The sequence below is a fragment of the Cervus canadensis genome, chromosome 4 (genome assembly GCF_019320065.1).
Source record: "Cervus canadensis isolate Bull #8, Minnesota chromosome 4, ASM1932006v1, whole genome shotgun sequence".
Classification (NCBI taxonomy): Eukaryota; Metazoa; Chordata; class Mammalia; order Artiodactyla; family Cervidae; genus Cervus; species Cervus canadensis.
Window position 1 is genome coordinate 64,461,217 of NC_057389.1, and position 56,058 is coordinate 64,517,274.

Below are 56,058 nucleotides of genomic sequence, written 5' to 3' on the forward strand. Positions count from 1 at the left end.
ACTCAGGGCCACGTGGCCTCTTGACCCTCCCTCACCCTTGGCCAAGAGAATCCCCCTGCCAAAGACCAGCCATTTGGGGGAGGGGTCTTCTGGGGCCGCAGGAGGAGCCCAGGAACTGATAGGTTGGTGTGACTGTAACTGCTTTGGGCAAAGAATATGAGTGGCCCCAATTCCAGCCTGTGCAGGGGCCCTAGAACACACTCCACCCACTCCCATCCTCATTTCAGGTGGGTTGAATCTGCACCCCCAGGCCCAGCCCTCCAAACTCAGACCTTCTGACTTTCAGGGCGTGAGGCTACCCCACCCCCCTTATCTGGGGCCTATCCTAGAAACTAGGCTCTCCCTTGGTGGGAGCATGGGGCCTGGAGGCAGAAGTGGAGTCCCAGGCCAGGAGACTGCTCCAGAGCCCCTTTCCATGATTTCTGGGGGTACACTCTGTTCTCTAGGGTCCTACTGTGGGCTGGAAATGGAGCTCCACAGGTGCACCACCCACCTCCCAGGCCAGACAGAAAGGTGAAGTCATGCCTGGACAGGCCCTAGGAGGCTGGGGTGTCTGGGTGGAGTCTGTGCAGGGCAGGTGCCTGCCTGGGGGGTGGGGATTGTTTCAGGAGGGTCCTTTGGATGTGGGGAAGTTGGGGCACATCCCCGCCCCCCACCACCCTGGGCGACATGACTCAAATTGGCTGATTGTCTGACTCCTCTGAACAAGACACTTGGGAATTCATGCTAATGTGAAACCAGACCGGCCCCAGGGGCGGGGAAGTGGGGGACCCAAGGTGGCAGTGACGCCCACTGGCGCCCCAGGACCAGAATCCGGAGGGACTCGGCGCCAGGAGGTGGAGACGTGGGCGTGCAGGTTGAGTGCCTGTCGCCTGCCTTCTCCACCTGAGGCACGTCCATGCGCCGCCGGCTGGACACAGATCCTTGGAAAGGGAGAAAGTAGCATAGAGCAGCGCCATGGAGCACCGAACAGCGCCCCCTGGGGCATGAAACACAAGATGCGACGCAGAATCCTGGGGCTCAGCCCCCGCGTGGCCCCGCCCCACCCCCCACCCTTCCGCCCAATACATCATCTTCAAGAAAAAGTACATTAGTCATGCATCAAATCAAATTCCATTGCGTCTTTTTTTCACTTTTCTTCCTTTTTTTCCTTAAATTACATTTGAACACAGAACACATAGAATAATAAATAGTCTAGTAAGACATGACTCCAAAAAACAAGAAACAGAACACGCCAGAGAACAGAAAGGTACCCCGCTCTCTCTCTCTCTCTCTCTTTCCTAAAGGACTCATTGAAATAAGAAATCTGTAAACGCCGCTGGTCCTTCCTCGCGCTCTCCTGGACTCTCTCGCTCACGCTCCCTCGGCCCTTCGCCTCTGACCGCCCCTGACATTCACCGCGTCTCCCACGGAACTCACCAAAGAAACGACATACCATCGTCTGCAAAATTATAATTTAACGGTATAAAGCTTCAAGTCACGTATTCCAAAAACTAGCTAAGGATTTTTTTTAATCACATAAACTATACATTAAATATCTTGAGGTATTTCAGAGAAAATTGTCAAAGGCTCGAAGGAGCTGTGCTGGAAGTGTCATTCCCTGGGTGGAGAATGGTCTTTGGTGTGTGACAACCGGCTGGGTAATTGGGTCGAGCGGAGGGGGGGACTGGGGGAGGGGGCCTGACCAGGTCGGGGGGGTGGTGTCAGGAGGGAAATGGTGTGTGTGCCGAAGCACAAGTGTGCACATGTCATAGGGTGTTTGAGAGGGACGTATCTGTGACCAGAGTCAGTGAAGCTTAAGGGATTGATCCCCAGAAGGGCCCCAGGTCAATTCCTAAGTGTCCAGCAGGGGAAAGACCCAGGCCCTGGCCTCTGACCTTTGGGTCGTGAATGCAGGACCAGCAAGTGACTTAACCTGCAGAGAAGCCCTGAACCCTGCTAGCAGGTGCTCTAGCCAGTGGGGTCCAGGTGCCCCTAGTGGATGGAGGGAGAAGCTGAGCCCACCCAGACCCCAGCCCCCAGCTCGGTGAGTGGCGTGCGCACAGGAGTGTGTATGTGTGTGTCGGGGGGGGGGGGGGCGGGGAGAGTTTGTTGCCAAGCGGGAAACGGGGACTCTCAGGACTCTGCCCCAACACCCAAAGGTTCTAGAAGCATCACTCAGATCCGGTTGCTTGCTTGAAAAGCGGGGAGAACAGCGAGTCGATAAGGACGAGAGAACATCACACATGTCTTTGGTTCAAGAAAAAGGCACTCATCGACCTCGCCACCCTCTCCCTCTCTCCCTCCCGCTCTCTCTCTCATTCTCTTCTCTCTCTCTCTTTGTCTCTCTATCTCTCTCTGCTCTCTCTGGTGGGGGACGGGGGTGGGGGGCGCACCTGGAGAGCGGGGCCCCAAGGCAGACCCTCGCTCACACCTGCTACCTGGGTGAGGGAATCTTAGCATCCAGCACAAGTCCTCGGGAGGGAAAATCTTTGGTATCAGGCGTGATTTTTCCAATCACAGACATGAGCATTTGAGTGAGGTAGCATTTACCTGGGGAGGGGGAGGGGCATTTCACTAGAAGTGTCTCTTGCATTCTCAAAGGTGGGAGGGGGTGGCCACCTCCCTGGGAGGCGGCGGGGTCAGCCGCGTTTGGGGTGGGGGAAGAGGCTCCTTCTAGCCTCCGGCTCTTGAACCCCCGGCTCGGGGAGGGGGGGGCGCGGGGAGCAGGCTCTTGGGATCCAGCTGCCGGCCAATCCTGGAGGTCACCTGGAGGAGGGGGGAGTGGGGAGGGGGCGTGCTTATCTTCGTTTCTGACCCTTCCTTCCCCTTTGTCTTTTTTTTTTTTTTTTTCTTTTGGCAAAAATCAGAGCAAGCAGATTCCACCTTGTTCATCCTCTTCTTTCTCTCTTTGGAGAAAAGGCAGGAGCACAGGTGCGCCCTTGCAGGCCCAGCGCCGCAGCCCGGAGCGCTGGCAGGTGGGGCGGGTTCCAGAAGATTCCGAGCCGAGGGTGGAGCCGCGACCCCAGCTCTCAGGAGCTCAGGTGCGCCCCTGCCCTCCCGGGGCCCGCATCTCTGTGGAATCTGGGTGTTTTCTTCCGCTGCCTGGGGCCTGTTTCTCCCCGCATCATTCATCAAGGTGCGTAGCGGTAAAGTGCATCCCGGACAGAGGGATGCTGGGACAGAGGCCTCTGGAATTACCCGCTTGTTTGAGCTGCCGTCCCTTCCGGTCCGGGACTGGGTGGGGATGGGAACTCACCGGTAGCGGCTGCAGGCAGGCCCCTCCCCAGACGTTAAGGCAGGCAATTCTTGGCACAAGGAACCCTGGCCGTCGGGAGGGGCGGCTGGGTTCTTGGCTATGGGGGCAGTTCTGCCGGCGGACCGGGGGTGGTCTTGGTGGGGGGAGGGGGCGGCGTGAGCATCCAGCTCCACGTGGGCTTTGGCGACTTCGGAAGAGCTGAGTTCTGGTGGAGGGTCCGTGGGGCACCACTGGAGACGAAGCCTTCCTGCCTCCCTCCTGCGGGCGGGAGCTGGCGAAGGAGTGGCTATTCTTTAAATTCCTTTTTGAAATTACCCGGTTTCTGTTTCTAGTATGTGCTTCTTGACCCGCTTTCGGGACGACACGTGAGCCCTGGTTTTCCTCGAGGCCCCCCGGGCGTCCTGAATTGAAGGGAGCCGGGGCGCTCCTTTCTGTCACCCCTTTCCCTCTCGGGGTGGGGTGGGGTGGAGGGCTTCCTTTGGCCTGAAGGGGATGGGGACGGAGGGAGGGGGGACCCTTTTTGTGCACTTGGGCTGGGGGTGTGCTGCGTCCCTTCCCTGGGTGTTGGGGCCCGGACGGCAGCCCCTCCAGGTGCGCCCTGGGGCGGGTCTCCGAGCCGGCAGGGTGGGAGTGGGGGGGACGTGGGTTCGGGGGCAGGCAGCGCCCGGGCCGTGGAGGCTGGGAGGGCGCGCAGCCGGGGCGCCTCAGGCCTTGGTGAAGGTGGCGGCAGCGCCGGCGGGGCCCCCGGGGGCAGCTCCGGGCTCCTCGGCCCAGCGGTTCATGCAGCGGCGCCGCGCGTTCATGAAGAAATTGCTGACGGTGTTGAGCTCCAGGCCGAGCTGCTGCGAGATGGTGACCTGCATCTCCTTAGAGGGCCGCTTGTTCTCCTTGAAGATGGCGATGAGAGTGCGCCGCTGCAGGTCGGTGAACACCAGGCGCTGCTTTTTGGGCTGCAGCGCGCGCTCTTTCTGCTGCTCCTGCTCCTTCCGCTTGCAGGCTGCGGGCGAGCGCGGGCGGGCGGGCGGGCGAGAGGGACGCGGCGCCACCGCGCGGCCGGACGGGAGAAGACAGGCCACGTGTCCCGGAGCACCGAGACATCAGGAAACACAGAAATGCGGGAAACGCGAGATGGAGAGACGACACGGGGACAGGGCCAAAAAGACAAGGGGACACAGAGAGAAGGAGGCAGCAAGAAGGTGGTAGGTCGATAGAGACCACCAGTAATGGAAGGAAAGGGGGGGCAGACAGTCGTGGGCGGGAAACAGACAAAGGAGGCAGATGGGGGGGTAGGGGAGACAAAGAAGGGGACATAGTGTGAGCACACTTCCACAGGCACGGGTCGTCACGCCCTCCCATACCCTTTCTGCATTCTGACCCCCTCCCAGCCTCATGTCCCCAAACTGCCCCTCACCACCCAAGAATCCTGACCTCAAGAGTACAACTAATGTTGGTGGCTTTCTGCCCTCCCTCCTGCAGCCCACACCTGGGGGATGTTGGGGAAAATGACCCGGAATTTCTACATGTGAGTTATTTGGCTCAGTGTAGATCTGAGTGAAAGAACTGGTTAATTAGTACCTCTTTGCTGGGTGTGTGTGTATTGGGCGGGTGGGATCACAAACTCCAGGAACATCCCGCTGGAATGATGGGGCAACTAGGTTCTCAGAAGACGGGTGACAATCCAAGCCTCCTTCCCTGGTGACCTGAAGCCTGATCAGCTTAGGGATCCAGAATCCAGCTAACATGGTCATCCACTTGGTCTCATTCTGATCTCTGAGCCCCTACTCTGGCCTCCTTCCACCAGCAGGCTGAGACCAAGGCCTGGCATCCCTCAGGTCCCCCAGGGAACTTCTGGAGAGGGGGAATTGCAAGACCAACCCTCCCTCTGCCAGAGCCAGGTGGCCCAGATGATGGGGAAGGCATAGGAGGGCGCCCTATGGTCAGTGCTTGTGTGCTAAGTCACTTCAGTCGTGTCCAGCTCTTCTCGACACTATGGACTGTAGCCCTCCAGGTTCCTCTGTCCATGGGATTCTCCAGACAAGAATACTGGACTGGCTTTCCATTTCCTTCTTCAGGGGATCTTCCCGACCCAGGGATGGAACTCATGTTTTCCTGTATCTCCTGCATTGCAGGCAGATTCTTTACCACTGAGCCACTTGGGAAGCCCCCTGTGGTGGGTGGAAGCTTGCAAAGGAGAAGTGGCAGCATCTCAGAGTGGTAGAGCTAGGGTGGAGACTATGGTCATGCTCCCCCCTGCACCAGCTTCAAAGCGGGCCCCTCTCCTCAATGCTGTGGGGCCAGTGGGTGGAAAACATGATCTTCACCAGCTAAAGCTGGCTACCTCCACCTGGGGACTGGCGACATCAGCAAAAACTCCCATCAGGGTCTCAATTCCTTGTCCACACACCAGTCAGGGCCAGTGGGTGGTGGACACCACCCCATCCTGCCTTCCCACGAACCACTTGCCCCAGCGACTCCGTCACCCCCAGAGTGGCTGGTGGCACGGGCTGTACTAGCAGATCTCTGCTGCCAGCCCTAGTGGCCTGCTGGGACCGCATACCAAGCTGGCTTTTTTTGGTTCCAGAACAGTCTGAACCAGATGACATGCCAGATCAATGTCCACACACGTCCGTAAAAAATAAATGAATGTCCCCTGTGCTGTGGCTCATTTCTCAGTGATGACAGCTCCCCCTCTCCCCCCCAAGCTCCCCCCCTCTGTTTGAACTGATGCACTACTTCCTTCTCTGGCTTCTTCTGACCTGGAACACACAGTGCTTCTAATTGGCTGTTTCAGGTTTCATAATTAAATAAGAGTGGCAGGCAGAGGTTACTGGACTTTTCAGAAAAAGCCTCTAATGAAGGAGAGAGAGAGAAAGTGAGAAAAATGGGAGGAGGACTGGGGGCTGATGCTCTCAGAAGAAACAGATAAGACGGGTGCAATTAGAAGTCAGATTCTGGGAGGGGTAAGAGAATACTGTATCCATGAAACAAGAACCGGATGCTGTTCAATAGAAAGGACCATGGAAGGGGCAGACAATGCTCTTAGAATTTAAGTATATTATAGCAGGAATAAAGTCAATGTAAGAATTGAGACATAGGAACTTCCCTGGCAGTCCAGTGTTTAGGACTCTGCTTTCACCACCAAGGGCCCGGGTTCATTCCCTGGTTGGGGAACTAAGATTCCACAAGCCATGTGGCATGGCCAAAAAGTTAAAAAAAAAAAAAAAGAAGAAGAAGAAGAATTGGAACATAAAGCAAATATCCCTGGAAATACAAGTGGATGCAGATGGAAAATGAGGGAAAGATGATAACAAAGTTTGAGGATGAATGTGCAGGTTTGTCATTTGAGCAAGAAGCCATCCAAAACTAGAGAAAGGGAAGCCCAAACAAATTATATCAATATGATTAGAATAATATGTGTGTGTGTGTGTGTGTGTGTGTGTGTGCGTGCTCAGTCATGTCTAACTCTTTATGACCCCAGGGACTGTAGCCCGCCAGGCTCCTCTGTCCATGGGATTCTCCACATCTCCTGTGTCTCCTGCATTGGTAGGCAGATTTTTTTTACCACTGCACCACCTGAGAAGCGGTTGGAAGACATGAGAATTCAGTTTAAAAGAGCTCATGAAATGCTCAGCTCAATGAATGAAGAAAGACTCCCTGAGGCTCACCCTTGTGAAATGTCAGGGACCCAGGGTGAAAAGAAGATAAATGCTCCCAGAGAGGAAAGCCACCTGCCATTTGGAGAACTAAGAATCAGAGTGGCTTTAGGCTTCTCAAAAGCTAGGAGCCAGTGGAACAATGCCTTCAAAATTCTGAGCAAAATCTATATTCAGCTAGAATTGTGTGCCCAGTCAAACTCAAGCATGAAGGTAGACTAAAGATATAGTCAGACATTCAAGGTCTCCAAAAGTTGACTTTTGTGCACTCTTTTCTCAGAAAGCTATTAGAGGGCATGGTTCATCAACATGAGGAAGTAAATTTAAAAAAAGGAAGATGTGGGATTCAGGAAATGTGATTCAACCTAGAAGAAAGGAAAAGAGGTATCCCATTTGAAGAAGGGAGACCCTGAAAGCAGGACAAAGGCGTCAAGGACATGAGGTCAGCCCCAGATCAGAGCTGGTGCACCAACAGAAGCAGAAAGGGGAGATGTCCTAACAGGTGTTAGTTTTGCATTTTGTTGAAGGATGTGGGAGAGTTTGGGATAGGCAACCATAAATTCCTGGAAGAACAAACAGCTGTACAAGAAAGGAGACAGCAATCCTAGTACTGTATGAGGTAAAACCTAGGAGATGAACAATGTACATTTTGTACATTGTTTTTTGTATACAAAGTGGGGAGCATTTTGTATACAAAGTGGGGAGAGGGAACATTTGTTCGTTTTATCTGCATAAAGAAACTTTGATGGGAGAGAGGTTCAGGAGGGAGGGGACATATGCATATCTATGGCTGATTCATGTTGCTGTATGGCAGAAACCAATGCAATATTGTAAAGCAATTATCCTTCAATTAAACATAAGTATTAATTTTAAAAGAAAGAAACACGGAAAGGAAGCACCAGGAACCACCTTGACCTCTCATCTCCTTGGAACTGGCCAGCTTGTGAAGTTCACAAGAGGAGGCCACATCTCCATCCTTTTAAGGAAAGGCTGGATCTCAGGCAGCAACACCAGGGAAGAGTCAAAACTCAGTCCAGGCCTTTACATTCTTGCCACCTGTTGTGACCTTCAATTCATTCATTCACTCATGCTTTCATTCACTCACTCAGAATTGTTCTCACAAATTCAACATGCATTTATAGGAAGGGCAGAGAGACAAACACTTTTCAGAAAGCCTGCAAGAGCTTTACATGTCCAGGGCCTTCCATGTGCTTTTTTTATTATCCTTAAGATAATTCCATAAGGCAAGGATATTCTTTCTTACTCAGAGAAGGTAAGCCACTTCCCCAGTCACCCAGCAAGTCCTGGCAGGGACAGGACAGGAGCCAGGGTTGACTGGCAGATGGGAGGGGGTCACCTCTTCCTCACCTACCTCCCTCTTCTCCAATCCAGAGCCAGTGGGGGCCTCAGAGGCAGAGGCTGGGGGAGGGGCCAGCCACAGCAGAGTCGTGAAAAAACTTCGCATTTTGTCGATCACAGCAAAAAGAGGCTCCGCTCCCCGCCCCCCGCCCCCCCCCCCCGCCCTTCCCGGGCGTTCAATCTAATTACAGCTCCTCACAGCCCAGATCGATCCGGGCTCCAGTCGGAGCTGTTTACCGCGAGCAGCTTTTGTCACCGCTTCATCCCCCACAGCCCCCAGCGGCGCCGGCCTGGAGGCCCCTGGCCCCGCGGGGGTGTCAGTGCGGGTGGGGGAGGCGGCCCAGAGCGGCCTCCTCCGCCCACCAGTATCCCTTCCAGGACTCAGGATCACCCCAGTCCAGCCCCCAAACCGCTGCAGTCCCTGGAGGTAGCCCCAGGAGGAGGAGAGGACAGGAAATGGGCCCCTTTCATAGAAGTGAAAACAGAGGCTGTGAGAGGACTGACCAGGAAGTAGCCCTGGGGAAGACAGACCGCCGGGTGGGGCAGCCTGGGGCCTCCTTACCCACGGCCCCCAGACGCTGCCCTGCCACTTGTAGGGCCACCTCTCCCACAATGATCTCCCCTGGGGATCACCACTGTGGAGTGCCTACAAAGCCTCCTCCGCCATCCCCTCCACCATCACCTGCTCCCCCTGGGACTCTTCCACCTCCATTTCTTCCTCCTCCATCAGAGTCGCTTATACCTCATCATGCCCTCCATCACCTCTGTTTCTGTCACCTCCACCATCACCATCTCCTCCACCTGCATCGCTTCCACCATCGCTGCCTCTTCTGCCCTCACCTCATCTCCACCACCATGGTGTCCATCTACCATCATCACCTCCATTACTTCCACCTTCACCAATTCTACCAGCATCACCTCCGGCTCCACCAGTAATTCTACCAGCATCACCTCCTCCTCCACCATTACCGCCACCTATAACACCACCACCTCCATCCACAGTCTACCTCCATCACCCCATCAACACCACCTCTGCTCTCATCATTTCCTCCACCTGCACTCCTAACACCATCCATTTTATCACCTCCACAACTGTCTCCTCCAATATCCTCACTTGTACCATCAAACCCCATCATAGGGCTCACCTTTGTATGTGACTAACACAGGGAGTACATAGCCCAGTCCCCTTACCAGGGCTTCCCAGCTTGCGGTGGGGGGGCATGGGGGGCTCCAGACTCAGGCCCACACCACTAACCATGGTTGCCATGACAGCACAGGAGGAGCCAGCTGGGCTGGCTTGTGGGATTTGGGGGAGGGGGGGTTGTCTCTCTGGGACCCCGGGGGAGTCCGTTCCTTTACAAGGCCAGCTTCAGTCTCAGCTGCAAAACTGGGACCCTCTGCCTCCTTCAAACATTTTTCAGTGTGCTATCAGCTATCCACCCCCTCCACCTCATTCAGCCCCTTATCCCCACCGTCTCTCTGTTCTCATGTCCTCCTGCTGCCCCGACTCAGCTCACAGCCTCGCAACCACACTGGTTTCACCCCTGGCACAGTCCAACCTCAGGCCTTTGCAACTGGCTGCCACCTCTGCCTGCATTGCTCTTCCCCACGTTTCCGCATGGCTCCCTCGTCTCTTTCTCGTCTTCCCTCAAAGCTCTCCTCTCACCTGCGAGGACCATCCTGACCCCCCTCTCCAATTTAATTCTGCAAACTCTCCCTGCTCAGCTTTTTTCTTCCTTTTCCCCTGACAGTATTTACCATTCTCTCAGGGAATGAGGGTTCTGGCTCCAACTTTCTCTCCTCTCCGCCCTCCATGACCTCAGGGACGGAGAATCTGATACTCGGAGCCAGATTCCATGATCTTAGAGCACCCAGGGTCCCCACCTCGTTGCTGTCAGTCATTTTGGAGTCCAGGGATGAGGGGGCTCTGGGGCTGGCTCCTGGGAGTCCCGGAGGAGATCCAAGGGGATACAAAAGAGGCCCCTTTCCAAATTAGCTCGCTCCTAGGGCGCCCCTCACGGGCTAAGGGTGGGCTTTTCTGTCGGTCCGGCCCGAGTTTCCCCGCTGTGACCGGCAGGAGGCAATGGTCTCCGCCCCAGCACAGGGCGGGGCTCCGGGGAGCAGGGTCAGCCAGGCTGGGCCGCATCCGGGCGGCGATGGCAAGGGGAACTGAGTGGGGGTCACCCTCAAGTTCCCCTTCATTTCAGACCCTCTGAGGCTTGCTCCCACAGCACCTCTGTCCCTCCTGCCGTTCTAGGAAGTTGCTCACCTCCAGGAGCCCGTGGGTTACTGCCAGGTGCCCACCTCTGAGCCTGTTTCCTCACATGGAAAATGGTCTTAGTCATAAGCCCTGCCTTGCCAGGCTCTGCAAACGGGTTTAGCTGGGAAAGTCCTGAATAGGGTAATGGCACTGAGCTGAGACTCTCAGCTCCTATCTGGGGGTGCGGGGGAGGGGCTAGGTTCCAGCCCCCATTTGCAGTGCAGCTGTGAAGTGCCTCCCCACCTCAGGACATGCCTCAAGCCTCAGCACCTTCCCAGGAATCTTCCTGGAGAAGGGAGAGATGGAGAGGCCAAGGTTCGGAGTAGGGCTGCCTCAGCCAAACAACTCCTACACATCCCTTAAGGCCCAGCCTCTGTGGCCCTTGCCCCAGGAAACTCTTCCCCTCACCCTCAGCAGAGCCCCAATTCCCTTCCCTGGGAGCCCTCTGATGTCCAGCACAGAGTGGATCCACAGGAGGCTGTGGGCCGGCTGTGTCTGTCCACTGACTGACGCCCCTCCCACTGTGGGTGGTGGGGGACCAGCCCAGACTGGAAGACCCTGCACAGGGAGACCTGCACAGGGAGCCCTGGAGGGCCGGGTAAGGCAGTGGGACCCCAGGAGCGCCCTGTCCGCAGTCAGCCAGGGAGAAGCTGGGGCCCTGGATTCAGTCACCCCCCTCAGTGGATGGTGAGAACCAGGCCCCCACTGCAGGGAGCTGGGGTTTCACCTGTTAGCTCCGGTCTGACCCACACCTGCCGCCTTCCCCCTCCTTCTCCCCAGACACCCCCTCTCCTTCTCTCCTCCCTGCCTTCCCCTTCTCCCGCCAGTCTCCCCCTCCCCTTCAGGTTCCTCAGCATCTTCCTCCCTCATCCTCTCCCTCCTCCTTCCATTTCCTCCTCCAGAGGCCTGCTGTGGTCCACCAGGGTGACCTGGAGAATGAGTGGCCCCGCTGTGCCTGTCCGGGGCCATCCCTAGCCCAGCCAGCTGACCACGTGGGCTGTCTGTCCCTGTCTGTTGGGTGTGCCTGTGTGAAGATGCACAGGGCCTGACCAGGTGGACAGAGGTTTGAGGGGGATGTGGTGTGTGCAGTGCGCTTTGCTGCACTGGGGGGGGGGGGTGTCCATGCAGAGCAGACCCCAAGTGTGAGTGACAGCAAGTGACCTATGATGGTAGGCAGAGCCGTGGGTGTGATGGGTGGATGGGAGGGACAGTGTGGGAAGGCTCAGAGGATGTGGTTGGTCAGTGGGCGGTAGGGGAAGACCCAGGGGCCAGCAGACCTCAGCGTGACCTGGGCTTGCAGCTGGCCTGGGGGGTGTAGGGGACACAGCGTGGACATCAGATGGAGGGTGCTGTGTGAAGAGTCAAGGGCATAATGTGACTTCTGGGTGTGACAGCCAGTGTGGGTGGCCCTGAGCCCATGGGGTCTGAATGCGGGATGGGCCACCCTAGGGCGGTTCTTGTCTGCTCTTGTCCTGGGATTGCCAGCTGCCCCCCACCACCGCCACCCTCTCCTTCCCGGTCAGCAGGCTCCGGAGGCCAAGTGGCCCTTCGCATACAATCCGTGGTTTACGACCCTGGTCCTGATGTCCCCATCCGTCCATGGAGGTGGGGGTCCCACCGTACAGCAGTCCAAACGCAGGCCAGAGTGGGCCTGCAGCCCTCATTCCTCCCTTCACTAGCTCTTTCTCCACACACCTATCAAGCGCCTACTGTGTGTGCTGTTTGGATAGCTTTGCTGGGGAAAGCAACGAGTAAGATGGATGCAGCCTCCGCCTGACGGAACCGCGATATGATGTGACGACATGCCAGCCAAACAATCAGAGATACAGGGAGACCCATGGCTGCCCCGATGTGCAGCGGGGGTGGAGGCAGGTGTGGGTGGGCTATTTGTAGGGGAAGACCTGAGGCTGGCTTGGTGGGAACAGATCTGGGCATGGAGGGTGAAATAGGAGGCCGAGCATGACATCTGGGGACAACAGGGGAGAGGCATAGTGAAGCCCAGGGAGACAATGCAGAAGCCAGGGTCACACTAGGAGGGTGACACCCCCCAAGAAAGGCTGGGTTTGACAGGATAGGACAACAGCCAGACGGTGGCCCCCAAAATCAGCGACCCAGGAGCGTTGTCTCAGTCCCTGTGTTACACTCTGTGCTGTGTTCAAGGTCCCCAAAGAGTTGCTCTTGTCTGCCCCCTGCCCCCCTGGCCCCGTAATCCTGTACCCCACAGTGTCCATCTACCTGGGCACAGGTTGGGGTGTGGGAGCAGGAGCTGGATTCGCTGTCCCCTCCCTCCGGCCACCTTCTGAGCTCAGCTCAGCTTCTTGGAGCAGACAATTCAATACGGAGCCAAGTCTCCGGCTGGGATGATGACTGGTTTCCTTGGCGACACATCTCGCCCGGGCCACCAGCTGCCCAGCCCCAGATGTGGGGCACATTGATACACCCACCTGGTGGCTTGTCCCCACTGGGCTGTCTGCCTTCAGCATCCCCCGCTGGCCTCCCCTGGCCACAGACAGTGAGTGACTTGCCCAAGGTCACACGGTGAGCCACTAGGAGGGGAGCTAAGCACATTCATAACTCCATCCTCTTTATCCACACCCTGCATCCCTGCAGTCCCCAGTAAGAGGTTCTCATGGATGGGGGGGCCGAGTCATCTCCAGGGAAACCGAGGACCCTCTGGAAGCCTCAACAGCCCCCTCTGTCTCTGCTGCATCTCGGCTCTCCACACCCGCTCCTTCCGTCCTCTCCTCCTCTGCCCGCCAGGTCCACACCTCCCATCTCCCAGCATCTGAACCACCTTGGCTGTCGCCCAGCCTCCCTTCCTCCCTCCCTCGATCCCTCCCCCTTTCCTTCCCCTGATGGGATTTTAATGGCCGCATTTTCAAATTAGTTCTGAGCCTTTCAAAGACTTATCAGAGAAATGAGCATTTCCACTGGACTCTGGGCTGCCCCTGGTGGGAGGGGGGGTAAGGGGGGGCTCCATCTGGTGGTTGCAACGCCTGTGGTGGGGGACGCTGGGGTGTCCAGGGGCAACTCTCACGCCTCTAACCCCCTCCCCATTCAGGCACTACGGGGGAGGGTTGGGGGGGGGGCGGCAAACCGCATCAGTGCGCACACAGAGCTTTTATTTAAAAAAAAAGAAAAAAACTGTTAACAGTCACAGCGGCCAGCAGTTGGAAATGGATTTGAAAAAGATGACAGGAAAGGAACCGGTGATAAGAAAAAGCGTAGAGAGGCCAGCGCACAAAAGGGAGGGGTGGGGGGAAGCGCAGAAAAGGGAGGGGTAGGGGAAGCCAGCATCTCGGTGATTGGGAAACTCGGCCACAGATAAACTCACAAGCGAAATGGTGGCGGTGCACGTGCGCGCTGCGGCCTGGGGCCGACCGCAAACCACCTGAAACCTCCCAGCTGTCCACCGGGCGGGGAGGTGGTTGAAGAAAGGAGGGAACGGCCAAAGAGAATATTACACAGCTGGCAAAAGGGCCCCGAGGCGCTCTCTTTCCTGATGTGGATGTTCCGTGGCAGGAAGCAGAAGCACAGGAGAACTGCGGGGGAGTGGGGGTGGGTGGTCTTTCGGTGGTATTTTTTTTAAAAGAGGAAAAAGAAAACTTTCATTAGGGGTGCTGGATTAAGTGTCACTTCTCTTTAGAAGGAGAAATAGAGACTGGAATTTATAGAAAGGAGGACTTGGCGAATGGGTCCGCTGTTTGGGGAAAAAAAAAAATACAAAACAGCATTTTTGGCGGAGGGAGCGAGCAGGGTCTTTGTCGAGGTTCCCCAGCGCACAGGAGCTTTTTTCTTTATCCGCTTTGTGCTCCAGCCGACTGCGGATTCTAGTCTCCATTTGGGGAAACGGAAGTGCTCAGAGGACACGCCTCGTCCACGGTCACGGGCCTGAGCTGCCGCCGGCCCGTGCCTGCCTCTCTGGGAGCGCCCCGTGTGCCCCCGCGCTGAACCGTTTGCGTTCCAGGCGCAGCGACCCGACGTTCCAAGCGAGCGCACAGTGGAGCGCGCCAAGTCAGACGCTGCCCTGGGTTGGGCCGGGAGGGAGGCGAACCCAGATACGGCTACCGCTGGGTGAGATGTGATTCACCGCGCCCCCCACCCCAGTGGTGGGATGCGAGCGCCGCCGGTGACCCTGCTGGGACGCCGCGGGTGTGCAGTGCTAGTGTTCCGGTCTCCTTACACTGGGCCGCGAGCGTCCACCTCCCGCCGAGCTGTGGAAGGCAGGTACACGCTAGATCCTTTCGGGTTTGGGAGATTCTACGTCCGCCGGGGACAGAACGGCGGAACGCGGCGGCCCGGGTTTTGCACTCGGGGGCTTGGCCGGCACTGCAGGACGGCGGCGGCCTGGGGCAGTGGGAACCAAGGTACTGACATCCTCCCCAGGGCGCGCGCGGATGCGCTCGGCTTCGTAGAGAAGCATGAACACTGCTCTAACCCCACCAGGCCCCCAATTGCCCACCCCGTCACCGCTCGCGGACGCGACCTTCTCCCAACCCCCCAGCACTAGGGAGTAAGGTCGGACAGCAATTGCCTGGAAGCGGGTGTGGAGAAATGGTCAGGCGGCCCAGCTGGGGGTCCAGGAATAATTCCTGGCCGCTCGCAGCAGTTTCCGGAGAGAGAAGCGGGTTCTTCCCCACACCCCCAGCGCCCGGTGCTGCCTCCGATCGCCAGACCCGACTTGAGCCGGAGACTGCGCTCTCTTGTCCTAGCGTGGACGTGGGCGCCTACTTGTGTCCCGTGAGGACCTACCCTCACATCCCCGTTCCTTTGCATCTCCGCTTGAGTTCCCCATGCGCGTCTACACTGCGTCCCGGGCACGTCTACACTTCCGTCCTTTCTCTCCGGCGGCCCGCGCCAGTCGTGGACGCCCTACTGGTCTGTTTCCTTCTGCCACTCTGTGGCTTTGTGCGTGTGATTCTTTAGGTCTAAGCCCCTCGCCCACTCCCACATCAGTCCTTACGGCAAGACGACGGCGGCAGGAGGGACCCTGCCCCACCCTCATCCTGACCCCACCCACATCCTGGCCCCATCCACATACCGGCCCCACTCACATCCACACCTATTTGGCCGAGGGGAAACGGAGGCCGCAGGTGCCCCAGGACACCCCAAAGTCAGATGGGTCTCCCAGGCTGGTCCTGGCTCCAGACCAGCTTTTCCCCTCCCCTAGGAGCACAGCCTTCCTTATTGATCAAGGGCCATATTTAATTAAAAACTTGATTCAAACCAGCCTGAGCTGCCCTGGTTAAGCCGAGCTCGCTGCTACACACACAGACTCCAGCCTTAGGGGCCTGGCCTCCATCCTTACAGCAGCTCTGGCTTCCCGCCTCCCAGCCTTTGTCCTTGGTGTTTCCACCCGCCCTGAGGCAGAACAGAAAGTTGCCGCCACTTCTGGGATCTGGGGAGCAACCAGGCATGGTTTTTTAAGAAGAGGAATGGTGAGCCCCCTCCAGCTGCGGAGAGGACTCCAGGGGAGGGGGTGGAGCCTGGAGACCAGAGTGGAGGAGGCGGCGGCCAGAGGTGGGTTGCTCCGACTAGAGTGGTGATAACTGATAGGGGGCGGGGCGTCGGGGGTCGGGGGAGGCGAGGGAAAATGGCCACGTCTTGGTGAGCCCTACGATTTTCAGCTAAGGAGACTTCAGAATAAAGAAGCCAAAGCACAGCTCCAGTACCTCTGTGTGCTTCTCTGCCACGTGGGGGTGACCGTCCAGTCTCTCAGGCAAGAAGGAGTTCTCCGACCTGGGGTCCAGGGAAGCGGGACATTCAGTGCCCCAAATTCCCCCTGAGGGCCGGCAGCCAGGAGGAGCAGAAGCAGGTGGCTCTGTGTGCAGCAGGGGGACACTGGGACTCGACCTCCACCCCCTCCCCCCTCGATGGTCTTTGGTGGTCCCTGGGGGGGCTCCCGTGGGCACAGGAGTCTGTCCAACTCTGTATCAGGAGGAAAGTGCAGGCCGTCCCTCCTAGCCCAAGCATCACCCAAGTGTTTGTAAGCTGGACCTGGATGTAACCTGGAGAGCCTTCCTCCTAGTCCTGGCCTCAGTCTGCTGAGCTCCCCTCCCAGCCTTTGTCTCTGCTGGGCCCTGAGTGGGATAGGAGCCTGAGCCTCTCAAGCCCTGCTTACTGCTGGCTCCACATCTTCCTGCTTGTGAGGCCTCGGCAAGTGCGTCCCTTTCAGCCTTGGTGGTCTGTAAAGTGGGCTCATTATCTGAACTGGCTTAAACAGTCCCTTATTCCTAGGGGAGAGGGAGGGCTCTGGGCACCCCAGACAGCCCCCTCCCCATCTGACAGCCAGAATCATGGAACCTGGGCAGGGAGCTGGCACCATCCCACTTGGGGCTTGTGTTCTAGAATGGGGGGCTGGTGTGAGGGCCCCTGGGCATTGTACCCAGACCCACAAGGCTCTGGTACCCACAGCACCAGACAGTCTCCCCCTACTCCTTGTTTCTCAGGGGGGAGGTCCGCAGTGTCCCCACTGGGTCCCAGACCCCCTTCAGCTCCCCTGCCCACTCTCTGTGGATTCCACGAAGCACAGGCTGCCGGTGGCTACCCGGGTCTTCCCTACAGACGAGGAGATGTGGGTGTGAGCAGGTGAGGGTGAGTAAGCAATGTGGCCTCAGGGTGCATGTTCTGTGAATGTGTCCTCAGGGGTTCTGGTGGTTTGGTGGGGAACAGGTTGATAAGAAAAACCTCAACAAGCACCTCGGAGGTGGCACTTGATTCTGTCCATTTCTCAGATGAGGAAACTGAGACTCAGACCCTTGCCCAGGATGAGTTAGTCATAGAACCCAGGTGAGGCCAGTTCTCAGCTGGGATGTCTTTCCTAAAGGGTCTGTAAGGGGTGTGGGCCCTTGTGGTTGGTTCAAGGTCAAGTTTTACAGAAGGTCCATTGGCCTTTGGGGGGGGGTGGGCAGAGAATTTATGGGGGACGGGTAGTGGTCCTCCCAGAGTAGACCTCTGAGTTGAGTCTCTTCAGTCTAGGAAAGCCTCCACCCCACCTCCCCGCCAGCTTTTCAACACCTGATGGTGGATACAGGATGGGTGGGGGACAGGCCTGTCCTAGTCTGGGGGGAGGGGCAGTTGGTGTGTCTTTTCCCCTTCCATCACCATCCCCCCCAGACTCCCAGCCACCGGTCACTGCCCTCACTGTGCCCACCCCCCTTCAGCTCCAGAAACGGCTCCCTCCCTGCCTCAGTTTCCCCCACCAGCTGTCTCCCTCATCCTTCAGGGATTCTGGGTTCCGGGCTCACTAGTGAGCCAGGAGGAGGGGATCCTTCCTTCAATCGCCACCATCTGATATTTTATATATATTTTCTGATCAGTTACAAAAAATACTTTTCCTCCGGAGTTGCAATTTAAACAATATTTGAAGACGGCCGAAGTTATCGACCAGGTGGCGGTGATGAATTAGAGCCGGTAATTCGAATTCATCGACCACCCCGCCCCCGCAGAGGAGTCCGTCAGCCCCTCCCCCAGCCCCTCTCCCGTAATTACCGTTTGAGACGGAGTCTTCGAAGGGAGGGCTTCGAAGAGGTGGCGGCTGGGAAGCTGGGACTCTAAGGACCCTGGGGGTGGAGCAGGGTGAGACCCCCAGGGCAGTGGGGTTGGGGCCTCGCAGGATGGGCCGTCCCCAGAATCTCAGAATTCAGACCCAGAGTCTGTCTCCCCCAGTGCACACATTTTACAGATGGGTAAACTGAGTCACAAAGAACAGACAGGTCTGGGAGCAACGGAGTGGGGAACCCTGAGGTCTACCTGGCCAGATTTCTTGGGTGCTTCAAAAGAAAGAAATCCCCCTTCAGTCCTCAACGCCAGAGGACTGCCGGCTCCACGTCTCCCTGCTGTGCGGCTTCGGCAAGTGCGTCCCTTTCAGCCCTGGCTCGGTGGTCTGTAAAGTGGGTTCATGATCTGAGCTGGCTTAAACGGTCCCTCATTCCTGGGGAGGGAGAGAGGTGGAGGAACTGGGAGCCGTCAGGTTCCAGACGAGTGACCCCAGCTGGAGAGCGGCCGCTGGGAGCCCTCACCTCCAGCTTCCCGTCTCCTTTTCTGCCTCTTTGTGTCTTTGCCTTTCTCACTTTGTTTTTGCCACTCTGTCTCTCCCTACCTACCTCTGTGTCTTTCTGCCTGTCTCTGCGTGTGTCTTTTTCCGTCCTTACCGCCTCCTGGTCCAGGGCGGTGGGGAGGACACCCCGACGGGACGCCCACAGCTGCTGGGCCAAGAAGCGAGGCCGGAGACAGAGGCCCGCAAGCGCGCGGGGGCGGGCCTGGGGCGCGGAGCTGCCAGTCGGTCCGGGGATGGCGGGCGGCTTTCGCTGGGCTCAGGATGGGGACTGGGGAGGAGGAAGGGCGGTGAGTGCGGCCTGCCGGGGTCGGACTGTGCGGGTCGGCGGCCTGGAGGCGCCTTAGGCTGTCGCGTGCCGGGCGGCGCGTGGGGGAGGAACGAGTCAGGCCGCCTCCCCCTAACCGCTGCGATTTGCCGCCACTTAACCGCTTTTCATTTGCGCAGCGACCGGAACTAAAGGCCTCTCGGCAGGTCGGCTCATAATTACCCCACGGCCCAGCCACCTCTAACATTCTAAGCCCAGCCTCGCGCTCTGGACGCGGTCCTGAGCGCGCCCAAGGAGCGGCAGGTGCCCAGGGCCCGGTGCGCGGACCAGGCGGGCGGCAGGGTCACAGAGTGGGCAGGGGCCTGGGGAAACAACGGCAACAGGCCGGTGTTGCGGTTCAGTGTCCCCTGGATCTGAGCCTGTGCCAGGCCCTGCCTCATCCCCTGCATTTCCCCTAGGGGCCCCCAGACGGTCGCTATTCTGAGTCCCAGTCCAGATGGGGAAACCGAGGCTCAAAGAGGCGAGGAGGCTCTCTGCTGCCACAGAAGTCAGGGAGGGCCGGCCGGGATGCAAGCTCGGCCTTAGTTCCTGCCCCCCTGCCCTGCCCGCCTGGCGCTGCTCTCCCACAGCAGAACCCCTATGGGGACTTCTCCCCTGAGGTTTGCCGTTCTACGATGCCCTGATCAATCTCTTGGATGGCCCGGAAATGTGCCATTCGAATGCCACAAATGGGTTCTGTTTCTTACATGCTGTGACAGTGGAATAAAAAAAAAAGGAAACTGGTGTGTGTCTTTTGCGTACACGTGTGTCAGACACAATGTCCCCGAAATACATGCGCTGGGGTGGAGGCCAAAGGTGGCGAGAGTGGCGGTAAGTCAGACCTCACCAGTGACCCCATTCGACAAGGGCCGCTTAGCATGTGTGGTGTCAGAACTCTGCCTTTGGCCTGCTCCCTAATGTCACCTGCATCACGCACACACGGCAGGCCATGACTGTGCATTGGTGTGCTTGAGTGTCTCCTGTGAACATACCTGTGTCACTGCATGTGTCACGAGGGGGGTGGGGCAGGACAGAGTGGATCCTGTCCTCAAACAAGACCATCCAGGTTCCTGACACCATTTCTAACATTTCATGGCAACCTCCCCACGCACTTGGTCACCTGCCACATGAAAGGAGGATTTATTCCCCAACGTGGAGGATGAAGGAAGCCTATCGGAGGCTCAATCACCTCGCTCTGCAGAGGGGAAACTGAGGCACCCATGTAGGTGCAGGGCCCCCAGGTTGTCCAGGTTGCCTAGGGGAGGGAAGCAAATAACACGGACCCCTCTCCACCCACCACTGGCACCCCAGTCTTCACAGCAGAAGGCTGCAGACACGGCCCCTGCTCCCTCCCATCCTCCCTGCTCCAGGGTCTGCTGGTTGAGTTAGCCAGCTCCAACCAGCCCCACTCGCCCCTGTGCACAGAAGCGATCGATCAGGTGCCTGGGGCTGCTATTGTCCCCATGGCTGGGGCGGCTTCAGTCCCTCCCCAGAGTGGCCAGGAAAAGACCCCCCCACCCAAGCCAGGCCACCACGGTGAGAGTGGGGGCTCTCCTGCATCCCCCCCCCACTCAGCAGAAGGGGTCCTGGGCTGGCTAGGGGCAGGTGTGGACCCTCCTCTTGTAAGCTGGGAGGGAGAAGGGGGTCAATGAGCATCAGTGGGAGTAAGATGAGGAGGCAGAGAGAGGTAGAGAGGGAGCAGGACAGAGAGGAGGAGGAAGAATGAGACAGGGAAGAAAACGTAGAGCGAGCAAAGAAATAGATACCAGTTTGCCCCGACAGAGAGAGTAGAAATGAGAGAAACACAAAATGGAAAAGAGAGGCGGGAGCAACCGCGCGGGGAGGGCAGCGGGGCGGCTGGGGTGTGAAGGCCTCCGGGCCGCGGGTCCCCGGGGCCGCCCCTCCCCCGCCCGTTCTCGAGTGACCTTTGCCAGCGGCCGGAGGGGGGAGGGGGCTATCGATCGCCGAGGCCCAGCTACAAAGAAGCGCGCCCTGGGGCCGGGGGCTGAGCGCGGGCCCGGCTCTGGCTGCGGAGGCGCCGGTGTTCGGTGTACGGTTCCTACACTCTGCCCTCGGAGCGGGAGGCGCAGCGAGGGGCCGTTCGGGGGGAGGGGGTGGCACTCCGGGCTGAGAGCGGCGGCACGTCTGGGTCACACCCCCTACCCGCCACACACAGACACATACACATCGCACACAATGAGGACCCTGCTGGCAACTTGCGGATCCTCCAGCAGTCTGAAGGGACCCAGAGACCCCACTCCCAGTTCCTGGAGGGACTGAGCGGGAGTGTAGACTCCCGTAGGGGAGGGACGGCGGCACAGTCCTTCCCCCCCTTTCGGTGACGGTACAGACGGGCAGGGGCGAAGATCGCGCTCTCACCTCCTGCAAGGGGGTCCCTAGCGGGCGGCGAGTGCCAGGCCACCGAATGGGGAGGGGGCCGGGGCTCTCCGCCGACGCACTGCCTAGTGCTAGGGAGCCCCCCGAAGCAGGACCCCTAGGGTCGGGCGGTGCGCGGAGCTCCTACCTGCCAGGCGCAGCGCCGACATGCGCTGGAACTCGGGCTCCTGCAGCCACTTCCACATCCTGCGGAAGGTCTCACGGCCCGATTTGAGCTTGCTCCAGGGCTTGGGGTTGCGCAGCAGGTCGGAGAGCGTGCCCTGCGAGCGGCACAGGATGCGCTGCGCGAAGATGGCCTGCGGGATGCTGTAGCGCTTCAGCTCCGCCGTGATGCGCTGCGCCACCTCCTTGGTGTTGATCTCCTCCGCCGCCGCGCCCGCCCCGGGGCCACCGCCGCCCGCGGCCGGGCCGCCGCCACCCGCGTGAGACCCGTGCGCTCCAGCCGCCGCCAGCCCGCCCAGCGGCGCCAGCAGCCCCGCGGTGCTCCCGCCGCCTGCGCCGCCGCCGCTGCCGCCGCCTCCGGACAGCCCGCGGGCCAGCGCGTCCTCCGCGCGACCCAGCAGCGCGGCGTGCGGCTCGAAGGCGGCGGGCGGCAGCAGTTTGTCCCCGGCCAGGTGGCCCGGCGCGCCGTAGGCGGCCAGCGGCGGGGGTGGCGGCGGCGGCGGGGGCTGCGGGGCGCCGTGCAGCGCGGGCGGCAGTGCATTGGGCAGCGGCGACAGCGGCGACCCCATGGCGGGCAGCTCCTTGCCATAGGGCCCGTAGAGGTGGCCCACGGAGGCGAGCGCTGCGCGCTCGTCGCGCATGAGGGTGAAGCTGCCGCTCACGCTGGCCGCCAGGCGCTGCGGCGGGGGCGGCGGGGGCGGCGCGGCGGCCGGGTGCGGGTGCGAATGGGGGTGGCCGCCGTGCGCTCCGGCTACAGCTGCGGCCGCCGCATGCTGGTGGAACTTGTCCGCCACGGCTGCGAGCGGGGGCAGGTGCTGCAGCGGCGTGAGCGTCGTGTAGGTGCCGCCCAGGCCCGGAGCCTCGCAGGCCATACCCATTGCCGGGTGCAGTGGGCCCGCCAGCTCCCCGCGGAAGTCAGCGCCGCCGCCCGCGCCGCTCGAGCCGCCCGCGCCCCCGGCGCCCCCACCGCCGCCGCCGCCGCCGCCGTCCAGCAGGCTCGCCATGCCGGCCACTAGGCCGGGGCGCCCGGGCGCCACCAGGCCGCGGTGCTGAGCCGCTGCCGAGCGCGCGTGGCTCGGGCTTAGCAGCTCTCCCGCCTGCGCGTGGGCCACGCCGTGCAGGCCCCCCAGGCTCTCCAGGCTCAGCTCCATGCTCTGCCGCCGCGCGCGGACTCCTCGCCGGCTTGGCCACCCGCCCGCCGCGCGCGCTCTTCGGCGCCGGTCCGGCGCGCTCAAGGCCGCCGCATGGCCCCCGCCCGCTCCCCGGTGGCTGCGCGCGAGGCTGCCCGGCTGCGCGGCGTACGGCCCGGCCCGGCTGCGAGCGCGGCCACCAGGATGTGGCGGGGGAGCGGCCGCCGGCGCCCGGGCCCGGGTCTGACGTCAGCGCCCCCGCCCACCGGCTCCCCTCGCCGCCGCCTCCCGCCGCCTAGCTCTCCGCCCGCCCTGGCCCCCTGGAGCGCCAGGCTGGCCGGAGTGGGTTAGACTCCGGGCTTCTGCCAGACACCCTGCAACTGCCTCCACCGTGCCGCCTGGGGATCACTAGTACCCGGGGACAATGGACGGAGATCGAGGACAGACTCCACCGAGGCTGCGTACCTCGTCTCTGGGGCTCAGATTCTCTGTCTCTCCCAAGGGTCGTGAAGATTACTTTCCTCCCTGGCACCTATGAGTCCACCGTTAGGGAGTGCACCGGAGTGTGACTCAGTGGGGACCTGTGATCCAGGTGTTGCTCCCTACTCATGAAGATCCCTAGGAGGCCCTCTGCTTGAAAATCTCCCTCTCTCCTAGCACAGGTCGGGAGTCACATCGTGCCCCCAAAGTTCTCTCTGGCGGGAGGGTGCTGAAAGGAAGGTCCGCAGGCTGATTCCCAGCCTGTGTCTCCGAGTGTCTGGATCTGCTCCCATGTGTAGGCACTGGGCCCTCAGTTTCCCCAGCTGTACACTGGAGCACCCTGCCTCAGGGATGCCAAAGGCTGTTCCTATTTCCAGGTCCTTCTAGTTGCCTCCATCTCCAGTGTGGGAGCAGCTTGGGGGTGACTTTAAAAGAACCTCTGTCCCCCTCCAGATCAGGCAGGCCTGATACACACACACATCCTCTTTGCTTCCCAGGAATCCCCTGGTCAGACTCCACCCTCTCCCTGGGGTTTCTCTTTGGGGTGAGAGGAGGGAAGGCGCTCCTTTCCCTCACCACCTGGAGACAAGTGAGGCCCAGAGACCCCTGGAACTGGGATAAATGAGGGAGCCTTCCACACTCAGAGACCTCTCTCCCACCACCGTGATCCCTTTGTGGGAATGAGATGCAGGTCAGGAAGGGGGGTCCAGAGTGGCCAAGTCAGACCCCAAAAGGTGCCCCCAACTGAAGAGCAGAGTGTGGGGCAAGGAGGGATTCCCAAAACCAGCCCTACCCCTTCTTCCTGCCCAGAGGATAACCACTGACTTTTCCGAAAGGGGGAGGAGAAGGGTAGGACTAGTGAGGTCTGTGATGGAGTCCCCCAGGAACCCCCACCTCAGCAGGGAGGGCCAGGACTCTAAACCGTGGGTGGAGGGCTGTGAAGGCCCTGTCAGGGAGCTCCCCCTCCATGCAAACCTTTGGGCATGTCGCTGTCTCACCACTTTCATCAGGACTGGAGGTTTGATTCTGGGAACTGCCACTGGACTTGGTGTCTGTGTGGCGGCTCCGATGTCTCAGTTTCCTTTTCCCTGACTGGGGGGGGGTGAGAGGAGGGGAGGATGCCTTCCTGCCTGCCCCCCCTGAGAGCCTGGGCAAGTCTTTGCAGTCCACCATAGTGGGGAGGAGGTGGGCTGTCTCCCAGTGCACCAGTGCAAGGAGGTTGAGGAACCAAGATGATCCGACCCCCAGCTTGCATGGCAGGGGTGGGCGGTGGGGATCAGACAGTAGAATGGCCTGAGCCATGTCCTAGGGTGGAACAGGGCACTAAAAAAACACTGCCTCCCAGTGCCTTGTGCTTAGGACTCAGCATTTAGTAGCCACTTACTGTTCACCAGGCACACACTCTTGCTTTACCGAGCCGGAGGGGAAGTTGTGCCTCTGTTCAGCATCCACCTCAGGCCCAAGGTGGAGAGTGGCGGTTGTGGCTGTTTGGGTTTTCATCCAAGTGCCAACACTGCCCCCAGGTCCTGGTCCACTGAATTTTCAATTCAGGATTTACATAGAATTTCAGGGACACCCATCTTCCAGATAGGAAAACAGAGGCGGCAGAGAGGGACAGGTCTGAGCAACTGACTAACACCTCCCCATGCAGATTCCAAGTCTGGGAGGTGGGTTCTGGCTCTGCCCGGCTCCAGCCACCCGCGCCCCCCCCCCCCCCGCCAGCTGTCTCACTTGCCAACAATCACAGATAATTAAAAATAATCGTAGGATCTAAAAATCAATCAGCCTTCATAAAATGATTGCATCCCAGGCCCAGCAAGCTCAAATCAGGCCTGGGGGTGGGGGGTGCTGTGGGGGTGGGGTCTCTATGGGTGGGAAAGCAGAGATGGAGGAATTACCCCCAAAGTCAACTAAGGGGTGCTCCGTGGGGTTCGGGAGCATGCAGCCTTTTACCTCCATCTTTGTATATTTCCTCCAGCTTGATTATCATTTTCAATTTCATAACAAGCTTGTGTGACTGTTGTAACAGGGAAAGCATCCATTTTGAAAGAGACCGACCAGCCACTTTGAGATGAAGGGGCCCCCTCCCCTCCACTGCCTCGGGACACTCTTAAGGTCTCTGGTCCCGGGCTTCCTGGTGGGGGGACCAGCCTCGTCCCCCAGGTACATGGAGCCTCCCAATCAGCCTGGACACTCCGACACCCCCAGAGGCGGGGATTCCACACCTGCAGAGACTATGTTCCCCCTGGGAGACTGAGCGAAAATTTGCCACCCTTCAGAGAGAGAGAAAGTGGGGAGCCCCCTGGAACCCCAGAATGGGCTTCCCCCACCAGCAACCTTTTAGTAATTAGTAAAATAGAATTGAACTGGCCGCGGACCGGCCGGTGGCTGGGGCCCTGATCGATCTTCAGTCATTAGGCAAATTGCGGGTTGGGGGAGGGTGGGCCGGATGGGGGCAGGGCGACCCCTGATCCTAGACCCTGCCCAGACCTTGGCCAAGTGGCAGAGGCTGTCTGGCCTCAGTATCCCCTCCAAGAAAATTGGAATTTGACCCCTGGAACCCAGGTCTGCACCTGGAGGTGTCTCAACCCAGGCTGCGCTGCCTTGATCAATGCCCACCCTCTCTGTTCACAGCCTGGGAGAAGCTGAGAAGCAAACCTCACCTCTGGCTAACCTGAGGGCTTGCAGGGTCCATCCAGTGGCTGGGAGGCTTAGCTGGGGCTCAGATCTCCTCCCCACTCTAGGGGAACCCAGCCTTCTTCCCAGGTTCCAGCCAGGGTTCCTGCCCACCTCTACCACAGCTAGAATCAGAATCCTCCATCTCCTGTCTTCTTGGACAGGCTGAGTTCCTTGTCGTTTTAGCTCGCGATGGCAGCTAAAAATATGTGGGTGGGTGGGTATTATACTCAAAAGTCTTCCCTTTCTGTACTTCCCCTAGGCCCCTCCACTGTTGGTGGCTGATTCTGTGATTGGATTTGTCCCCCATGGAAATGAAACTCACCAACTGCTGTGCGTTCTTCCATTTTATTAGAGCGAGGTTTAAATAAATAGTGGCGATCCACATCTCCCTCCAGTCCTGCCCAAGACAGAGACCCTTGTCAGCCCCCGGTACGGACCCCCAAACCGGCAGACGCCCCAAAATTCTGGCCGTGTACACCTGGCTGGGCCCGCGGGCTCCGCCTGACTCTGCGCCTTCGTTGGGGCCGGGTCGGAGGATTTTATTTAGATTGGGGGGTGCGGGGAGGGTGCTAGACTGTTCTCCTCCGGCCGGGGGTCCCGGCCACACTGGGCGCACGGCGCCCCGAAGATCCCACTCTCGAACCGAGGTTGGGTGTGGGGACATCCCAGCACCGAAAACCGCCACGACGTTGGGGTTTTGCCGCTGGCGGACAGAAGGTCCAAGGTTCCTGCCCACGGTCGCGGGACGCCCGGTCGTGCTGGCCCGCCGAGTGGATGCTCCCGCGGGCGTGTCGGCGACAGCTGCGCCCATCGATCCCCGAGCCCACCCCGGCTCGGTTGCCCCCGCCGAGCCGCGCGGCTCCATCGAATCCTCATCGCTCTCGGGCCACGCCGCCCGCCGCGCTCTCTGCAAACACCGCGCTTGTTTGCACCGGGGCACCGGGGCACCGGGGCTGGGAGTCCGCGGCTGGCAGGGGCTTCCCTGGGGCCCCGCGTCCTCCTCCGCCTGCCCCAGCAGCTCGGCCTCCGCGGGCCCAGGAGTTCCAGGCGCAGAGAACGGAGAGTGTTCCACCCCCAACTCTACGACTCTGGGTGGGTGGTCGCAGCCAGGCCCCGACTGGCGCGCGGGCGCCCGGATTGTGTAGCTTGGGGCCGCTCAGCCTGCCCGATCTGGAAAGTGATCCTCTGGAGCTCGGGATTCCCAGGGCGCCCGAGGTCGGCCCGCGCTCTTGCCGCCTCCTCCGCCTGCCTTCACTCCCTCTGCGCGCTGGGGATCGCGTGCAGGTCCGGGATCTGGGCTGCTGGCCGGAGTTTCGGACGCCCGCCTCGTAAACACGGAGAGACCCAGTTGGAGACGCAGCCAGAAGGAACTGAGGGCACGAATCCGCCCGTCAGGCCCGAACCCCCGGTCACTCCTCTCCATCGCGATCACATCCCCCGGAAACCCTGGTAGTGAGGAAACTTGGAGCCTGTTCTGCGGTTTGCAGTCGGGGAAACTGAGGCCAAACCAGGCAGGGCGCAGGCGGCTGCCTCCAGAGGATGGTGGAGAGGGCTCCCTGCTAGCCGCCTCGGCTGACCGCGTGGGCCCGGGCACCTCAGGCCGCGGATTTCCCCGCAGCAACGAAACCCGCATTCGGCGCCCGCTCCGGAGGGGCAGAACCACCCCCGCGGCCAAGCTCGGGTCCTGACAGGGGAGCGAGCGGTACTCCCGCCCCCACGTCCCCGGGCGGCCCTGGGCGCCCTCTGGCCCTTCCCGGCAGGGTCTCTCCTTTGAAGACTAATGTAAATGTGTATATATTTAACCCACAACGCTTTCTTCCTTGCAGAAAGCCGGCCGGTGGATCTCGGAGAGGCGGGTGGCGCGGGGCGCAGTGGGTGCGTTCCGGGAAGCCCCAGGCTCGGGTATCCTGCCGGGCTGCAGCGGAGTTGCTCCTGGGGGCGCCTTCGGGAGCCACCTCGGCCGGAGTCCAGTCATGGCCCTAGCTCTGCTGAGCCCCAGCATGCCAGCTTCGACCCCCGGGAGGGTCCTGCCCTGGGTCCCCAGAGCCCAGGACAAGACGACAGATGCGGGGGTGGGGACCACCCGCCTGGGAGAGCACCCACTTTCCAGACGGGGAGAAGGAGGCCCCAGCCGGTAGGGAAGACTCCGGCCCTCCCACTTAGGGAGGGTGCGAGGCCCCGCCCCGTGGGTAACCCCCCGGCATCCGGCAAGCGAGCCTCGCCCTGGCCTGGCGCCCCATTAATGTGCCATTTATCTGAACACACCCGTGCCCTTTCCGCCCTGCCAGGAAGGGGGAAGGGAGGCAGGGGGGCTCCGCCCCATTCCCCACGGCTGTCCACCCCCTTCCTCCTTTCTGCCTTCCAGGTCTGTGTCCTTTGCCTGCACCCCTTTGGGCTGAGGGAACTCGGGAGACTTCAGAGGGACACTGAGATGCTGAGACGGGTGCACGCCCCACGGAGCGGTATCTACAAGTCAGGGATGGAGGAAGGGATCTGGCATTCACCTGATTTAACAAATCCCTCTGGGCAGCCCCACCCTCCAGGTTAGCTTCTGTACTTGGGAAGGGGAGACAAAGACTACACAGTCATGCAGGCGCCTGAGGTCAGGACTGGGAGGAGGGAGCAGACTTCCTGGAGGAGAGGACCTCGAGGCTGGGTTTTGTAGGATGTGCAGGAGTTGGAGTCAGGTAAGGTTAGTCTAGGGATGAAAAGACCCCTTATAATAATTTGGGGTAAAAGGGGATGGAGCAGTGGCAGGAGGCTGGCGTTAGCTCACAGGCCTTGATCAAGGAAATATTTGTTAAGTAAGTCAAGGAGATAAGCTGGGATCTGACGGGAAAGGGTAGATGTCAAAACTGGGCCTTGAAGGCCAGGCTAAGTGGGGTTGGGCTTTCTGTCCTGGGTTGGGAGGCCAGCAGGCAGGGGTCCCAGTGGCCTTTAGAACAATCCTTCCAGCCCCAGTCTACACAAAGACACATCCTCCTGGATGTATTGGAGGTTGAATGGCTCCCCTCCCCCCAGGGCAGCGAGGTGTGGGGGAAGAGCTGTTTGTTCCTGAGCCCAGCAGGTGAGTCACAGGGGGCCACCGGGCTGGAAGGAAACTGTTTTCTCCTCCCTTCAGTCATCTGCTTCCTCCTTCCTCCCTCCCCAGATGTGGGGGTGGGGGCCCCAACTCTGGGGGAGTCATGTGCCCAGCAGAACCTGGTTCTACCTGCCTGACCATCCTCCACAATGCCTGCTGCCCACTGAGGAGGTGAGACTCTGAGGGAGCTAGGCTAACATCCCCATTTTTCAGATGAGGAAACAGGCAGAAGGCTGGTCTGGGGGTGCCCAAGGCCCCCAGCCCATGAGTCAACCCTGGGCCTAGTCCCAGTGTGTGCCCAAGTGTGTGCACTGTTGTGGACGCATCAGTGTGTCCAGTGAGGGATAGAGTGGGTCTTGGCTGCAGTGCTGAAGTCCCAGCGGAATTTGTGGGATGTGGGTAGTCCTTCAGACAATCCCAGGGAATGCAGGGTGTGGGGGGCGATGGCGAGGAGACCGGAAGGGACAGTTCAGCCTGCACTTTGGGGGCATCCCCTATTCTGGCACCTGCAAACAGGCAGCCTGGCCTCTGGGACTCAAGTTTGTAGGGCTCCTGCATCCTCCTTGGTGGCCCCACATCTGATCAGTTGGTCAAGGAACCGAGAAAGGAGGAGTCAACTGGGCTCTTCCAGAAAAGACCACTGCTGTCCCTCCTCCAAACTCTCTCCAACTTGACTTTTGGGGAGCCCAGGGGTGGGGTGGGGAGAGCAGAGCCTGGCCCAGACACCCCACATGAAGGGGCTCAGTTTCTTCTGCCAGGAAGGAAAGAGGGGGTCTTGACGCCCCTCCCCTCCTCCTCCCTCCCCTTCCCCCACCTTCTCCTCCTTTCCAGCTCCCTCCTATTCCTCCTAATCCTTTCCTTCTTCTGCTCCCTCCTGCTTTTCCCATTCTTCCCTCCTCCACCTCCCTCCCCGCCTTCCCATCCTTCCCCCCCCTCTTCTCCCCTGTGGCACTAACAGCTGTAACTGCTGGTTAACCCACCTCCCTAACAAGCACCCTGGCCCTCAGCAGTCCCCACCGGCTCCCGTGTAATTGTCTCCATAATAAATCCCTGACTTTGGCTGCGTCGGAACCCATGGCTAACTCCTCCTTACCTAACACACACACACACACACACACACACACATGCAACACAACATTTCTATTATTATTGAACTCCCTGTGCATTGGGGAGGTAGGAAGCCAGGCCCCCAGTGGCATGTCTTCCTGGGAAATTTGGGGGAGAACCCCCCTCCAGCCCCCTCCTCACCTGCTCACCCTCCACCTAGAGGGGAGGGCGAGATGCTCCTGTCAGGAGCAGCCCAGGCAAGAGCTCCCCAAGACCACAGCAGTGGTGGGAGGGGGAAGGGTTGGGGAGGGCTGAGGGTCATCTGGTCGACCCCTTGCTTGTCTTCTAGGTGAGGACTCTGAGGTGGAACCCAGCCTCTCAGCTGCTTGGGGAAAAGCCCTCTGGAGGTCCCAGAAGCAGCATGGGAGACAGGGAGCAGGTGGACCATGTGCGTCAAGCCAGCTAAGGCCCTCCTGTGGCTGATTGGGCCCTGCCGAGGACTGGCCATTTCACAGGTAGGAAGGCTGAGCCTCATGCTGACTGTTCGCTGAGGCCACTGGCCCCAGCCCTCGCCAACCCCCTGTGAGTGCTCATTGCTCAGGGTCCTTGGTATCAGGGGTCACCCCCACAAGGTCAAGGGTAAGTTCTGGATTTGAACCCCAGGGTCCTCTTCCCCACATCATGGGTCCTGTCAGAGCCTCAGTTTGCTTGTCTGTGCAATGGACACAAAGCATGCATGTATGAGCTCGGGGTCATCCAGGAGGCGCTTGTGACTGCTGCAGCCCCTCAGAGGTGTCTGAGTGAGGGCAAACCACGTCGGGGCGGGGGCAGAGAGCCCTGGAGCAGGGCCTGGCATTGACCCCACCCTGATCCTGGGAGGAGGCAGGAGAGAAGGGTGAGGGGCTGGCAGAGGCCAGCGAGGCCCCTCTTCCCCACCCCCAACCCCCGCAGGCCTGGCCAGACCCCAGCCCCACTTCACAGCGGGCTCTGAGGATGCAGTGCCCGGCCCACGTTGTGGATTTAGGTGCTTCCAGTTAGCCAGCCCTGGTTTCCTGTGTGGGTTCTGTGTCCCAAGCCCCCGATTTTCTGTTCCTTGGACCTTCCCAGGGCAGGGTGTTTTTTCCGGCTTCTTTCAATGGGGCAGAAATGACAGAAGGGAGGGGCAGCGGTGGGGGCCAGGATCTAGCATCGCTGGGCATCATCAGAGTGTGGGCCTCAGCTCACTGTTGCCCCAGTCCCGGCTGGGGGACAAGGCCAGGGTGACCTCTTCTGTTTGACAGGTGAGCATCTCCCCAGCTACCTTGACAACTACTGGGGATGTGAGCTTCAGGCCCCGCTGATGGACTCTGGGAAACGCACCCATTTCACTATGCCTCAGTTTCCCCATCTGATGGGGAATTTCTGTGAATTGATGCAAGAGAAGTGCAGGGCCTTTGTTCTAATGAGGGTGGCTGGAGGAATATTCAGGTCTGAGTTTGGAACCCAGAGCTGCACAAACCTGCAGAGAAGCAGGTCTGGAAAGGGGACCAGGGTGTCTGAGGACTGCACCCCAAGAGGTCCCCCTTGAATCCTGTCTTGTCCTGCCTCATCTACTCTCTGCCCAAAGCATGTGCTGCCCTCTCTCTTGTCTACTGTCTTTCTCCCCAGCCTGGGCATCTCTAGAAGTCACAAACAGAAGGTTTGGAGAGCCCTGGTGTCCCCATCACTCTGCTCAGGCCAGGGGTGCACAGGAGGGATGAACACCTGCCCGGGAGGTCTGCTCAATGCCACTTCAGTGGTGGCCGGGACCTAGGCAGTTCAAGAGGATGTGGTGCGAGCAAGAGGCCTGCCTTGGCCCCAGGACCTTCATATTCCCTTTGGGGGGCTCTGGGAGGGACATGGTTTCTGGCCCTTGTCCAGCGGCTGGAGGATGGTCCCCAGCAGGCTGGTGCCCTGAGCAACTGTTTTCCTGAAGCAGCATTTCTGTCCCACCCACAGATCGATGTGTGGGTAGAGGTACATTTGTGGAAGGTTATTCATGCTGGGGCAACCCCACAGTCCAGCTCAGGGCTCAGGGTCAGGGAGGGGGTGACTGAGGGCATCCTTGCTTCTGGTTCACCCCACTCCAAGGTTGCTTCACAGATCAGTCTCTGTGGGTGTCTTCATTAAAGGTGCCTGGTTCCTGCATAGAGCCCAAGATCTCAAACCCAGTGAGCCCCCTAGAATTGAGCCCAGCTTCTAACCTGGATTCTCTATTCCTCTTCTTAACTGCTGTCCTTGGGCTGGCTCTCACGCTCTCTCTTGTGAAACCATCCCCTCATCTACAAGAGGGAGTTTTAGGGATGATAGAAGGAGAGAATTCACGTACAGTCCTTAGAATGGTGCTTTGATGCTGAGCAGAGCAGAACTTTGGTGCTTCTCAGCCTGTTTGGAGTCCAGAAAGTTGAGTTGGCTGGGGTTGCAGAGAGGCAAGGCAGCTGGAGAAAATAAGTTAGAAATGAGCTCAAGAGAAGCAATGGCTGGAAGAGAAGTTAGTCCACAAAACCCACAGCAGGTGGCTCTAAACCCTTGGCACAGGTGGGCCATAGTACTGGAGCTGAGCTCCCCAGCAGCCAATGCAAAAAGAGAAACAGTTGCTGGTATGAACATTATCTATGGCCGCAACCACTCTTGTGGCCATTGCAAAGCCTGGACCTGGGCCTGTGTGCGTGTGAATATGTGCTTAGCAGAGATCTAATGGCCTGAGGGTCCCCACCCACAGGTGTTAAGTCCCATATAATCTCTTCCCTTGAGTATGGCTGACATATAGCCAGTAGAATACAAATGTGATGGATGTCTGCCTGTGATTATGTAAGCCCCTGTCCCAGCAGATTCTCCTGTTGGCCTTGAAGGAGTGAGCTGCCCTGGTGTGTTGGGGTTTCTTTGTTTTTAAAGGAAACTTTAAATTTAAAACTTTTTAAATTTTGGCCACACTGAATACCATGTGGGATCTTAGTTCCCCAACCAGGGTTTGAACTTGTGCCCCCCTGCAGTAGAAGTGCAAAGTCTTAACCACTGGACCACCAGAGAAGTCCCTGAGCTGCCAGGTTGTGAGAGGTCCCTGGAGGGGAGCAGGTTTTGGGAAACAGTTGGCATACTCATTACTGAAAGCCAGAGTGGGAGAGGGGAACAACCCAGACTTCAGTCCTACAACCATAAGGATTGAATTCTGCCAACACTCATGTGAGCTTGGAAAAGGAACTTAGCCTGGCCAACACCTTGACTGTGGCCTGTAGGACCAGAGCAGATGACCCAGCGAAGTTGTGCCCAGACTCCTGATCTGCAGACTGTGATGGATCACAGGTGTATGCTTTTTGAAGCTGGTAAATTTGTGAAGATTTGTTATACAGCAGTAGCTAACTGATACATGGTGTGACCTGCTCTTGCTTTCTGCATTTTGACTGGGCACCAACTCAGGAAAGGTCTCCTGCTCCTTCATCGATCACACATACAATTATCACGGGTTCTCACATTAGTTGAGTACCTTCTGTGTGCCAGGCTCTGCACTAAGCATTTAATCATGTAGATTTGTCCCCTCTCTAGTTGTAAGAAATAGAGATGCTCACCATGTTCATTTTCCCTATAGGGAAACTGAGGCCTGGAGGCTGAATTGAACACACCCCAACCCCAGAGCACATAGAGGATAAGCTGGGCCTTGAGGGTGTCTAGCCCCAGGGCCCCTCCTTACTCTGTCCCAGGAGGTTCGGCCCTTGTCTGGCTCTCACCGGTCACTGGCTCCTCCCCTGGTGCAGTGGCTTTCAGTGCCCCAGAGGCGGGGGCAGCCTGGATTGGCATCACTGAGCCTTCCATGGGACCATGATACGTGCTTGTGTTTCAGAACCACTGAGAGCAGGTTCTGCTTCCTCGGGGCCCTGCACAGGCTCTGAGGAGGGCCTAGCACCCTGCTGCCCCTCTTTCCAGAGGTCGACCTTCTTAGTCCATCAGGACTCAGCTGGTGTCACGGTGCTAAGGAAGCCCCCTCCCTTCTTTACAAGCTCATACTCCTGTGTCTGTCACAGCGGTCTTGTCACAATTTCTAGTGATATCTTTTTTTCCTGGAATTTTTGAGTTAGTACCCTTCTCTTCCACCAGACTGAATTCCAAAAGGGCAGGGGTAAAAGGCTACCTGCTGGTGGCTGTGGCCCCAGCACCTAGCCTGACATATAGTAGGTACCTAGTGACTGGGTGACATTCGAGTGAGTGAGTGAGTGAACGGATGGATGAAAGGAATGATGGATGGGTGGATGGATGGACAAATGGCCTCCCTACCTTCCTGCTCCCTGATCATCAGGAGAGAAAGGCAGGCAAATTTCAAACAACCCGAAGATGTCTCTCAGCCTGGAGCCGCTGGAAACACCAGCTCCCCTGGCAGGGCGCATCGACCCACCGTGGGGCAGGCAGGCGTCTGGCTTTGTGCAGGCAGAGGTGGGGTGCTCCAGGCGGGTAGGGGGCTGCGCCAACCCCCCTTGCAGCAATCAAAACACCCCCGCCCCACTCCTAGCAGCCTCTGCTGACACCCGGGCCTCTGCAGCTCAGCGGGTCTGTCGATGGGGGGCTGTGGCGGGGGTGTGTGTGTGTGTGTGTGTGTGCAGGGTCCGTTGCAGTCTCTGCAGCAGCCGATGGAAAAGCCCTCTCAACACACAAAAGCAGGAAGGGCACATTAAGCCCATTATCAATATTTAGCCTGAAAAAAATACAAAAAGCATTTTCTTTTCTGAAAAATTAATAACCTGGAAGACAGGGAGGCTGGGTTTGATGTCTGGCTAGTGGGGGGAAGGTGAAACTTTGATCCCCCTGCCCCCAGTGGCCCCCTCAGCCCCCACCTGCTTCTAGTCCTGGCCGAGGCACCCGTGGGTTCCCAGACCACCCCCATCCTCCCCCGTGGGGGGGCATCCTCCTGAGCTGAGCTCCCCTCAACCCTCCCCAGATGATTCACATTCACTCGCCTCCCTGCCTGAACTTCAGTTTCTCTCTGCTCACCCTGGGAAACTCCTACTCTATCTGCAGAACCCAGTCCCAATGCCCCCTACTCTATACAACTTGTCCTCCCCTCCCAGATAGAACCCTCAGTGCCCTTCCCTGGCCCCCTGACCCCAGCATCCTCACTTTCCCTCAGGGACTCCCAATCCCTGGGGTTCTCACTGTGGCCCACCCAGCCACCCCTTCACCTCCCTCCCCACCAGCTTGGGGGAAGCTTCCTGAGATCCAGACCAGAGCTGGGCCTCGGGGACTCTGGCACTGCCCAGTTTAGTGGATCAGTATTTGGACAATGAAAAGGGCTTGTTTCTGTGGGCAGCAACCCCACCCCCACCCCAGAGACCCTTTTCCCTCCCCACCTCTTTCTGCCCATTTGTTCGCCCTTAGGCCTGGAAAGAAGATTCTGGAATCTGGCTAGGGAGGAGGGGAAGAACCACACCCTCATTGGGTCTCATTTTCCCTTTTCTTGAACAAGAGGTTGAGTCAGATTGGAAATTTTGGGATCATTTATTTACTCATTCACTCCAGCATTGCCATCTGCTGCCCCCCACTCCCCCACCCCTTGAGGGCGAGGCACCGTTCTCATTTTACTGAAGACAAGGAGGCCCAAGGGGGTCCTGTGAGGCATGACTCTGGGGGTCCTGGACTCTGAGTGCCCTGATCAATGAAGACCCTCCCATCTGGAGAGGAGGAAGGAGCTGTTCTTGGTGCTGAAGCTAGAACTGGAGGTCTTCTGTGTGAAGAGGGGCTGTCCCCCACAACCTAGCCATCTGAGTTCCCTCCCCTGCCACGGGGGTTCAGACCCACATCCCCGCTTCCTGGTCAGACTGGACGAGACCAGTCACATCGGGTTGACTGCCCTCCAGTTTGCTGCCTTCGCATCCTGAGGGGGCTTCCTCCAGCCCTGCACTCTTTAGGCCCCTCCCTGCTCTGTAGCTCTGGTGCCCCCACCCCACCTTGCCCGGCCCCTCATGCTGTCCCCACAGGGCTGGGGGTACCAGGCTCTGCCTCCCTCTCTGCTGAGCAGAGGGACAGTTGAGAATGGTGGCATGCAGACACTGCTGGGTGACCCCACTCAAGCCCCCGTCCCTCTGTGTACCCTACCCTCCTGTTCTCAAAGCATGAGCTCAATAGGGTTGCAAGAATCTGGAGCCTGGGCTCATGTGGTCTGGGAGGGCTTCCTGGGGGAGGTGACCCCACCAGAATCTGGACAGAGGAGGGAGATGAGAACGGGTCTTCTTCCACCACTACCCCCAACTCTTGAGCTAAGCTTGAAAGCTTGAGGCAGGGGGGTCATCTCATCCTTGAAAGCCTGAGGCCAGGGATGCTGGGGGACAGCTTCTCATCCTCCTGGAGGGGAGAGAACGAAGTCATTAAGGGAGGGGATCAGACGCACGGCTTTGGTGGGGCGGGGGAGGCGCTGACAAGAGGGAATATTTTATCGAGGCGGCTGCAATCTCTCTTCCAAGGCCAGCGGCCCCTCAGATATTGAGCATCGCTGTCGATGCCGCTAGCTGTAAGTGGAGGAAAAAAATCGCTTAATGGCCTGCTTGAGCAGGTGGGTGGGTGCCGGGTGATGGTGGACCCTTAAAGGGGCCTCTGTCCCCCCCTCAGGCTTGGGGGGCTCACGGAGGAGGGACTCCAGACGGCTGCTAATAACCCTTGGAACAGTGATCCTGTTTGCTGAGTTCCTGCTGCAGGAGGCTGTGGAGTCTCCATTTATTTTAATCTTTTAATCACTCAGAGGTTCTTTATTGTACCCACTGTGCGCCAGCACTGGATGGGAGACAGCGGTCAGGGCACCCCGGTCTGGAGCTGGCAGACCTTAAAGCATGACCCAGACTCAGGGAGGCTGAATGGGAGGGGGACCAGGAGGTTGGACAGGCTGCCTGGGGCCTCCTTGAGAAGGGGACGTTTGCCCTGAGAGCTCTAGGTAGAGCAGGAGTTAATTAAGTGAAGTGGAAACAGCATTCCAGGTAGTGGGAATAGTATATTCAAAGGCTTGGTGGTAAGAAGAGGGTGGGCTTATGAGGTGCTGGATCCCGGCCCCATCCTGGCGGCGTGGCAGCCCCTATTCAGAGGTCTTTCTATTAGGACAAGTGGGAGCCCACCCCCCATAGACATAACCCGGTTTCTGTACTCAATTGTGAGCATCTCTACTCACTGTTTGGCACCTAGCTGCTTCTTTTTAATGATAGGCTCTGCTTTTAAAAAATATTTATTTATTCATGGATGCACTGGGTCTTTGTTACTGTCTGTGGGCTTTCTCTAGATGCAGAGGGCAGGGGCTATGCTCTAGTTGTGTTGCATGGGCTTCTCAGCATGGTGCCATCTTTTGTTGTGGAGCATGGGCTCTGGGGCATGCAAGCTTCAGGACTTGCATCATGTGGAATCTTCCTGGACCAGGGATCGAACTGGTGTCCCCTGCCTCGCAAGGTGGATTCTCAATACTGAGTCACCAGGGAAGCCCTAGTCTCTGCTTTTTTTAGAATAGTCTCAGATTCATAGGAAAAATGAACAGTGTGTAGGAAATTCCTATACACACCCCCACCACACATGCATATACTTACACTGAGCATCCTTTGCTATTAGCAGTGGTGTGGTACACTTGTTGCAATTAATGAACCAACATTAATACATTACAAGTAATTGTTATCAGTTGAATTGTGTCCCTTGTGAGAAAGAGTGAAGTTCTAACCCTCAGTACCTGTGAATGTGACCTTGTTAGGTAACAGGGTCTTTGCAGATGATCGAGTTGAGAGAGGTATTTCAAATAGATATTTAAATAGGTATTTAAAATGTCCTTTTAAGAAGAGGACATTTGGACATAGAAACACACACACAGGGAAAAGGCCATGTGAAGATGAAGGCTGAGATCAGGGGAGGGAGGCTTCCAGAAGCCAAGGTCACCAAGGATTGCCAGCGACCCACAGAAGCTGGAGAGGGGCCTGGATCAGACACGACCTCATGGCCTCAGAAGGAACCAGCCCCGCCCACACCCTGATCTTGGACTTCTGGCCTCCAGAGCTGTGAGGGAATCATCGTTTCCGTCGTTTAAGCCACTTGGTTTGAGGTCCTTTGTTAAGGCACATTAAAGTCTGTAACTTACATGACAAAACCAGACAGTGTACTAAACAACAAAGACATCACTTTGCTGGCAAAGGTCCATGTAGTCAAAGCCATGGTGTTTCCAGTAGTCATGTACAGATGTGAGACTTGGACCATAAAGTAGGCTGAGCACCGAAGAATTGATGCTTTCAAATTGTGGTGCTGGAGAAGACTCTTGAGAGTCCCTTGGAGAGTCTCTACAAGGAGATCAAACCAGTTAATCTGAAAGGAAATTAACCCTGAATACTCACTGGAAGGGCTGATGCTGAACTGAAGCTCCAATACTTTGGCCACCTGATGTGAAGAACCGACTCATTGGAAAAGACCCTGATGCTGGGAAAGGTTGAAGGCAAGTAGAGAAAGGGACAACAGAAGATGAGGTGGTTGGATGGCATCACCAATTCAATGGACATGAGTTTGAGCAAGCTCCAGGAGACGGTGAAGGACAGGGAAGCCTGGCATGCTGCAGTCCATGGGGTCGCAAAGAGTTGGACACTACTGAGTAACTAAATAGCAAGAACTTACATGAAGGCTCACTCTTGCTGTCGTTAAGTCCTGTGGGCTTTCCAGCACAACATTGTTCATCCACCATTATAGCACCATACAGAACAGAATGGTTTCACTGCCCTAAAACACTTCTGGCCCCACCCATCCATGCCCCTTCCCCACAACCACTGATCCTTCTATGGTCTGCAGAGCCCCGCCTCTTCCAGAACATCCCAGAACTGGAACCACAGTGTGGAATATTTTCAGATGACTCTTTCCACTTAGTCATGTTTGTTTAAGGTTTCTCCCCGTCTTTAAGGGGCTTGATGGCGCCTTTCTCCTTAGTGCTGAGTCCACGTCATCTGGTTGATCTGTCCACCTGCTGGAGGGCATCATTTGTTACGGGTTTGGGCAATTGAGAATAATGCTGCCTTCAACAACCTCATGCAGGTTTTTGCATGGACATAAGTTGCTAGCTTCTTTGGGGGCAGTCAGCCTTTGCACCAAGTACATCTTAGGAACATTCAATGCTGCTGCCTGGGTGACACTCGCCTTTGGAACAGCCATGTCGTGCTCAGAGCTGCAGGCACTCTGTAGGTGATTTCAACAGCATCTTATCCCTGGCTGTATTTCCTGGTGGCTCAGATAGTAAAGAATCTGCCCATAATGCAGGAGACCTGGGTTCAATCCCTGGGTTGGGAAGATTCCTCTGGAGAAGGAATGGCAACCCAGTCCAGTATTCCTGCCTGGAGAATTCCGTGGACAGAAGAGTCTGGCAGGCTACAGTCCATGAGGTCACCAAGAGTCAGACATGAATGAGCGACTTTCACTTTATCCCCGACTGTTCAGGCTGGTTCCAGATTTTTGCTGGAACAATGCAAAAGGCGCTGAGAACAGGCTCTTGAATATGGCCACACTGTGTGTGCCCCTGTGGAATACACTTCTAGCAGTGAGAACACAGGCCAGGGGAATTTGTTTACTATTTACTGAGCACCTATCATGTTCTGGGCATGGTTTTAAGGTGTTCAGGACCTGAGGCAGGGAGGAAGGGGACAGATAAAAGTCCTTGTCTTCACCAAACTGTCATTTTCAATTTGGCTTTTAAATTTTTTGCTGGATGTTGGCACATTGCCTTCTGGAAAGATCCACTCAAATGGACGCAGTTGCCAAAAGTATGTAACTGTGAGCAATTGTGTGTGTGTGTGTGTGATGGGTCTGCAAGGGGGTCCTGGTGTCCCCTGTCCTCCTGGGCTGATAGAGATGGAGGTGGGCGCACCTGCTTGATGTCCCAAGAGGGCGGGAGTAGCCAATAAGCAAACACGTCAACCACTCGATCCGTCGAACTAGGTTCATAAAGCTGCCAAATGGAGAGATGGCTTCGGAAATCCATGCACCCGGCTGCGTCCAGCAGGGACGTGTTCTAGGACTGCTGACACCCAGTGGTGTCAGGACTTGGTGAGGCAGGAGGCACATCCTGGGGTGGGGCCTGTTGTCTGGGCTTCAGTTTCCCACCCACCAAGGAGGCATCCACGACGCCCACAGCACAGGGTGCTGGCACCGACAGTCCAGATAACTAGTCTCCAGTCACATCTTCCAGGTCATGTTCTTGTGTCCGGTTGTCTTGTCCTGGGCTCGGGGGACTGAGGGCCAAGCCATGCTTCAGACACAAGACCTTGCCCTCAGAGAGCTCCCAGGGGACATGAACCTTTATGGAATGAATGCCTCTCTGCGTGTTGTCCTGAGTGGTGAATCCTAGGGCTCCCGAGAAGGGTCAGCTGTGTAGAGGGTTCCCTGTAGCAGGAACCTCAGAAGGAAAGGCAGGGAAGCCAGGCAGAGACAGACAAGCCTCAGAAAGTTGGGAGCTGAGCTCGGGCGAGCGAGGAAAGCTAGAGGGGTGGAGGTGCAAGGCATATGGTTGCAAGCACACACACCTGTGTAACCTGTAACCACTCACACACGCACATAGGCATGCACTTGCACACGTATCTTCTCACACACTCCTGCATAAATATACCTGCACACACTCTTACGCATGATACACATGCTCATACACACACACAAATACATGCATGTGTGCATCCGTATCACACACACATATCCACTGACACCCACGCACACACACAAAGAATATACAGTCACATGCACAGAACAGCCTCTGCCTCCTCCCTCTCCTTACCTCCTCATACAGTACACACACACACACTCATACCTATTCATATGTGCACACAGCTACTCAAATGCATGCACAGTTACACACTCAAGTGCACCCAGATTTGCACACACACATACACACACATTCTGGACTGCCAAGGAACCACTCACATGTCACAAACCCAATCAGCCATTGTCAAAACAGCCCAGCCTTTGATAAAATCCAGCTTTTTCATCTTGCACATGAATTGGCCAACCTCCACTTCCCTCCCCCACTCCACTCAATAACCAGGTTAAAATAAAAATTGAATTCCAGCATCTGCTTTCAAAAATAACCCCCACACACTCCACCGGTCAATGCAACCTTCCTCAGTTGCTAAGAGTTAGAAACGCAAAGGCCAGGGAAGGAGACTGGGTGAAGTATGATGCGAAAAATAAAATAAAATAAATGCAAAGCCAGGGGAGGCTGACAGCCTTATAAAGTGTGTCCGCGTGCGGCAGAGAGGCTGGGGAGGCCTGAGCAGAAAGACCACAGCTGATTTTAGGTGGGAGAGCCTGCAGCCAGTAGTTTTGCCCTTTTCTGTTCCCTTTAAAGTGGTTATAGAACTGAATTTAGAGTCCCGCCCCCCCTGCAAAACCACACTGATTTGCAGCTGTGTGTGTTGTGTAGGGAATTAACTGAGATTATTTAAATAAACCTCTCAGCACTGGGCTTGGTCCAGGATGCATATTAAAACTATTGTGTATATTTAAATTTTTTAACAGTCCACATTTGCATCAAATAATTCAATCCTGTTTTTCACCCTCGAAGAAATATTTTTTGCCCATGTCAAGAACCCTACCATTTTATTATAAACAACGTCTTTATTTTTATAATAAACCTTCCTTTGACAAAAAATCCAGTTGTGCATTTTAACAAACCCAATTGACTGTTGGGTGTTTGGGGATTTTTTTTTATAAAACTGGGAGGTTTAGGACACCTCACACTTTCCCAACCCTTTCAAAATAAACAGTGTCTTTTCTGAAGTCCGTACTCTTCAGTTTGGGCCTCCTTAGACTTCTGCGAAAGTGGGGTGCCCTTTAAACAGGAAGAACCCACAGCATCCCCAAGTCCTTAATTTTAACATTACATTTTAGTTTAAGTCATCGTTTTTCCTTACGGGGGAGTGATCACGTAGGACTCAATGAGCACTGAATAAATGTTTCTATCTCCTTTGGGTGTGGGTGTCTAGTGGTCAGACTGATGTGGCAGAGAGAATCCGACGCCCCAGAGCCACACTTTCTGGGTAGCAGGCCCATCTTCATCCAATCACCTGTGACTCAGGCAAGTATTGAGCTCTTACCAGTCTTGGTTTCCCCAGTTAGGGAATGGGCCCAGCCAAGCCAGGGAGGGTGGAGCTCACCGATGCAGTCCGGAGCATCCTGGGGCCAAGGGAGCGCTGGGGAGGGTTCCTACCGCCGCTTCACCCCCTACCCTGGCTGTTCAGTCGCCCCCACCTCAGGAAGACGTGCGTCCCCGAGATAACACACGGGTCAATAAACTTTTTTCCAAGACAGGCCCGTTGCTCCATCCTCCCTTGGCCCCCTTCCCGCCTGCATCCCCCTCCCCGAGCCGGGAAAGGTCAGATGGGAGGCGGCATCGACCGCGCCCGGAGCCAGGCCCCCGGCCACGCTGACCAACTGACCACGCGCCGCCCGGGACCCCGGCGCGCCGCCGGCCAATGGGAGCGCGCCGAGCCGCGGTTGCCTGGCAACGCGGGCCGGAGGAGGGGCAGGGCCGGAGAGCAATGGATCCGAGGCTGTAGCGATCAATCCGGCACCCGCGCGCATGCGCGGCCCGCGGCCGGGAGGGATACTGCAGCCGGCGCCCAGTGGCCATCGATCGCCGCGGCCCGAGGCGCTTAATAAGCTCGGAAAAGGGTTTAAGGGGAGGGGCACCCCGCCATCCGCCACCTCCTCCCCTCCTGCTGCTTTCAATAATAATAATAACAACAATAGCAGCAGTAGCAACTCATGTTCATCCAGTGCTTTCTGCTTGCTTGACTCTCCACTTAAAATCTCCCAACATCCTGGCCAAGGGAGCCAGTTGGTGGCCAGCTTCACCCCGGAGGTGCACACAAGGGCCAGATTCTCCGAGGTAGCATCGTGTCCCCACTACCCATAGCATCGTGTCTGCACTACCCTGAGTGGCCCCGGGGGCAGATGGGCCACAGTCTCAGGGTCCCCACCTGTACCAAGGGGTGAAGTAGAACCTGCCTGGTCTGGCTCTGTGAGGTGTCCCATAAAGCTCTTTGTTTCGCAGCTGATATCAGCCGTGTTTTGTTCTCAGATGGGAACCCCAAGGCCCAGAAAGGGAAGGTCATTGGCAACTGTTATAGAATCAGGGCCGTCCCCATTCCTCCTCCTTGTTTGTCCCTGCCTCAGAGTCATCTTTTTCACAGTATTTATTGAGTATTGACAGCGAGCTAGGCTGTGCTAAGTACTCTGTACGTATAAGCACATTGGTTCTTCAAAATCCTGTGCATTGTGTAACATATCCCCATTTTACAGATGAGGAAGCAGGAAATATGAGGCCAGCATGTCTGGAGGAGAAAGGCTCTTCTCCCCTTTTGAGATCAAGGTGTCACAGAGCCATGCTCACTCTTTTAGGAGGGTCCTTACAGGCCATTCCTGCCGCTGGTTGTTGTTTAGTTGCTAAGTTGTGTCCAACTCTTTGCGACCCCATGAACTGCAGCATGCCAGGCTTCCCTGTCCTTCATTATCTCCCGGAGTTTGCTCAAATTGATGTCCATTAAGTTGGCGAAGCTATCTAACCATCTCATCCTCTGCTGCCACCTTCTCTTTTTGCCTTCGATCTTTCCCAGCATCAGGGTCTTTTCCAATGAGTCTGCTCTTCGCATTAGGTGACCAAACTATCGGAGTTTCAGCTTCAGCATTAGTCCTTTCAATGAATATTCAGGGTTGGTTTCCTTTAGGATTGACTAGTTTGATCTCCTTGCAGTCCAAGGGTCTCTGTTGTTGGCAATCTTGGCATCCTTTGGCTTGTAGTCACCCCACCTACCCTGGCCAGGCTCTGCCTCTGTCTTCCCAAGGCTGTCTTCTCTCTGTGTCTCTGTGTGTCTCTCCTTTTTTTCATAAGGACCCCCAGTTATTGGATTTAAGGATCACCCTAATTCAGGATAACCTCATTTTAATTACATCTGCAAAGATTGTATTTCCAAATAAGTCCACACTCTAAGGTTCTGGGTGGACATAACTACGGATGGACATTATTTGATTCACTAGGTGGGCATAGAGGCAAGTGGATATGAGCGGGTGGCCTTCTCCACAGTCTCAGGACTTTGCTCCATGCAACTGGCTCTGGACTTGAACCTGGGGAAATGCTGACAGAGGCCCAGGGTTTTACCAAAATGGGCTCATGTGACCTCCAGCTGTCACGTGGTCAGTGTCTTTCATTTCATCACTTGGCCATCTTCCCATGTCATTAAAATTTCTCCTCATAGAAAAACATGATCTGAAAGGATACATGCACCCCAATGTTCATTGCAGCACTGTTTACAATAGCAAAGACATGGAAACAACCTAAATGTCCTTCAAGAGAGGACTGGATAAATAAAATGTGGTACATATATACAATGGAATATTATTCAGCCATTAAAAAGCATGAAATAATGCCATTTGCAGCAACATGGATGGACCTAGAGAGTGTCATATTGAGTGAAATAAGTCAGACAGAGAAGGAGAAATATCATATGACATGTCTTTTATGTAGAATCTAAAAGAAATGATATAAATGAACTTACTTACAAAACAGAGACTCACAGACTTAGAGAACAAACTTATGGTTGCCAGGGGAAAGGGATAGTTAGGGAGTTTAGGAAAGTCATGTCCACACTGCTATATTCAAAATGGATAACCAACAGGACCTGTTGGTAGCACATGAAACTCTACTCAATGTTATGTGCCAGCCCGAGTGGGATGGGGGTTAGGGGGAGAATACATTTATATGTATGGCTGAGTCCCTTTGCTGTTGGCATGAAACCACCACAACATTGCTAATCAGCTATACCCCAACACAAAATAAAAAGTTTAAAGGTTGAAAAAAATTTCTCCTCCTCCATCACCTTTAATATCCACCCAGCATTCCACCCAAGGAGGTGGCATCTCTTTATTGATACCCTTTCCTTGGGCAGCAAGTCTAGTCCCACCATGTGTTCTTTTGGCAACATAGCACAGGGTAAGTGGAACTGGTTGAAATGAGTTGGGGATCAGAACATGGCTAATGGAGATTTCCCAGGTGCTCCAGTGGATGAGACTCTGTGCTCTCAATGCAGGGGGCTCAGGTTTGATCCCTGGTGGGGACCCAGATCCCACATGCTGCAACTAAGAGTTCACATGCCACAACTAAAGATCCTGCATGCCACAATGAAGACGGAAGATACTACTTGAGACCCTGCACAGCCAAATAAACAAATATTTTTTAAAAAGGACGATAGAGACCCCACACAGACACACACTGCCACATGTCTAAAACTGAATAAAAAACATTTAAAGTTTGTTACTCCACCTCATGGGAGGGAGTCAATGTCATTAAAACAGACAGACGCTCAGAGGTGGGCATGGGCAGCCCTCACCATATATTTTTCTTTTCCCGTTGAGGTGAAATTCTTAAAACATGAAATTAACCATGTTAAAGTGTCTAACTCAATGATATTTAATTTGTACACACTGTTGTATAGTCATTACAATTTCGTGGCTCCGAAATATTTTCATCACCCCTGAATAAAACGCCATCCCCATTAGCCGTCACCCCTCCCTCACTCTCTAGCCCTCCATCCTCCACAGCCCCTGATAACCACTCATTTACTTTCTGTGTCTGTGAACTTGCCTACTGTGGACATTTCATAGACTTGGAATCACACACTACGTGGCCCTTTGTGTCCAGCTTCTTTCTCTGAGCATCACAATTTCAAGGTGCGTCCATGTTGCAGTGTGTGTCAGCGCTTGGTTCCTTCTTCTAAGAAAAATTTTTAATTGCGGGTAAAATATACATGACAAAATTGACCGATTTAAGTACACAGTTCAGTGGCATTAAGTACATTCGCACTGTTGTTCAGCCATCCCCACCATCCAGCTCCAGAAATCTTTTCATCTTGTAAAACTGACGCTCTGCCCACATGAAACACTGACTCCTCCTCCCCTCCCCCAGCCCCTGGCCCCACCATCTACTTCCTGTCTCTGTGGATCTGACTCCTCTAGGGACCTCCTGTGAGTAGAATCAGACAGTATTTGTCTTTCTGTGTCTGCTTCTCTCACCGAGCATCACGTCCGCAAGGTTCATCCATGTTGCAGTGAGTGTCAGTGCTTCACTTCTATTATGGCTGAGTGGCATTAATACATAACAGTTCTGCTGTATGGATGGGCCACGTTTTGTTTATCCATCATCTGTTGATGGACACTTGGATGTTTCCACTTTTTGGCTGCTGTGAATCATGGTGCTGTGAACATGGGTGCACCTTGGTGACTTTTGACCTCATCAGTCCCCATATGGCAGGTCCTGGGGCAGTGAACAGACCCCACATGGAGTCAGGCCAACCCCACATGGGCCTAAGCCTCAGACTTCAGTTGAAAGGAAGAGACCCTGTCTTGGACAGAGCGCCAGGTGTGGCATAGGACCCACCTGAGTCTGAATTCCAAGCAGTGTGACTCTGGGCAAGACACATCCCTGGGACTTCCCTGGTGGTCCAGTGGTTTTAAGACTTTGCTTTCCAATGCAGGGTGTGTGGGTTCGAGCCCCAGTCGGGGAGCTAAGATCCCACATGTCTCATAACCTAAAAACCAGAACATAAACCACAGAGACAATACTGTAACAAATTCAATAAAGACTTTAAAATAGTCCACACCCCCCAAAAAGATCTTTTAAAAGACACACCCCTGTTTGGGTCTCCATTTCCTTGTCTGTAAAATGGGGACAAGGAGCTTCTTTCCTTCACAAGCGCAGTGCCTCTGGATGCAGAGTAAGTTTTCTGTGAATGGTTCTTGTTGATACTGTTATGATGATGGTTTTGAGATGACTGTTGAGTATTCTCAGGGCTACTAGGCCCTCAGAAGTCCACAGCCCCTCTCTCAGCTCTTCCTCCCCACCTCCCCCACCCCAGGGTGTCCTCAGCCCTCCAGTAGAATGTGAATGCTGGGCTTATTTCTGATTTATTCTGGGCCCCTGAAGAAATACATTTTCTTCAATTATTAATCATCGAGGTGTGAGAGATACACAGGAATGAAATTAGCTGCCTGACCTTTGGGGAGAAGGATGCAGGGGTGGGAAGAGGTCAGATGGGGGTCCTGGGGGGTTGCTGAGACTCGGGGCAGATGAGGGGGGAACTCATGGAAGAGACCAGAAAACAGGGGGGCATTTGGTGAAAGAGTGAGGGAAGGGAAGCCACTTCACGTTTCTCTCCTCTATTTTTTTTTTCTCTTTTCTCTCTCCTTCTTGGGAACCAGTGGTGTTGCCTCACCCAGCGGGTGGGCTGGGGATTGGGTTCAAAGGCAAGAGGAAGCTGAAGGGGCAGGACCCCTAGGTGGGACTCAATTTCCTCAGCTGTTGGAGGAAGATTCTGGTTTCACGTTCTGAAGTCCCCAACCCAGTCTCTGCTACAAATGCCCCCAGCAACCCCACACAATCATGGCCACAGGTCACAGAACCAGACAGTCCAAAGGAGGCCCCAGGGTTGGGGAGGGGTATCTGCCTGGGAGACCTGGGGTGAGGTCTTGGAGGGTAAGGAAAGGTTTAGCCAGTGCACTGGGTGGGGATACACCTCCAGGCGGAAGGACTAAGTCCAGGAGGGATGAGAGAGCGTAAGTGACACTAGCAATGCAGGCTGGCTGGCATGGGGCGAGACGAGAAGTAGGACTGGGCTTTGGAGATATGCGAGTGCTGATGGGGAGGGGGCGTTCGGAGCTGAGCTTGAAAGTTCCCCAGGGAACCAGTGTGGGGTCAAGAGAGGAAGCGGTGACCAATGGGCCCCGGGGGGGGGGCAGGAGAGACCATGTCAGGACCGAGGCATAGCTTTGAGGGGAAAGATGCTGAACCATTCAGGCTACCCCACATCCTCCAGGATTAAACACCAAATCTTCCACAAACACCGGCCACCCATCATTCTTCCAGAGACAGGTCCCAGTCGCCTGTCCTCACAGTTCTCCAAATGCCCCACATGGCCTGTGGCCTCCAAGCCTTTGCACTACCTTTTTCCTCTCCCCTGAGCTGAGAAGGAATGGAGACGCACCCCAAAGATGGGAAGAGATGCAGAACCCATAGATAGATGCGAGGAAGCCAGGAATTCCCGTGGGAGTAAGTGTGGTGACACCCACTTCACGGAGACTGTATAACTGAGGCCCAGAGAGGCTGGTCAGAAACGTAGGAGGGTCCCACAGCCCGGCAGTGGACCAGCGGGTTTTCTGTCTTAATTCCGTGTCACCCACAACAGCCAGGGAAAGACTTGGGGGTGTGCATGTGCCCTGGGGGGGCTGTTCTCCCCAGGCTGGGGGCGAGTGTGGGCGGTGTGCGGGGCTCTGAGCTGGGAGGCAGTGTGCGCGCCTTGCCCCTGTTCCCAGCCCGCTGCGGCGTCCGCGCCGATCAGATGAGAGAGAGATCGATGAAGTATTGAGCACTTTTCAAGCTTCGGTGATTTTCGTGGATTCAGTGTAAACCCTGGCCTGGGCCCCCCATTCCCATCGACCTCGGGCAGATGCGCCCCTCCCCACGATCCAGTGCCCACAGTTAGCTCCTGCTGCCGCAGCTATGCACCCCAATACCCCACGCAGGACCGCTCTCTTTCTTGCCGCCATCGCCTGGAGAAGATGAGGTCTGGGGGGCACAGACAGGGCAAGGGGAAGTGCCCTGTGCCCAGAGTTGAGGGGGGTCCCGGAAGGTGGGGGGCGGGGAGTGCCAGCTGGTTGTCAGGGGGTCCCTTGGGTAGGAGGACTAAGCGAGGGGGCTGGAAGAGCAGAGGCTGGGTCTCCGGCTCCCCACCCTTCTGAGCATCCCTCCTTGTCTGGAATCCTGCCTGCAAGTCCCCTTCCAGGTCTGGCCTGCTGCCAGCTCCAAGTGCAGTGGCTACTTCTGCTGCTTGTTACTCTTTCCTGTAGGTCTCCCCAGCCCCGCGACCCCTGTGCCATCCTCTGCTGAGAACCGCTGGCTGCTCCTGAGCCCTCATGGGTTTCCTCCCACAGCACCTGTGCAGGTACAAGAAATACTTGGAAAGGAAGTAACCTGTGCAGAATAATCCCACCTAAGCACTTTGGTTCATCCACCCGTGTGCCCACCCGAGTGTTCATCCATCCACTTGCCCATCAATTTACTCAAATCGCCCACCCATCCATCTTTTTTACCAAGACATTCATCCAACATCCATCCACTCAGACAGTCAAAAAGCCATATGTTCACCAACGTATCCATTCATCCAATGACTCTTCCATCTTTCTATCCATCCATCAGTCCGTCCACCCACACGGTCATTGATTCACCCACCCATCCTTGTACCCATTCATCCATCCATTTATCTGTTCTTCTAGCCATCCATCTGTCCATCTACCCATCCACCTATTTGTCTATCCATTCTCCCACACTTTACACCCCATTTGCTCTTCTACCTATCCATTCACCTACCTATCCATTCATCCATCCACACATTGACCAAACTTTTCACTCATCTTGCATGCATTCACCAACTCATCCAACCATAAGTGCATCCATTTATTTGTCTCTTTATCCATCCACCCATACAGTCAATAATCCATACATTCACCAATATACCCTATGTCGTATCCATCCATCCATCCATTCATTCATCCATCTATCCAACTATCTACCTATTGATTCACCCATCTATTCCACCCATTTATCCATCCATCCATTCACCTACCCATTCATCCATCCACTGGTCCATCCATCCATCCACCCACCCACCTAGCAATTCACCCATATATTCCACCCATTCATCCAACCACTTACCTATCTTTCTGTCCATCCACTCACTCACTCATCCACCCATCCCCCCATTTCTCTGTCCATTCTCCCACACATTACATGCATATTCATTCATCTGCCCATCCACTCACCCACCTAGCCAACCATCCATCCATCCATTCATCCACCAAACCATTCACCTGCCTACCCATGTATTTATCTATTCATCCATCTATTCATGCCACCATTTATCTATCCTTTGAGCTATCCACTCATCCTTCCTCCCATCCATCCAGCTTCCACCCAATTTACACATCTATCTACCCATCTACCCACCATCCATTTACACTCATTCATTCCTCAACCCTCCTACTCATCCCCCATCCATTCCTTCCTATTTATCCACTGATTCATCTACCCTTCCATCCACCTGTCCATCCACTCACCCACCCATCTATTTATAAATTCACCCCTCTGTTAGTCTACCACAGGCATTTTCTGTGGTCACTTCTGTATTATCTTGATGCTGCCCCTCAGGATAAAGGTGAGTCTGACCTGGCCTCTGTCCCAGGAGTTCCCAGACTGAGGATATCTTGCCCTGGTGTAACAATCAGGTTCAGCCCAGACAAAGGACTGATGCTTACTGTCCCCATCTGAACAGCCCTCTCTCTTCAGGCTCCACCTGCATTATCACTCAGCAAACCTCTATTGAAACAGGGCAGGGACAAACCTGGTGAGGTCCCTCAGCGAGCTTATGTTCTAGTGGGGGAGACAAGGAGAACAAACAGCAAAGAAGCCAAGGAATAAAATAATTTGCTGCAAGGCTAATTCTCAAGCACTTGGTTTCTGGCTGGACCCGCAGGTGGGGGCAGGTGTTTGCCTTCCTCCTCTTTTCCCAGGCCTAGGGGATGCAGAGTCAGGGGACCAGAGACCACCAGACCCAGGGCAGCCTTGAGGGGGAGGGGCAGTCACCGGAAGTGGGGATGGGGGGGGTCTCCATGTCACAGAGAAGGAGAAGGCGGCTCTGAAATCCCCCTTCATAATTAATAAATGAAGAATATGGTTGTTAATCGATGCAGCTGTGAAGAGGGTATTGATTCCAACCTCTTGCTATTTTTTTTTTTTGTGTGTGTGTGCCGCTTAGATTTTTACACCTCATTTAGAACAAGGCTTCCCCGGGGAACTCTTAAAACCAAAAGATATTTGCAAGGCGGTGGAGGGGGCTCAAAGTTGGGGCTGAGCTGGGAAAGTGGGGGCCAAGGGGGTGGGAGTGGGTAGGAGGCAAGTGGCAGTTGGCAGGATGGGAGAGGGGCCAAGGAAAAATTCTTTATCATCAAAGTTGCCGAATCACTGTGTCTTCCCTCCAAGCACCTATTTGAATATCTGATTGAGAATCAATTACTGCGGGTATTGGGAAAGGTCATTGGGAAAATTCACAGGAGACCATGGGGGAAGTTCGTGGGTAGAAAAATAAATCCCATTAGTATTTTTTATTACACAAACACTGCAAGTCTGTGGTGGCGAAAATGTAGTCAAATAAAGATCATCCACCACCACTACCAAAAATATCCATCTCCCCGTTCCAGAGAGAAACCTTCCCAGATTTCTCCCATACAGATGCACACATTCCTGGAAACTAATGAAACATAAATATTAAAGAATTTTGCAAGAATGGCTTCGTACACTGTGACCGGCACTAAAGATTAGGACCTCTTTCTGATTAAAAAAAAAATGTTGCCAGGGTGGGAATAATTAGAAAATATTGAAAATAACAGAGAAAAGCTAATTATTGGTAATTTCATTCCTTAGAACTGAAACAACTGTTCTCTACCTTTAAAAAAAATTTCCCAGGTTTTGGCAAACACAAAGAATGAGATTTTGTATTGTAGGATCATTTTAGACATATAGAAAAGTTGGAACGATAAGACAGAGACCCCCACCCCCTACCCTCATGGAAACATCTTGTCTCCAATTATGTTTGTTACAAATGAGAAATTAATGCTAATTTATGTCTTATAGACTTGGTTTGGATTTCACCAGTTTTCTTGTAATATCCTTTTTCTGTTTCAGAACCCTATGCAGGAGTCCACATCAGGTTTAGACCTCTCTTATCCTGATCCATAATAGTTCAGGGTTTTTTCATGCAGATATCCTTGGTGGATATGAAGTACTCATTTTGTAACCAGGGAATCAAAATTCTGTGCTTTTTTTTTTTTTAAATCTCCCCCCACAACCCCACTTAATGGTAATATTGAGAATATTTTCAACCCAGTAGATACCCATCTTTTCTATAAGTTTTGATAACTGTATTGTGCCTGCCAACATAACTGAATTTCTTATCCTCCTTTTAAAGATTGAGGTAAAATTCACATATTATAAAATTAAACATTTTGAAGTGTGCAATCCAATGGTTTCTAGCATATTCAGGAGCTGTGCAATTAAGTTCACGATCAAATTTCAAAAGAAACCCCTTTCCCATGAGTAGTCGTTGCCCCAGCCCCTGAGAGCCATGAACCCCAATCTCTGTCAGTGGATCGGCCTGTTCTGGACGTTTCCCATCAGTGGGATCACATCCTGTGTGTCCCTCTGTGTCTGCTTCTCTCACTGAGCATCGTGTTCTCAGGGTCCATCTTTGTGTAGCGAGTGTCAGTGCTTCTCTCTTTTTCGTGGTCAAGTAATATTCTGGTACGTGGAGGGACAATACTGCTTATATGTCATCCATTGATGGGCACTTGGACTGTTTCTACTTTTTAAAAAAAATTATTTTTGGCTGTGCTGGGTCTTTGTTGCTGCACACAGGCTTTCTTTAGTTGTGGCGAGTGCGGACTACTCTCTAATTGCTGTGCGTGGGCTTTTCATTGTGGTGATTCTCTTGTTGTGGAGCTCAGGCTCTAGGGCATGTGGGCTTAAATACTTGCAATACACAGCCTCAGTAGATGAGGCTTAAGGGCTCAGTAGTTGTGGCATACCAGCTTCGTTGTTCTGTAGCATGTGGAATCTTCCCAGACCAGGGATCAAACCCATGTTCCCTGCATTGCAAGGTGAATTCTTAACCACTGGACTAACAGGAAACCATGTTTCTGTTTTATAAATAAGTTCCTTTGTACCATGACTGAACAACAGCAACCATTTTTTAGATTCCACATTTAAGCAACATCATATGATATGTGTCATATTTTAGATTCTACATATAAGTGATAAATCATGTTTGTATTTCTCTTTCTGCCTTTCATCACTTAGGGTGAAAATCTCTAGGTCCATCCATGTTGCAGCAAGTGACATAATTCCATTCTTTTTTATGGTTAAGTAATATTCCACTGTATAGATGTACCACATTCTTTATTCATTCATGAAACATCACTCTTTATTAGGAATGTCCCAGGTTCTCAGTCTGCCTGCTGCAGGCTTCTCCTGCAGAGAAGCTTATTAGTGAAGCTGTATCAGTCATCAAATGCTATGATGCTGCATAACAAACACTCACAATACCTCACTGGGATATAGCAGTTGTCGCTGTTGTTAGGTCGCTAAATTGTGTCCAGCTCTTTGCAACTCCATGGACTGCAGCATGCCAGGCTTCCCTGTCCTTCACTGTCTCCCAGAATTTTCTCAAATACATATCCACTGAGTCAGTGATACTATCTAACCATCTTATCCTCTGCCACCCACTTCTTTTGCCTTCAATCTTTCCCAGCATCAGGGTCTTTTCTAATGAGTCGGCTCTTCGCATCAGGTGGCCAAACTATTGGAGCTTCAGCCTCAGCATCAGTCCTTCCAATGAATATTCAGGGTTGATTTCCTTTTCGACTGACTTATTTGATCTTCTTCAGTCCAAGGGACTCTCAAGAGTGTTTTCTAGTACCACAATTCAAAAGCATCAATTCTTCAGTGCTCAGCCTTCTTTATGGTCCAACTCTTACATCTGTAGGTGACTACTGGGAAAACCACAGCTTTCACTATATGGACTTTTGTTGGCAAAGTGATGTATGGTATACTACAATATGTAACAGTGTATTCTGTGTGTGATTGGGGAGGTCACTTGCTGATCTTGTCTGGAGTTGGCTAGCTATAATCGGATATAGGTGGGATAGTCTGGACACTGGAGTGACTCATCCCCTCACTCATCACATTTCTGGGACCAGAGTGTCACCTGGTGTTGCCAATATACCTTAGGTCAGTCCCCAGTGAGTCACACCCTGGGACAGTCCCCTCCCCTGAATGTGGGTTCAACCCCTAGTCAGGGAATCTCAGCAGCTGCATGTCGCGAGGTGCAGCCAAACAGATAAATAAATATTTTTAAAAATTTTAAAAGGGGTGTTGTTGTAAGTCCCTAAGTTTGGGGTCTTTGGTCACCCAGCAGGGGTGACTCACACGTCTGAGCACAGGGTAGACACTGTCAAGGTGATTTCAAGTCTCTGCTTGGGTTGAAGTTGCTAATGGCCACTTCAAGTCAAAGGATTGAGCCCTGCGATGGAGGGGTGTATGTACCCCTCCACCATCACTGTGAAGTTCCCACCAAGGAAGGACTGAAGATTTGGGGCCAGATTGATGCAGACATTAACATTATTTCCAATTGTAAAAAACAAGTCAAAGAACACTACAGTTAACATCTTACAACTATTTCTAGAGCTGTGAGATGTTTTAGACACCATCCCCTCTAACCCAGGAAGGCGCTTCCTTTGGTGTAAGGAGAGAAATAGAAAGCCCATATCATGGGACCTCCCTGGTGGTCCAGTGGGTAACTTCTGTACTCCCAAAGCAGGGGGCCTGGGTTTCAACCCTGGTCAGGGAACTAGATCTAACACAACACAATGAAAGACCCCACATATTACAACTAAGACCTGGTGCAGCCAGATGAATAAATAAACATTTAAAAAGGGAAAAGAAAACCCATATCATTCTATCTGTAACTGTAACAGCTCTGCCAACAGCAGCCTCCGTAGCCGAAAATGAAAAAGCACCTCGATTATGCATGCGTGGTAGCTCTGTCATGTCCCACTCTTTGCGACCCTATGAACTAGCCCTCCAGGCTCCTCTGTCCATATGATTCTCCAGATAAGAATACTGGAATGGGTTGCCATGCCCTGCTCCAGGGGATCTTCCTGACCCAAGTATCGAGCCCACGTCTCCTGTGTCTCCTGAATTGTAGGTGGATTCTTTACCACTGTGCCACCTGGGAAGCCCAGTATATACTTTGATCAGCTTTTAGGCCAATGATAGCATGACTTTGTAAGTATTGTAGTTTCACAATGCATTTCAATTTCTTGCAAAAATATGTAGTCCCCCGCCCCCGACTACTGGGCTCTTAAAACCCTGGCAACTCCCAAGCCAGCAGTGTATTCTGCCATATGAACTTTTGAATAATTTTATTCAATTCTCCTTCATCCTGGGGAAAGGAATCTGATTGGAATTTTGATCTGTATTGAAATAACATTGTATGGATGGATATGGAGGAAATTGACATTTTTTATATTCTTGGGTCTTTTCCTTCAGAATTGGTGCATCTCTTCATATATTCCATGTTAATTGTCCTTCGATAGGTTTGTGTTTTTTTTTTTTAAGTCCTGCATATGTCTGAAGTGTCTGTGAGCTTCTTGAGTTTTTGTTCTCATTGCTGTCGTGAATAGGGCTTCCCAGGTGGCACTAGTGGTAAAAAAAAAAAAACCTGCCTGCCAATGCAGGAAATATAAGAGACACGGGTTCCATCCCTGGGTCGGGAAGATCACCTGAGGAGAGCGTGATAATACACTCCAGTATTCTTGCCTGGAGAATCCCATGGACAGAGGAGCCTGGCAGGCTACAGTCCATGGGATCACAAAGAGTCGGACATGACTGAAACGTCTTAGCATGCACACTGTCGTGATGGATTCTTTTTTCCCATTCTGTGTTCTCACGGGTTGTCACCCATCCATGGAAAGCTACTGTTGCTTTTGCATATTTACATTGTAACTGTTGTGAACACCTTGGTGACACTTCATAAACTCCCTTGGGGTTTCCATGATACAGTGACACCCTCTGAAAACAGCAACAGGTGAATTCCTTTCCCATTTCAGCTTAAGAAATCACACTGGTTTTACAGTCCCGGTTGATGCTGAAAGCTCAGCCTCTCTGTACACCTGCCCCAAATCAAATCTCAAAGACAGAGTTTTGGGTGAAATAGAAAAGGATAGCCTTATTACTTTGCCAGGCAAAGGGGGCCACAGTGGGCTAATGCCCTCAAAATCACGTGTTCCCACTTGGGGAAGGTAGTGAGAAGTTTTATAGTTATTGTTCAAAGAGGGCATGTTCAGTTTGTGGCCATTCTCCTCATGGGCTGGTGGTGAGGTAAGCAGGAGTCAGCATCATCAACCTTCAGGTCCAGTTAGTCTGGGGCCTACGTGTCTGTGGGCTGCATACCACTGTTAATCATGAGCTTCTCTGACGGCTCAGATGGTAAAGAATCTGCCTGCAATGCAGGAGACCCAGGTTCGACTCCTGGGTTGGGAAGATCCCCTGGCATAGGAAAT

General features: G+C 55.1%; 1 protein-coding gene across 1 annotated transcript; it reads right to left on the reverse strand.

Moving 5' to 3' along the window:
• Positions 1-3,942: 3,942 nt before the first annotated feature.
• On the reverse strand, positions 3,943-22,583 carry ONECUT3 (one cut homeobox 3). The gene is made up of 2 exons (XM_043464453.1): positions 21,398-22,583; positions 3,943-4,235 (listed from the first exon to the last, which is right to left on the reverse strand). The coding sequence occupies exons 1-2, from the start codon at positions 22,581-22,583 to the stop codon at positions 3,943-3,945; spliced, it is 1,479 nt and encodes a 492-aa protein (XP_043320388.1).
• Between the last annotated feature and the right edge of the window lie 33,475 nt (positions 22,584-56,058).

Excerpts from the sequence above, each read along its gene's own strand:
- ONECUT3 (XM_043464453.1), bottom strand. The coding sequence starts at position 22,583 with ATGGAGCTGAGCCTGGAGAGCCTGGGGGGCCTGCACGGCGTGGCCCAC. Across the intron at positions 4,236-21,397 it reads GTCGGCGCTGCGCCTGGCAG|CCTGCAAGCGGAAGGAGCAG; the intron begins GTAGGAGCTCCG and ends GCTCGCCCGCAG.